Source organism: Leopardus geoffroyi, chromosome D1 (assembly GCF_018350155.1).
Source record: "Leopardus geoffroyi isolate Oge1 chromosome D1, O.geoffroyi_Oge1_pat1.0, whole genome shotgun sequence".
NCBI lineage: Eukaryota > Metazoa > Chordata > Mammalia > Carnivora > Felidae > Leopardus > Leopardus geoffroyi.
Genome location: NC_059329.1, coordinates 103,937,639 through 104,009,727, shown reverse-complemented (window position 1 = coordinate 104,009,727; position 72,089 = coordinate 103,937,639). Strand labels below are relative to the sequence as shown.

The following is a 72,089-nucleotide window of genomic DNA, read 5'->3' as shown; positions in this document are numbered from 1 at the left end:
CAGTTGATGGACATTTAAACTCTTTCCATAATTTGGCTATTGTTGAGAGTGCTGCTATAAACATTGGGGTACAAGTGCCCCTATGCATCAGTGCTCTTGTATCCCTTGGGTAAATTCCTAGCAGTGCTACTGCTGGGTCATAGGATAGGTCTATTTTTAATTTTTTGAGGAACTTCCACACTGTTTTCCAGAGCGGCTGCACCAGTTTGCATTCCCACCAACAGTGCAAGAGGGTTCCCGTTTCTCCACATCCCCTCCAGCATCTATAGTCTCCTGATTTGTTCATTTTGGCCACTCTGACTGTCATGAGGTGATATCTGAGTGTGGTTTTGATTTGTATTTCCCTGATAAGGAGCGACATTGAGCATCTTTTCATGTGCCTGTTGGCCATCCGGATGTCTTCTTTAGAGAAGTGTCTATTCATGTTTTCTGCCCATTTCTTCACTGGGTTATTTGTTTTTCGGGTGTGGAGTTTGGTGAGCTCTTTATAGATTTTGAATACTAGCCCTTTGTCTGATATGTCATTTGCAAATATCTTTTCCCATTCCATTGGTTGCCTTTTAGTTTTGTTGATTGTTTCCTTTGCTGTGCAGAAGCTTTTTATCTTCATGAGGTCCCAGTAGTTCATTTTTGCTTTTAATTCCCTTGCCTTTGGGGATGTGTCAAGTAAGAAATTGCTACGACTGAGGTCAGAGAGGTCTTTTCCTGCTTTCTCCTCTAGGGTTTTCATGGTTTCCTGTCTCACATTCAGGTCCTTTATCCATTTTGAGTTTGTTTTTGTGAATGGTGTGAGAAAGAGGTCTAGTTTCAACCTTCTGCATGTTGCCATCCAGCTCTCCCAGCACCATTTGTTAAAGAGACTGTCTTTTTTCCATTGGATGTTCTTTCCTGCTTTGTCAAAGATGAGTTGGCCATACGTTTGTGGGTCTAGTTCTGGGGTTTCTATTCTATTCCATTGGTCTATGTGTCTGTTTTTGTGCCAATACCATGCTGTCTTGATGATGACAGCTTTGTAGTAGAGGCTAAAGTCTGGGATTGTGATGCCTCCTGCTTTGGTCTTCTTCCTCAAAATTACTTTGGCTATTCAGGGCCTTTTGTGGTTCCATATGAATTTTAGGATTGCTTGTTCTAGTTTCGAGAAGAATGCTCGTGCAATTTTGATTGGGATTGCATTGAATGTGTAGATAGCTTTGGGTAGTATTGACATTTGACAATATTTATTCTTCCAATCCATGAGCAGGGAATGTCTTTCCATTTCTTTAAATCTTCTTCAATTACCTTCATAAGCTTTCTATAGTTTTCAGCATACAGATCTTTTACAAATCTTTGGTTAGATTTATTTCTAGGTATTTTATGCTTTTTGGTGCAATTGTGAATGGGATCAGTTTCTTTATTTGTCTTTCTGTTGCTTCATTGTTAGTGTATAAGAATGCAACTGATTTCTGTACATTGATTTTGTATCCTGTAACTTTGCTGAATTCATGTATCAGTTCTAGCAGACTTCTGGTGGAGTCTATTGGATTTTCCATGTATAATATCATGTCATCTGCAAAAAGTGAAAGCTTGACTTCATCTTTGCCAATTTTGATGCCTTTGATTTCCTTTTGTTGTCTGATTGCTGATGCTAGAACTTCCAACACTATGCTAAACAACAGCGGTGAGAGTGGGCATCCCTGTCGTGTTCCTGATCTCAGGGAAAAAGCTCTCAGTTTTTCCCCATTGAGGATGATGTTAGCTGTGGGCTTTTCATAAATGGCTTTTATGATGTTTAAGTATGTTCCTTCTATCCCGACTTTCTCAAGGGTTTTTATTAAGAAAGGGTGCTGGATTTTGTTAAAGGCCTTTTCTGCATCGATTGACAGGATCATATGGTTCTTCTCTTTTTTTTTTTTGTTAATGTGATGTATCACGTTGATTGATTTGCGAATGTTGAACCAGCCCTGCATCCCAGGAATGAATCCCACTTGATCATGGTGAATAATTCTTTTTACATGCCGTTGAATTCGATTTGCTAGTATCTTACTGAGAATTTTTGCATCCATATTCATCAGGGATATTGGCCTGTAGTTCTCTTTTTTTACTGGGTCTCTGTCTGGTTTAGGAATCAAAGTAATACTGGCTTCATAGAATGAGTCTGGAAGTTTTCCTTCCCTTTCTATTTCTTGGAATAGCTTGAGAAGGATAGGTATTATCTCTGCTTTAAACGTCTGGTAGAACTCCCCTGGGAAGCCATCTGGTCCTGGACTCTTATTTGTTGGGAGATTTTTGATAACCGATTCAATTTCTTCGCTGGTTATGGGTCTGTTCAAGCTTTCTATTTCCTCCTGATTGAGTTTTGGAAGCGTGTGGGTGTTTAGGAATTTTTCCATTTCTTCCAGGTTGTCCAGTTTGTTGGCATATAATTTTTCATAGTATTCCCTGATAATTGCTTGTATCTCTGAGGGATTGGTTGTAATAATTCCATTTTCACTCATGATTTTATCTATTTGGGTCATCTCCCTTTTCTTTTTGAGAAGCCTGGCTAGAGGTTTGTCAATTTTGTTTAGTTTTTCAAAAAACCAACTCTTGGTTTCGTTGATCTGCTCTACAGTTTTTTTAGATTCTATATTGTTTATTTCTGCTCTGATCTTTATTATTTCTCTTCTTCTGCTGGGTTTAGGCTGCCTTTGCTGTTCTGCTTCTATTTCCTTTAGGTGTGCTGTTAGATTTTGTATTTGGGATTTTTCTTGTTTCTTGAGATAGGCCTGGATTGCAATGTATTTTCCTCTCAGGTCTGCCTTCGCTGCATCCCAAAGCATTTGGATTGTTGTATTTTCATTTTCGTTTGTTTCCATATATTTTTTAATTTCTTCTCTAATTGCCTGGTTGACCCACTAAATTCTTTAGTAGGGTGTTCTTTAACCTCCACGCTTTTGGAGGTTTTCCAGACTTTTTCCTGTGGTTGATTTCAAGCTTCATAGCATTGTGGTCTGAAAGTATGCATGGTATAATTTCAATTCTTGTATACTTATGAAGGGCTGTTTTGTGACCCAGTATATGATCTATCTTGGAGAATGTTCCATGTGCAGTCGAGAAGAAAGTATATTCTGTTGCTTTGGGATGCAGAGTTCTAAATATATCTGTCAAGTCCATCTGATCCAATGTCTCATTCAGGGCCCTTGTTTCTTTATTGACCGTGTGTCTAGATGATCTATCCATTTCTGTAAGTGGGGTGTTAAAGTCCCCTGCAATTACCACATTCTTATCAATAAGGTTGCTTATGTTTATGAGTAATTGTTTTATATATTTGGGGGCTCCCGTATTCGGCACATAGACATTTATAATTGTTAGCTCTTCCTGATGGATAGACCCTGTAATTATTATATAATGCCCTTCTTCATCTCTTGTTACAGCCTTTAATTTAAAGTCTAGTTTTCTGATATAAGTATGGCTACTCCAGCTTTCTTTTGGCTTCCAGTAGCATGATAAATAGTTCTCCATCCCCTCACTCTCAATCTAAAGGTGTCCTCAGGTCTAAAATGAGTCTCTTGTAGGCAGCAAATAGATGGGTCTTGTTTTTTTTATCCATTCTGATACCCTATGTCTTTTAGTTGGCACATTTAATCCATTTACATTTAGTGTTATAATAGAAAGATACGGGTTTAGAGTCATTGCGATGTCCATAGGTTTCATGCTTGTAGCAATGTCTCTGGTACTTTGTCTCACAGGATCCCCCTTAGGATCTCTTGTAGGGCTGGTTTAGTGGTGATGAATTCCTTCCGTTTTTGTTTGTTTGGGAAGACCTTTATCTCTCCTTCTATTCTAAATGACGGACTTGCTGGATAAAGGATTCTCGCCTGCATATTTTTTTCTGTTCAACACATTGAAGATCTCCTGTCAATCCTTTCTGGCCTGCCAAGTTTCAGTAGAGAGATCCATCACGAGTCTTATAGGTCTCCCTTTATATGTTAGGGCACTTTCATCCCTTGCTGCTTTCAGATTTTTCTCTTTATCCTTGTATTTTGCCAGTTTCACTATGATATGTCGTGCAGAAGATCGATTCAAGTTACGTGTGAAGGGAGTTCTCTGTGCCTCTTGGATTTCAATGCCTTTTTCCTTCCCCAGTTCAGGGAAGTTCTCAGGTATTATTTCTTCAAGTACACCTTCAGCACCTTTCCCTCTCTCTTCCTCCTCTGGGATACCAATTATGCGTATATTATTTCTTTTTAGTGTATCACTTAGTTCTCTAATTTTCCCCTCATACTCCTGGATTTTTTTATCTCTCTTTTTCTCAGCTTCCTCTTTTTCCATAATTTTATCTTCTAGTTCACCTATTCTCTCCTCTATCTCTTCAATCTGAGCCATGGTCGTTTCCATTTTATTTTGCATCTCGTTTAAAGCATTTTTCAGCTCCTCTTGACTATTCCTTAGTCCCTTGATCTCTGTAGCAAGAGATTCTCTGCTGTCCTCTATACTGTTTTCAAGCCCAGCGATTAATTTTATTACTATTATTCTAAATTCACTTTCTGTTATATTATTTAAATCCTTTTTAATCAGTTCATTAGCTGTTGTTATTTCCTGGAGATTCTTTTGAGGGGAATTCTTCCGTTTGGTTATTTTGGATAGTCCCTGGAGTGGTGTGGACCTGCAGGGCACTTCCCCTGTGCTGTGGTGTATAACTGGAGTTGGTGGGCGGGGCCTAGTCAGACCTGATGTCTGCCCCCAGCCCACCACTGGGGCCACAGTCAGACTGGTGTGTGCCTTCTCTTCCCCTCTCTTAGGGGCGGGATTCACTGTGGGGTGGCGTGGCCTGTCTGGGCTACTTGCACACTGCCAGGCTTGTGGTGCTGGTGCTCTGGCGTATTAGCTGGGGTGGATCAGCAAAGTGCACGGGGGCGGGAGGGGCAGGCTCAGCTCGCTTTTCCTTCAGTGATCCGCTTCGGGAGGGGCCCTGTGGCACCAGGAGGGAGTCAGACCTGCCATTGGAGTCAGACCTGCCACTGGAGGGATGGATCCGCAGAAGCACAGCATTGGGTGCAAGCAAGTTCCCTGACAGGAACTGGTTCCCTTTGGGATTTTGGCTGGGGGATGGTTGAGGGAGATGGCGCTGGCGAGCGTCTTTGTTCCCCGCCAAGCTGAGCCCTGTCATCTGGGGCTCAACAACTCTCCCTCCCGTTGTCCTCCAGCCCTCCCGCTCTCTGAGCAGAGCTGTTAACTTATAACCTTCCAGATGTTAAATCCCTCTTACTGTCAGAACACACTCCGTCCACCCCCTCCGCTTTTGCAAGCCAGACTCAGGGGCTCTGCTTTGCCGGCGGGCTGCCCCTCCGCCCCGTCTCCCTCCCACCAGTCCATGTAGCTCACACTGCCTCTCTGCCCTTCCTACCGTCTTCCGTGGGTCTCTCGTCTATGCTTGGCTCTGGAGAATCCATTCTGCTAGTCTTCTGGTGGTTTTCTGGGTTATTTAGGCAGGTGTGGGTGGAATCTAAGTGATCCGCAGGATGCGGTGAGCCCAGTGTCCTCCTAAGCCACCATCTTCCCTTTCCTTCTTTATTTAAAAGGAAATGCATCAACCCTATTTTTTTCCTTTTTTTTTTTTTTTTTTTTTGAGAGAGAGAGCAAGAACGAGAGAGCAAGCAGGGGAGGGTCAGAGGGAGAGGGAGATAGAGAATACCAAGCTGGCTCCCAGCTCAGTGCAGAGCCTGATGCAGGGCTCTATCTCACTACTGTGAGATCATGACCTGAGCCAAAAATCAAGAGTTGAACGCTGAAACGCCTGAGCCACCCAGATCCGGGAGCCCCTACCCCTGCTTTCTTTTGGTTTCTACTTTTTCCATCTTCTCACTTTTAGCCTCTGTGTCCTTACAGTTGAAGTAAGTGTCTTATAGGCAGCCTATAGTTGGGTCTTATTTTGTTGTTGTTGTTGTTTTAATCCATCCTGCCACTCTGTGCCTTTGGTTGGTGAAATCAATGTATTTATATATAGGGTAATTATTAATATGTTATCTTACTAATAACTGCTAATAACAACTAATAACAGCTGTTTTGTTGTTCCATTACTTGTTTTTCTTATTTCTTCCTAACTTGTGAGTTGGTTAATTTCCCTGATGGTATGCTTTGATGCCTCTTTCTTTATCTTTTGTGAATCAGATACAGGTTTTTGCTTTGTGGTTACCACATGACTTATATAAAACATAGATTAAAAATCCATTTCAAACTGTTAACAGCTTAATTTGGTCTCATAGTAGTGTATCCTCTTTCTTCCTCTCCTATGTTTTTGATCTCACAAATTACTTCTTTTTATGGCATGTGTTTATTAACAAACCACAGTAGTTATGCTATAGTTACATGATTAAAACTCTATCCTATTGTAGAAATAGCCTTCTAAATCTGACTTTATATTTACTTCTACCAGTGTGTAGTCTATTTTCATATGTTTTCATGTTACATCTTTTCAATCAGCTTGAGGATCTCCTTTCATCATTTCTTGCTGGGAAGGTCTAATGGCGATTAATACCCTTAGCTTTTATTTGTATGGAAAAGTCTTTATTTCTGATTCCTATCTGAAGGATAACTTTGGCAGATAGAGGTTCTCAGCTGGCATTTTTTCCCCAACACTTTAAATACATCATTATACTCTCTCCTGGCTTCAAGTTATCTGCTGTAATACTCATTGGTAGCCTAATGGGGGTTCCTTTGTAGTTTACAATCCTTTTTTTCACTTGCTCCCTTTAGGACTCTCTTTGTCTTTAATTTTTGACACTTTCATTATAATATGCGTTGGAGAGGTCATTTTGCAATGAGATAATGTGGCAGGCTACTAGCTTCTTTAACTTGGATGTCCATGTATCTACTCAGGTTTGGGAAATTCTTAGCTGTTATATCTTTAAGTAGACTTTCTGTTTTCTTCTCCTCTCTTTTCTTTTTCTACTCCATTTATTCTAAAATAGTATGTTTCATGGCTCCCATAGGCTTTCTTTGCTCTTTTGTATTCTTTTTTTCTGTTCTTCTCTGATGGCTTATCTCAAAGCTCATGTCCTGTAGCTCACTGATTCTACTTACTGTTTCCATCTACTGTAGATGCTTCCTATTGCATATTTTTCATTATATTCAATGAATTATGCAGCTCCAGATTTTCTGTTTGGTTATTATTATTATTATTATTATTATTATTTTAAGTTTACATCCAAATTAGTTAGCATATAGTGCAACAATGATTTCAGGAGTAGATTCCTTAGTGCCCCTTACCCATTTAGCCCATCCCCTCTCCCACAACCCCTCCAGTAACTCTCAGTTTGTTCTCCATATTTATGAGTCTCTTCTGTTTTGTCCCCCTCCCTGTTTTTAAATTATTTTTGTTTCCCTTCCCTTATGTTCATCTGTTTTGTCTCTTAAAGTCCTCATATGAGTGAAGTCATATGGTTTTTGTCTTTCTCTGACTGACTAATTTCGCTTAGCATAATACCCTCCAGTTCCATCCATGTAGTTGCAAATGTCAAGATTTCATTCTTTTTGATTGCCGAGTAATACTCCATTGTATATATATATATATATACCACATCTTCATTATCCATTCATCCACTGATGGACATTTGGGGTCTTTCCATACTTTGGCTATTGTTGATAGTGTTTGGTTGTTTTTTTTTTTTTTTTCAACGTTTATTTATTTTTGGGACAGAGAGAGACAGAGCATGAACGGGGGAGGGGCAGAGAGAGAGGGAGACACAGAATCGGAAACAGGCTCCAGGCTCTGAGCCATCAGCCCAGAGCCTGACGCGGGGCTCGAACTCACGGACCGCGAGATCGTGACCTGGCTGAAGTCGGACGCTTAACCGACTGTGCCACCCAGGCGCCCCAGTGTTTGGTTGTTTTTAATGATTTCTTTGTCTGTTAAATTTCTCATTTTGTTCATGTATTGTTTTTTTATTTCATTGAATTGTTTGTGTTTTTTCTGTATCTCATTTAGTTTCCTCAGAACATTTAGTTTCCTCAGAATAGTTCTTTTGAATTCTTTATTAACTGGATTGCAAAATTCTGTAGCTTTGAACTGATTGATTGAGGATTATTTTCATCTTTTAGGGATGACATGATTCCTTGAATCTCATGTTCATTTGAGTCTTGTGTTTCTGTTTTTGTGTTTCCTTACCTAGGAAAAGAAACAGACATCCAGATTCTGGAAGTCCAGAGAATTCTAAGTAACATGAATCCAAGAGAACCACACTGAGACTTATTGAAAATAAAATGTCAAAAATTAAAGAGATAATCTTAAAAGCAGCAGGAAAAAAACAGCTTGTTCTGTATGAAAATCTCCGTAAAACATTAGTAGATTTCTCAGCAGAAATTTTGTAGGCCTAATGGTGTGGCACAACATATTCAAATTGCTGAAAGAAAAAAGTGTGCCAACTAAGAATAATCTACCTGGATAAGTTGTCTTTCAGAATTGAAAGAGAGATAAAGAGTTTCCAGTCAAGCACACTTGAAGAATTCTTCACCACTAGGTTGCCTTTAAATAAGTTGTGCTTTATGTATACAATGGAATACTACTTGGTGATGTAAAAAATTGAAATCTTGCTATTTGCAACAATGTGGTTGGAACTAGAGGGTATTAGGCTGAGTGAAATAAGTCAATCAGAGAAAGACATATCATATGGTTCACTCATATGTGAAATTTGAGAAAACAACAGATGAACATAGGTAAGGGAATGAAAAATAAGATAAAAACAGAGAGGGAAGCAAACCATAAGAAATTGTTAAGCACAGAGAACAAATTGAGAGTTGCTGGAGGAGAGATGGGTGAAGCGATGGCTTAAATGGGTGATGAGTGTTAAGGAGGGCACTTTTTGGGATGAGCACAGGATGTCATATGTAAGAGCTGAATCACCTAAAGCCAAGACTACCCTGTATGTTAACTAACTTAAATTAAAAAAGAAAGAAAGAAGAGAAAAGGAAAAAGAAAAAGAAAAGAAGAAGGAAAGAAAGGTAAGGGGACTTCTTTAAGCAGAAATAAATGGTCATTAATTAGTAACAGGAAAACATGAAAACACAATCTAATTGGAAAGGTAAATTCAGAACACTGTAATGTGGTGATCATGGTGGTGTATCACTTACAAATCTAGTATGAAGGTTAAAAAGCAAAAGTGAAAATAACTACAATAATTTGTTAGTGGTATATGAGGTAAAAAGTTGTAAATTGTTGCATCAAAAACGTAAAATGTAGTAATGTAATTTTAATAAAGACTTGAACTTAAGGTGTTTTATGTAAGCTTCATGGTAACCACAGAGCAAATACTTATAGTAAATCCACAAAAGATAAAGAGAAAGAATCTAAACATACTACTTGAGAAAATCATCAAATACGAAGGTAGAGAATAAGAGATGAAGAAACAAAGGAATTACAAAACATCCAAAACAATGAACAAAATGGCAACATTAAATCCACACTTAATAATACTTTAAATATGAAAGGGCTAAATTCTCCAACACTTTGAGTGGTTGAATGGATAAAAAACAAAATCCAACTATATGCTGCCTACCAGAGGCATAATTATTAAAGACACAAGCAGACTGAAAATTAAGGATGGAAAAAAAATTCTATGTAAATGGAAATCAGAACAAAGCATGATTAGTTGTATCAGAAAAAAATAGATGTTAAGACAAAGACTTTAGTAAGAGACAAAAAAGGTCATTATGTAACAATAAAGGGATCAACTCAACAAAAGGATATAATATTTGCAAATATTTATGCAGTCAACATTGGAACACCTAAATTTATAAGGGAAATATTAACAGACTCAAAGGGAGAAATAGCAATACAATAACAGTAGGGAACTTCCACTACCCCATTTTAAACAATGGACAAATCGTCCAGACAGAATCTTAATATTGAAACATTGGACTAAGACTACATGTTAGAATAGATGGGCTTAACAATGTTTACAGAGTATTCTATCCAAAGGGGCAGAATATACTGTTCTAGAGTGTGAATGAAACATGCTCCAAGAGAGCTCATATGTTAAGCCACAAAGTAAGCCTTATTTAAGGAGATTAAAATCATATTAAGAATCTTTTCCAGGGGGCGCCTGGGTGGCTCAGTCGGTTAAGTATCCGACTTTGGCTCAGGTCATGATCTCATGTTCTGTGAGTTTGAGCCCCGCGTCGGGCTCTGTGCTGACAGCTCAGGGCCTGGAGCCTGTTTCAGATTCTGTGTCTCCCTCTTTCTCTCTCCTCCCCTGCTCATGCTCTCTCTCTTCTCAAAAATAAATAAACGTTAAAAAAAAAAATCTTTTCCAGGAGGTGCCTGTGTGGCTCATTTAGTTAAGCATCAGACTCTTGATTTCAGTTCAGGTCATGATCTCAGTTTGTGAGTTTGAGCCCCACATTTGGCTTTGCAGACAGTGAAGAGTCTGCTTGGAATCCTCTTTCTCAACCCCTCCCCTGCTTGCTTGCTCTCCCTCTTTCAAAATAAATAAAATAAGTATTAAAAAAAGAAAAAAGAATCTTTTCCAATGGCATGAAACTAGAAATCAAGTACAAGAAGGATAGTGGAAAATTCACAAATACGTAGAGAATTAAGCAACATGCTACCAAATACCAATGGATTTATGATGAAATCAGGGCACCTGAGTGGCTCAATTGGTTAAGCATCCAGTTTCAGCTCAGGAAGGTGTAATCTTATGGTTTGTGAGATCAAGCCCTGTGTCAGGCTGTGCACTGACAGTGTGGAGAGTTCTTGTGATTCTCTCTCTCTCTGCCCCTCCCCTGTTCATGCTCCCTCTCTCTCAAAATATACAAGTAACTATTAAAAAAAGAAAACAAATTTAAAAAGTATTTTGAGACAAATGAAATGGAAATACATTAAGGATGGGGCAAAGGCAGTTCTAAGAAGGGAAGTACATAGCAATGAATACGTGCATTAAGAAAGAATAAATGTAATTAATTTTTTAAGTTAAAAATATTTTTAATGTTCATTTTTTTTTGAAAGCGCGAGAGAGAGAGCACGGGTTGGGGAGGGGCAGAATGAGGAAGACACAGAATCTGAAGCAGGTTCTAGGCTCTGAGCTGTCAGCATAGAACCTGACATTGGGCTCAAACTAACAAACTGTGAGACCATGACCTGAGCTGAAGTCAGGCACTTACCTGACTGAACCACCCAGGTGCCCTGAAATGTAATTTAAACAACATAACTTTACAATTCAAGGAACTAGAAAAAGAAGAATAAACTAAGCCCAAACTTAGTAGAAGGAAGGAAAAACAAAGACCAGCGTGGAAATAAATGAAAAAGAGACTGAAAAGACAATAGAAAAGATGAATGAAACAAAGGGCCATTTTCTAACTCTTAACAGACAAAACAAATGTTTCAGATAGACTTACCAAGGAAAAAGCTAATAATGAGATAAGTAAAATCGGAAATGAAAGAGGAGCTCTTACAACTGATATCACAGAAATACAGTAGATTTATAAGAGATTTCTATGAACAATTACAACTTGTACAACCTAGAAGAAATGGACAAATTCCGGCAAACATACAAACTACCAAGACTGAATGATGAAGAAATAGAAAATATGAATAGACCAATTACTAGCAAGGAGATTGAATCAGTAATCAAAAATCCCCCAACAGATGCAGTAAAGGCAGTCCTAAAAGGGAAGTATATAGTAACACAGGCCTACCTCAAGAAGCAAGAAAAAATCTCAAATATACAACCTAACCTTACACCTAAAGGAGCTAAAAAAGGAAGAGCAGGGGCACCTGGGTGGCTCAGTCAGTTGGGCGTCCAACTTCAGCTCAGGTCATGATCTCATGGTTTGTGGGTTTGAGCCCTGCATTGGGCTCTGTGCTGACACAACTCAGAGCCTGGAGCCTGCTTCAGATTCTGTGTCTCCCTCTTTCTCTGTCCCTCCCTCTTTCTCTGTCCCTCCCTCACTCGCTCTCTCTCTCTCTCTCTCTCTCTCAAAAATAACCATTAAAAAAATAAAAGCAAACTCAAATAAAGCCTAAAGCCAGCAGAAGGGACATAATAAAGAGTAGAGCAGAAATAAATGACATAAACACACACACACACACGCACAGAATAGGAGAGATCAATGAAACTAAGAGCTGGTTCTTGAAAGAATTAATGAAACTGATAACCCCCTAGCCAGATTTATCAAAAAGAAAAGAGAAAGGACCCCAAATAAAATCATGAATGAAAGAGGAGTGATTACAAGCAACACCACAGAAATAACAATTATAAGAGAATATTATGAAAAAGTATATGCTAAAAAAACTAGGCAATGTAGAAGTAATGGGTAAATTCCTAGAAACAAACTACCAAAACTGAAACATGAAGAAATAGAAAATTTAAACAGACCCATAACAAGCAAAGAAATTGAATCAGTAATCAAAAATCTCCCAACAAACGAAAATCCAGGGCCAGATGGCTTCCCAGGGGAATTCTATGAGACATTTAAAGAAGAGTTAATACGTATTCCTTTTAAAAATTCCAAAAAATAGAAATAGAATGAAAACTTCCAGACTCCTTCTCTGAGGCCAGCATTACCTTGATTCCAAAACCAAAGACCCCACTAAAAAAGAGAATTACAAGCCAACATCCCTGATGAACACTGATGCAAAAATTCTCAACAAGATACTAGCAAATCAAATCCAAAGTACATTAAAGAATTATCCAGTACAATCAAGTGGGATTTGTTCCTGGGCTGTGGGGGTTGTTCAATATTTGCAAATCAATCAATGTGATACACCATATTAATAAAAGACAGTGTAAGAACTATATGACCCCGTCAATAGATGCAGACAAAGCATTTGACAAAATATAGCACCCATTCTTGATAAAAATCCTTATTAAAGTAGGAGTGGAGAGAACAGACCTCAATATCATAAAGGTTATAAATGAAAGACACACAGTCAATATCATTCTCAATGGGGAAAAAAGTGACAGCTTTTCCTCTACAGTCAGGAACATGACAGGGATGTCCACTCCCATCACTGTTATTTAACATAGTACTGGAAGTCTAGTCTCTGCAATCAGACAACAGAAAGAATTAAAAGACATCCACATCAGCAAGGAAGAAGTCAGACTTTCATGATTTGCAAATGACATGGTACTCCGTATAGAAAATCTGAAAGACTCCACTAAAAACTTACTAGAACTGATATATGGATTCAGCAAAGTCACAGAATATAAAATCAATGTACAGAAATCGGTTGCATTTCTATACACCAGTAATGAAGCAGCAGAAAAAGAAATCAAGGAATTGATCCTATTTTACAATTGCACCAAAAACCATAAGATACCTAGGAATAAACCTAACCAAAGAGGTAAAAGATCTGAAAACTATAGAACCTTTATGAAAGAAATTGAAGAGGACACACATAAATTGAAAAACATTCCATGCTCATGGATTTGAAGAACAAATGTTAAAATGTCTACACTAACCAAAGCAACCTATATATTTAGTGAAATCTCTATCAAAATACCACCAGCATTTTTCATAGAGCTAGAACAAACAATTCTAAAATTTGTATGGAACCACAAAAGACCCCGAGTAGCCAAAACAATCTTGAAAAAAAAAGCAAAGCTGGAGGCATCACAATTCTTGACTTCAAGCTATATTACAAAGCTGTAATAATCAGGACAATATGGCATGGACACAAAAACAGACACAGAGATAAGGGGAACAGATTAGAGAACCCAGAAATGGACACACAACTATATGGCCAACTCATCTTCAACAAAGCAGGAAAGAATATTGAAGAGAAAAAGACAATCTGTTCAACAAATGGTGCTGGGAAACTGGACAGCAACATGCAGATGAATGGAATTGGACCACTTTCTTACACCATACAGAAAAATAAATTCAAAATGGATGAAAGACCTAAATGTGAGACAGGAAACTATCAAAATCCTAGAGTAGAACACAAGCAACAACCTCTTTGACCTTGGCCATAGCAATTTCCTACTAGACATGTTGCCAGAGGCAAGGGAAGCAAAAGCAAAAAGGAACTATTGAGACTTCATCAAGATAAAAAGCTTCTGCACAGTGAAGGAAACAATCAATGAAACTAAAAGACAACCTATGGAATTGGAGAAGATATTTGAAAATAACATCTGGTAAAGAGTTAGTATCCAGAACCTAGAATGAATTTATCAAACTCAACATCCCCCAAATAAATAATCCAGTTAAGAAATGGGCAGGTGATAGGGGCACCTGGGTGGCTCAGTCAGCTGAGCATCTGACTTCAGCTCAGGTCATGATCTTGTGGTCTGTGGGTTTGAGCCCTGTGTCAGGCTCTGTGCTGATGGCTCAGAGCCTGGAGCCTGCTTCAGATTGTGTGTCTCCCTCTCCCTCTCTGCACCTCTCTGTCCACACTCTGTCTCTCTCAGAAATAAATAAATACTAAAAAAAAAAGGGGGGGGGGTAGGTGACACGAATAGACACTTTTCCAAAGAAGACATACAGATGGCTAACAGACACATGAGCAAAGATGCTCAACATCACTCATCATCAGGGAAGTACAAATCAAAACCACAATGAGATACCAACCTCACACCTGTTGGAATGGCTAAAATTAACAACACAGGAAATAACAGATGTTGGGGAGGATTCAGTGAAAGGGAACCCTCTTACACTGTTGGTGGGAATACAAAATAGCCAAATTATGGAAAGAGCCCAAAAGTCCATCAACTGATGAATGGATAAAGAAGATGTGGTTTATACATACAATGGAATACTACTTAGCAATGAGAAAGGATGAAAGCTTGCCATTTGCAACAACGTGGATGGAACTGGAGGGTATTATGCTTAGTGAAATAAGTCAGTCAGAAAAGGACAGATACCATATGTTTTCACTGATACGTGGAATTTGAGAAACTTAATAGAAGACCATGGGGGAAGGGAAGGGGAAAAATAGTTTCAAACAGAGAGGGAGGCAAACCATAGAGACTCTTAAATACAGAGAACAGGATTGATGGGGAGGTGGATGGGAGGGGGAAATGGGTGATGGGCATTGAGGAGAGCTCTTGTTGGGGTGAGCATTGGGTGTTGTATATAAGTGATGAATCATGGGAATCTACTCCCAAAGCCAAGAGCACATTGTATACACTGTATGTTAGCTAACTTGACAATGATTTATATTTTAAAAATTAAGAAAACCCAGACAATCTGATTAAAATGGACAGAGGACCTGAATAGACTCTTTTCCAAAGAAGACATATAGATGGCCAATAGACACATGAAAATATGCTTAACATCACTAATCATCAGGGAAATGCACATCAAAAGCACAAGATACCACCTTACACAAGTGAGAATGTCTAGAATCAAAAAGACAAGAAATAACAACTGTTGGAGAGAATGTGGAGAAAAGGGAACCGTGTGCACTGTTGGTGGGAATGTAATTTGGTTGTCACTGTGGAAAACAATATGGATGTTCCTCAAAAAATTAAGAGTAGATCTACCATATGACCCAGCTATTCTACTTCTGTATATTTATTCAAAGTAGACCCAAAAAAACTAATTCAAAAAGATATATGCACATCTATGTTTATTGCAGCATTATATACAATAGCCAGCCAACCCAAGTGTCCATCAATACTTGAATGGATAAAAAGTATGTGATATATCTCTCTATCTCATGTCTATGTCTATCTCTATCTCTATATCTGCCTCTATCTCTGTTTCTCTCACATTATATATAGTGGATATGCATCATATATATCTGTGAATACAACTCAGCCATAAAGAATGAAAATTTGCCATCTGTAACAATATGGATAGACCTTGAAGGTATTACGATACATGAAATAAGTCAGATGAAGAGTTATAACGATTTCACTCATATTTGGAATCTAAAGACATAAGATAAACAACATAACAATAAAAAAAAAAACAAACTCATATACAGAACATAGCTGCGGTTACCAGAGAGGAAGGAGGTTGGGAACTGGGTAAGATTGTGAAGGGGGTCAACTGTATGGTGATGACTGATAACCAGACTTGGTGATGATCACTTTGTAGTGTATATACAGACGTTGATTACAATGTACATCTGAAACTGCTATGCTGTCATCAATTTCTTGGCATAGGCAGTCCTGGAGCATGCTGCTTGGTATCTTCCAGAAACTGTGCAAGACTTCAGAAATGATGGCTATTGTGGTTTGTTTAGGGTGCAGGAATTGAGTCTCTGATCTGAGCCCTCTAGGGACTCCAGGACCTTAAGTTGATCAGGAGCAGAAGAGTCACCAGACTTGGGAGTTCTATGAGTACTCAGAGTCCAAACAAGAGGACTTCAAAAAAGTTTAAAAAGAGATTTTTTTCCATACAAGAGTTCATGGACTAATTTCATACATACTGCGTTTGTATTTATACAATACTTTACATTTCACGTATGTACATCACACAAATTTGATTTGTATTTCCGTTACCATATGAAATTGAGAGGTGAGAAATTATATTACATATATTACAGATAGAACCTTTGGGCACACAGAGATTTGACACATTCTTCCTAGCACAGCGATAATTCATCTTGAATCTCACAAAGTGTGATTTGTGGAACATATATGGTTCTTACTGACCAGAATCATGGCTTCCATTGCTTGGCCCTGGAGACCACAGCCTATACTTTTGGTTTTCTATCTTTAAAACTATCTTAAGAACCTGTCTAGATTCAAGGGTAAAGTTATTACAGTTCTTATCAGGGGGAATATATAACTATTAACCTATCAGTGAGAGTTAAATAATTAACTCATTGCCCACCCACCCTTTTCTCCCTGGAGGTAAGAATAGCTGAAGTAGATCAAACGAAGGATGAGACTTTTCTAGAGCATCTCTGCATCCCTAGTAACTGGCAGGATAGAGGAGTTTCACTTGTAAAAACCTAGAAACAAACAAGCAAAAATGTTTGTGGGAATGATCTTAAGTAGGTATTTTTAGTGAAGGATTAGTAATGCAGCAGAACACGTTGGAAAGAACTCCAGATCAGAACACACAAATTACACCTACTGTTAATAGAAGTTATATTTGTACTACACCCCCTGGTAAGAACTTTACATGCATTATCTAACTTGATTCTCTCTATGTAGACGTACTCTATGAAGTAGCTACTACTATCAGCCCCATTTTATGATAATCCTGAGGCTTGGAGAGGTTAATTTGTTCAAGGTCACACAGTCATCAAGTCATCAGATTGGTTGATACCCATGTCCCAGGTTGTAACCATGATAAGTCATGACTCTGTCATGAATTAGTTTTGTTGTTTTCCTTATTGTCTCAGTTTCTTTATTATGCATAGGAAATAATGGCATGTGTGACTCACAGCGCTGCTGTGATGGTTGAGTCTGGTCAGGTATTTGAGAAAATTTATGTATGTCTATATCTAAAATGAAAGTGTTTTGTACAGAGGGAAATACTCATGTATTTAATTTATTTTAATTAAGGTATTTTACCAGCTAGCCATGTCATCTTGAGCAAATCTTTTAGCTCCCTGGCTTCAGGTTCCTCACCTGGTAATTGAAGGTATTGAACTAGATGATCTCTAGGTTCTTTCCAGCTCTAATCACTCTTAAGTTTCCAATAGAAAGACTACAATCATGAGAACATTATTGGACTGTGGGGATGTCAGGGATGGATCCAGAAGGGACATGGCAAAGTGGGGCATGAAATTAGCAGGGACAAAAACTCCATGACAACCGTGACTCCAGAGAGCGTACCTGAGGGTTTTCTCCCTCTAATTGTCTTTTCTCATGTTACTTCTGCTCTTAATAACATATTTAAGAGGATCGCCAGTTGTGGGCATCTCTCTTGCCCTGAGCGGACAGCCAGTTTCAAAGCCAAAGACTCCCATCTTGGAGAACAATAGGGCCCAACTGGAAAATTCCTTTGGAAAAGAAATAAGCAGTTTTAACCTTTGACAAGAGCTCTGTCTTCTTGGGAAATCTGGGTCAAGGTGAGAGGGCAAGATTTAGTGAGAACAGTGGATTTTGTGCTATCTTAATAGCCATGTGATTCTTCCAGTAGGACCTGTGTGGAGCAAGGTTTTATGGTCCTCAGTCTCCCATTCTTCACCTCTTCCCTCTCCCATCCTCACTCCCACACTCTCCCCAGTGGGCTCTTCTTTGGGTTCTTTTTCACCTATAGAATGTCTCTGACCTTCCTTGAAAAGATTAATCTCTACTCTAAAATATCAGGGATCATTCTGGGGTGAGGGATGAATGTTGAGTTCCAGTTCTGCAATTTCTTATGGATGTGATCTTAAGCTCTGTTACCTTCTGTTCTTTCACCTGTAAAGAGGGAGATAATGAGATCATTTAGAATCTAATGAGACAATGTTTATAAAGCCTAACAAATTTTAGAAGTCAATAATTGAGCACTGAATTCAAAATAGCAATTTACTGGCTTTCAGGGGAATTTCCTAAGATCACACATTCTTGTCTAGGTTTTCCAACTTTGACCATCCCAAGGACCCTTTTAATTTAATTTTTTTCCTTGAGGATTATGTTTTTGAAAAGATACTAATTTATTTGCCGTTTACATAAATAATTCGGTTTATAATTTCTGAGTAGCAAAAGGCAAGCTGTTCACTAAGTAATGACATGAGAAAGTACTCAAGTACAATTCGATTGGCTTTTTGAAATACATCAAATAGCTCTCCATGGCCTTCTTTGGAGACCCTGGGAGTCAGGAGGCACCAGTGTTGGTAACACAGATATCAGAGATGCCCCACTCCAGGCATAGGTAGTTGTTAGTCTAACTATCTCTTTTAACCTTTTTGTAAAACTTGTTCTTCATTCAGCAACATCTTGGCTTTCCTAACCTTATTTTGTACCCTGCACAATCTTATAAACTGGCCATGTCTTTAGTTATCAGAATTTGAAAGGTTTTGATTAGTTAGATGCACATAGTAAAATGCCTAATTAATATCTACATCAGTCACCTTTTCTTTTAATTGTCTTGGAGATGGTGAACACACGCAAAAACTTAACCAAAGAGAGTTAATATATTCAGAATTTTTCCCTTTTCCTATGACTTACCGAAGTTTCACCAGGTGTATTTTATCATGAGTTAGTAAACAGTCTATAATTCCTTATCTTTTTTGGGAGTTATGAGTTACATAAAATACTTTTAGTTCTGGTTACCTCTGTTAACAAAATGTATTAAGAAAGTGAAGAGTTTTACTGCAAATGATTGAACAGGAGATTGACTTATTTTCACAGAATCGATCAATCATGTTAGTGTATTGGGGGATGTTGTTCACAGAAGTTCATATTTGGAAAATATTTTCATTGACTCTAACTCATCTTGGATAAAATACTGGAGAACTAATATTGGCAACACTTATTTTAAGAGTAAACAGAAAGATTTCCAAGTTCCTAAAACCATAATTGAAATGAAATAAGATAATTTTAGTTTTATATCCAAAAGTGGGTGAAAGAACCATTTGTTCATCATGTATTTATTCAGTTATGCCAACATTAGCATACAAGATGCTTATCACTCAATAGTGAAACATCTCCACTGTACCATGTACTGTACCTAGTATCGTCACCTCAAGAGTACTTGGTGGTGGTAAAACACAAAAAGTGGCATCAGAAGTTCACAGTCAACTGGAGGATAACAAAACACTACGAGATAGAAATAACTATAGTCATTGATTGACAATATTCTTGAGTCTAGCACAGAGACCATCTAATTTAGAAAAGAATTGTGTGAAGTGCTCCTTGACTTTTCAGTATTCATTTTGCCTTATTTTTCTTTCACAGAGAGGAATGATAATGGGGATGATAATTGCTAACATTTATTGAGCCCTTACTGTTTGAAGCCCTTTATGTCATTCAGTCCTTGCAGCAGTCATATGAGGTAGTGTTATTAGCCCTGTTTATAGATGAGGCAACTGAGGCACAGAGAGGTTAATTAATAACTTGTGAAGGTTGACGTGGGCAGTAGGTAAAATTCAGGAAATTCTGAAAGTCTGTTTTATTTGCCATTCTCACTTTCTCCATCATTTGCCCTTCCATTCTCCCTTTCTTTCCCAATCTGTGCTTACTATTAAGGATTTATATATCTTAATAACTTATTTCTTATTTATAGAAGTTGTGGAAAATTGATCAAAGACAGAAACTTTTAAGGAAGGCAATCAAAATCATACCAGTCATTACTTTTGACGTTTGTAATTGGCTCACATGTTGTGTGGTTTGTGTGTGTGTGTGTGTGTGTGTGAGAGAGAGAGAGAGAGAGACAGAGAGAGACAGAGAGAGAGACAGAGTGAGAGACAGAGAGAAAGGGAAAGAGACAGAGATAGAGATATTATATAAAACAAATTTTTTTTCCTCCAGGAAGGTGGAAACATCTTCTACCCTCAGTAGTAAATGTGAATTCCCCATCCCTATTTATATTAAGGACATTACTATATTGTCTTTTTTATCTTTTGTAACTATTTTTCCCTCATCAATTGTATTTCAAAAGTATTTTACATAAGTGAATTTTTTCTGATGTGACCAAGTTTTTAAGTGTTAGTTCATATTTTTCTCTTGTAGTTTCTGTTTTGGTGTTGTATTTCAGGATTTTTTCTGCATACCGAAATTATATAAATGCATTACAAGAGTTTAACCTTTATCAATTTAAATACTTACCATTTGTTAACTCTTACAAAATTTAAATTTTTCTAAAATTTCTATATATTCTTTTGACCCATCTATTTTTATAAGAATAGTGAGTTATCAGTGTTTATAATACTTTTTATTATTTGAAAGTTCATGTCTTTTTAATTATTTACCTTTTTTCAAAAATTTCTTAACTGTTCTCATTGATTTATTCTTTCATCTCAAGGAAGGACAGATTGTTCATGGAGCATAGGCCATAGCTGCAATCTATTATGAATCTTCAGTAAGCCATAATATGATGACTATATCAATAAAAAATATGAACTATAGCTATATAGTACTTGGTAATTGAAATTATTTACTTTTTCTCTGTATCAAGGCCCATATAACTTGATACTAGTTGTCAATGGACCAAGTATACTCAAACTCAAGCATCCTAAATAGAAAATTAATTATGTGGTTTGTGTCTTCATGGCCCCAGGTGGTTTGATTTGCTTCCACATGAGGTCCAAATCTACATGTGTCTAGAGGTAATAATTCCTGATAGTCTACAAGGCCAGTGATATCTCAGGAAATATCTCAGATTAACCCATACAACTCTAGCACTGTTGACATTTCTATCCATGGAAATAGCTGTCATTCATGGTTATCTGTAAGCAATCCAGGATAATAGCCAACACATATAGAACAATTACTGTGTTCAGATGTGTGCTCAGCATCCTCATGAGTTTTCTCATAAACCTCCTAGTAACCTTATAGTCCAGGGGCTCTTAATGTTCTCACTTTATTTTGAGCAAGTCAATCTTAGTGTGTTTGAGCTACTTGGACAAGTTCATAAAGTGGGAGGGTATCAGACAAAACTCTTAAAGTCTGAACCTTTAACCACAGTACCATGCTATTTCTCATGTAGAAAAATACCTTAAAATTGAAAAAAAAATGTTGGGGTCAATAGTGAGCTATCCTAGCCTCCTTTTGGAATACTAAGTATGAAGACTTCCCTAAGAAGATGTGTTCCATAACTTTATTGGGCACATATGCTGTGCCTCAAGAAAATATTATCAGAGTAAAGTTATGATATAGTTTTCCAGGCCAGTTGGAAGATGATATGTCAAATACATTTGCATAAAAATTTGTGAAATTATTACAAATGGGTTGTTACTTTTCTTAAGGGTAAAAGAATACATTTTAAAAATTTATCTAGATCACTATCTGAAACTGAACGGCTATTTCAGTTTTAATCTGGAGGTGATGCCACTTATGCTCTTAGAAAGCAGAAGTTCTATAATAAATTACCAAAGGCTTTTTAAAAAACTTTCAATGAATGATCTCTGTAAGAATCACAGCGTTTGTTTTTTTAAGTTCTCAAAGTTGAAAATATCTCCGATTTTTATGAGATTTCATGGAATAATTGAGAAACTAAAACACTAAAGTCATTTCTTGATAATATGAGGTGAAAAGCTGGGGTCTTCTCATCAGGACAGTGAGGCATTGTTTGCTTCTTTCCCAGTACTCAGTGGAGGAAAGAATGGCACAAGTGAGCAGTGTAATGCTGTCATTTCACCTGAGTCAGCAGAACATTCTCTGTTCTCTGATTTTAGAAGCACCAAGCAAATGGTTGGGGGAGGAAATATTACAGAGGTCACTTATTTCATCCTTTTGGGATTCTCTGATTTCCCCAGAATCCTAGCAGTGCTCTTTGTTGTATTCCTGCTCATCTACATTATGACTCTGACTTGGAACTTGTGCCTCATCATCTTAATAAGGATGGACTCTCACCTCCACACACCCATGTACTTCTTCCTCAGTAATCTGTCCTTCATGGATATCTGCTATGTGACCTCCACAGCCCCCAAGATGCTCTCCAGCTTTTTCCAAGAGCAGCAAACTATCACCTTTGTGGGTTGCGCCGTTCAATACTTTGTTTTTTCAATCATGGGACTGAGTGAGTCTTGTCTCATGACAGCCATGGCTTATGACCGATATGCCGCCATTTGTAATCCTCTTCTCTATTCATCAGTCATGTCACCCACCCTCTGTATTCGGATGGTGCTGGGGTCCTATCTGGCTGGACTCTCTGCTTCTGTATCCCAATTGTGTGCCATACTTCAGCTTCACTTCTGTGGGCCTAATGTCATCAACCACTTCTTCTGTGACATGCCCCAGTTGTTAGTCCTGTCCTGCACTGACACTTTCTTTGTGCAACTCTTGACTGCTATATTAACAGTGATCTTTGGGATAACAAATGCCTTCATCATCATGATATCCTATGGCTATATTGTCATCTCCATCATGAAGATCACTTCAGCTAAAGGCAGGTCCAAGGCTTTCAACACCTGTGCTTCTCATCTGACAGCAGTGTCCCTCTTCTATACCTCAGGTATGTTTGTCTATTTGAGTTCCAGCTCTGGTGGCTCCTCCAGTTTTGACAGATTTGCATCGGTTTTTTACACTGTGGTTATCCCCATGTTGAATCCCTTGATTTACAGTCTGAGGAACAAGGAAATCAAAGATGCCTTGAAGAGGATACAAAAGAAGAGGTGTTACTGCTGAGGTTCTGTCCAGATTTGTCCTATCAGAAACCTTAACCGTCGATAATATGCACACGAATGGACTATAACAAAATTCATACTACCTTTGGATAAAGAAAGCTTGATTTGACACAGATAATATGCCAAATGGACTGACAAGTGACTTGATTCCACACAAACACAATACGTTTAAGTCCTGGAGATTCATACTTTCACCCTACATGAGGGGTGGCCTCATCATTTATCAGTAATTTTCAAGTATTTGTAAAATGTTAAGGTGTAGAAACTCATTACTTATTTTTGCTTTGGAGATTGGGTCCTGCTGTCTCAGCCCTCTGATCATAAAGGAGCAGTACGTGACAGAGACCCCCAGGAGTGTAGAGATTTTGTCTTCAAATATTTTGATGCAGCGTAATCCAGACATGATGGTGATTGATGTTTGTTCTGTATTGCTGCCATAGTGGGAATAAACGCACACCCAGAATGTGCCTTTGAAAACAGATAAAGCTATACAATTAGCTGGTTGAGTTTCCTGGGAAGAGCAGTCTGAGATAGCTAATGTTTGTCTAAGGCCTCTTTCAGGGCTAATCATCCAATAAGTTTGTTCACATCCAGTCTCTACCAGCTGTAATCTTATGAGGGAAAAGTGATTTGAATCATAAGAGGATTGGAATGAAGGATGTAGTCCCTTCAGTACCATTTACTTAGGAGTTTGATGGTTTACTTTCTTGCTTGTAGCGTTGAGTGGGTGTTTCTCATGGAAGATGATGTTCAAAATCCATGTCAGAGCCGATATCAGTTTTTTATATTGTGGGACTCAAGCCTCTTTCTCCCATTAAATGTGGAAAATTTACCCTTGTCTGACATAGCCAGTGTTTCACACTATTAAATCATTTCTGTTATTTCAAGCATCTGTTTATGTTTGGTATGAGGAGACTTGCATGAAAATTCATTGTAAGAATAGAGTTACTGGATATTAAATATTGCAGACTAAGAACAAATATGGGAAGTTGGTATATATTCTGTGTATTGTCTGTGTTGAATATTGTATGTCCTAGAGATTTATGGTGTTGTATGGGGTGATATAATGTGTGGAGTAAATGGTTAGAGTTACTCTAATGCTGATACTTTCTAGGAAGCCTCAAGAGCCAGAGGGGAAATAATACTGGGAGAGGCAGGGTTTTTAACTTTGGCCAGTTTTCTTTGTGTAAAGTAGAACATAAAGCTTTTGGTTCTTGTGATCTGTTTGAAAAGGGTATAAGATGTGTAACAATACTGGCTGCTGATTTGCCAGATTGCTCAGTCTTTAAACAATTGGTATATAACAGATGTCATTACAATGACATATTATCCTTGGAGATTCATTGGGTTCTCGATGCTGTTTGGAGGGGGGGCTCCTAATTCTGATGAATCATGTAATTGTTCTATTTAATTAAAGATTATAAATGAAGAGGCATTTGAAGCCTTTGCCAAGTTTTTCACGAGTTTACAAATGGATGGAATTGAGAGAAGGTGAATCACTGAATCTCTGGGAGAGAATGTGAGGTCTTACCCCATACCAAGGAAGTAGTGCAGTGTGAATAAAAGATGTGTGCTCCTCTTCCCCAGCGTGTAAGCTTAGGTATGGTCTTTGAAGTATTGTTCTTTAAAAATGTGTAAGAATGTATGTGAAGTCTTCCTAAGGAACCATGAGGACTTCAGTAGGAGGCGCACCTCATAATCATTATGCTGTGCATTAGATTTCCATATTTATTTATCTTTTAGATGCAAGGTTATACCCTTTCAAAAAATCTCTCTAATTTCCTTGCTCTCCAGGTCCTGGTAACCACCATTGGATTCTCTGTTTCAATGGGTTTGGCTTTTTGACTCTGTATGATATTAGTGCTATCATACAGTTTATGTCTTTGTCTGACTTATGTCACTTGGCATAATGCCATCAGGGTCCATTCATGTTGTCTCAAATGGCAAGATTTCCTTCACTGTTGTAGTTGAGTAATATTCCACTGTGCTGTGTGTCAACACCATGTCTTCTTTACAATTCTTTGTCATTCCATATATTGCCTATTATGAATAATGCTGCAATAAACACGGGCGTGGAGATTGTCTTTTTGGTATCCTGTTTTTATTTCTGTTGAGTGTGTACCCAGAAGTGGGGTTGCTGGATCCTATGGTAGTTCTTTAATCTTTTGAGGAACATCCATCCTGTTTTTAATAGTGGCTAAACCAAGTTACCTTTCCACCAGTAGTGTACAGGTGTTCCCTTTTCTCCAAATCCTCACCACCACTTATGACCTCTTGCTGTGATGGTAGTCATTGTAACAGGTGTCAGTTGATATTTCATTGTGCTTTTGATTTGCATTTCCCTGATGATGAGTGATGTTGGGTATCTTTTTGTGTACCTATTGGCCATTTGGGTGTCTTCTAGGAAAAGTATCCATTCAGTTCCTCTACCCAATTTTAAATCAGATTGTTTCTTTTTGCGTTTTATGAATTCTTTTTACATGTTGGATATCAACCCCTTATCTGAGGTGCATGGTTGGCAAATATTTTTCAGTATGTGGTTTGCAAAGATTTTCTCCTATTCTGTAGGTTGCCTTTTGATTATGTTAATTGTTCTTTGGCTGTGCAGAGGCTTCTTAATTTGATGTAGCTGCACTTGTTGACTTTTGCTTTTTTTGCTTGTGCTTTTAGTATGAGATCCAAAAAATCATTTTCAAGACCAGTGTCAAGGACCTTGTTCCCTATCCTTTCTTCTAGGAGTTTTATGGTTTCAGGTCTTATATTCCTATCTTTCATCTATTTAGGGTTAATTTTTGTGAGTGATGAAAGGTGTTGACCCAATTTCATTCTTATGCATTTGATGATCTAGTTTTTCCAAAACCATTTATTGAAGAGACTGTTCTTTCCTCACTGAGTATTCTTGGCTCCCTTGTTAAATAGTAGTTGACATATAGGTGGGAGTTTATTTCTGTATTCTATTTTATTCTACTGACTTATATGTCTCTTTTTATGCCAGACCCATACTGTTTTGTTTAGTATAGCTTTGTAGTATAGTTTGGAATCAGGAGAGTGATTCCTCCACTTTTGCTCTTTCTCAAGATTCCTTTGGCTTAGGCCTTTTGAAGTTTCACACAAATTTTAGTATTTTTTTATATTTTGGTGAAAAATATCATTGAAATTTGATGGAGATTTTCTTCAATCTATAGATGACTTTGGTTAGTATGGAAATTTGGAGAATATTAGTTTTGGTTCATGAACATGGGATATCTTTCCATTTTTTGTGTGTGTGTTCTTTATTTTTATCAATTTATTTTAGCTTTAATAGTACAGATCTTTTACTCCCTTGGTTAAATTTATTTTTAAGTATTTTGTTGTTTTTAATGTTAATGTGATGGTATAATATTTTTTTACTTCTTTTTCAGGTGTTTCATTGTTAGTGTATAGAAATGCAACTGGTTTCTGTATGCTGATTCTGTGTACTGCAACTTTACTGAACTTGTTGATTAGTTCCAACAGTTTTTTGGTTGAGTGTTAGGACTTTCTAGATATAAGTGAGTGTGATGTTAGTTGTGGATTCTTATTTCTGGCCTTTATTGTGTTGCAGTCATTTCCTTCTATACCCAACTGTGGACAGTTTTATTTAAGAAAGGATGTGGTATTTTTTCAAATGCTTTTTCTGCATCTTTTGAGATGATATGCTTTTTATCTTACATTAACGTGGTGCATCACAGTTATGTTTTTGTGTATGTTGAACCATCCTTGTAGGGACAATGTTCATTTAATCATGGTGTATGATCCTTTAATGTGTTGTTGCATTAGGCTTGCCTGTATTTTATTGTGAATTTTTGAATGTATATTCATCAGGGATATGTCTATAATTTTTATGCAGTGTTCTCTGTCCTATTACAGATATAGCCTTCTAAATCTGACTATATACTTACCTCTACCAGTGTGTGGTCTATTTTCATATATTTTCATATTAAATATTTAAAAAAATTTTTTTTAAATGTTTATTTATTTTTGAGAGAGAGAGAGAGAGCAGGAAGGGGCAGAGAGAGGGAGGCATAGAATTAGAAGCAGGTTCCAGGCTCTGAGCTGTCAGCATGGAGATCATGATCTGAGTTGAAGTCGGACACTTAACCCACTGAGCCACCCAGGTGCCCCTTTTCTTTTCTTTCTTTTACTTTTAAAAAAAGTTTATTTATTTCAGAGAGAACATGAGTGCGCATGAGCAGTGGAGGGGCAGAGAGAGAGTGAGAGAGAGAGAATCCCAAACAGGCTCAGTGCTGCTAGCACAGAGCCCGAAGTGGGTCTCAGACTCAAACTCATGAGATCATGACCTGAGCTGATATCCAGAGTTGGACACTTAATAAATTAGGTCACCCTGATGACTACACATTTTACATCTTATCTTACCTTATCTTTTCTTTTCTTTTTTCTTTTCTTTTCTTTTCTTTCTTTCTTTCTTTCTATCTAAATTATTGTCAAGTTGGCTAATATACAGTGTTTACATTGTGCTCTTGGTTTCGGGTGTAGATTCTCATGAGTCATTACTTGTGTACAACACCCAGTGTTCATCTCAACAAGTGCCCTCCTCAATACCCATCATCCATTTTCCCGTCTCCCCCAGCCTCCCCTGCATCAACCCTCAGTTTGTTCTCTGTATTTAAGAGTCTCTTATGGTTTGCCTCCCTCTCATCTCCTTTCATCATTTCTTGTTGGAAAGGTCTAATGGTGATTGGTACTCTCAACTTGTATTTGTCTGAAAAAGTCTTTATTTCTCCTTTCTATCTGGAGGATAACTTTGGCAGATAGAGGTTCTCTGCTGGCATTTTTCTCCAACACTTTGAATATGTCTTTCTACTGTCTCCTGCTTAAGGGTGTCTTTGATATCTATTGATAGCCTAATGGTGTTCCTTTGGAGTTTACAATCTTTTTTTTACTGGCTGCTTTTAGGATTTTCTCTTTGTCTTTAATTTTTGACACTTTCATTATACTATGCCTCAATGAATAATTTTGCAATGAGATAATGTAGCAGTCTATTAGCTTCATTAACTTGGATGTCCATGTGTGTCACCAGGTTTGAGAAGTTCTTGGCCATTATATATTTAACTAGACTTTCTGCTTCCTTCTCCAGTTTTCTCTTTTCCAATTCCAATTATTCTACAATTGTATGTTTCATGGTTCCCATAGGTTTTCTTTGCTCTTTTTTTATTCTTTTTTGTTCTTTCTTCTCTGACTAGGTTATCTCAAAGTTCCTGTCCTCCAAGCCACTGATTCTACTTTTTGTTTCCATCTACTATAGATACTTCTATTACATATTTTTAATTTTATTCATTGAGTTCTGCAGCTCTAGATTTTCTGTCTGGCAATTTTTTAAAGTTTATTTATTGAGAGAGAGAGACAGAGAGAGAGAGAAAGAGAAAGAGAGCGAGCGAGCAGGAATGAGTTGGGTGGTAGAGGGGGAACCAGAGAAAAGAGAATCCCCGGGAGGCTCCACACTGCCAGCATGCCCATGAGATCATGCTCTGGGCTGAAATCAGACGCTTAACCAACTGAGCCACCCAGATGCACCTGTTTGGTTATTTTTAATGATTTCTGTGTCTATTACATTTCTCATTTTGTTTATGTATTGTTTCTTTTGTTTCATTCAATTGTCTTTGTGTGTTTTTCTATATCTCATTTAGTTTCTTCAGAATAGCTATTTTGAATTCTTTATTAACTAGATTGTAAAATTCTGTGGCTTTAAATTGATGGATTGAAGATTATTTTCATTTTTTAGGGATGACGTGTCCTTAGGTCTCATGTTCATTTGAGTTTTGTGTTTCTACTTTTTTTAATTCAATTTTTTAAAATTTACATCCAAATTAGTTAGCATATAGTGCAACAATGATTTCAGGAGCAGAGTCCTTAATACCCCTTACCCATATAGCCCATCCCCCTCCCACACCTCCTCCAATAACCCTTTGTTTGTTCTACATATATATGAGTCTCTTTTGCTTTGTCCCCCTCCCTTTTTTGTATTATTTTTGCTCCCTTCCCTTATGTTCATCTGTTTTTTCTCTTAAAATCCTCATATGAGTGAATTCATATATTTGTCTTTCTCTGACTAATGTCACTTAGCATAATACCTTCCAGTTCCATCCACGTAGTTGCAAATGACAAGATTTCATTCTTTTTGATTGCCGAGTAATACTCCATTGTATATATATATACCACATCTTCTTTATCCATTCATCCATCAATGAACATTTGGGCTCTTTCCATACTTTGGCTATTGTTGATAGTGCTGCTATAAACATTGGGGTGCATATGTCCCTTCAAAACAGCACACATGTGTCCCTTGGATAAGTACCTAGTAATGCAATTGCTGGGTTGTAGGGTAGTTCTATTTTTAATATTTTGAGGAACCGCCATACTGTTTTCCGGAGTGGCTGCACCAGCTTGCATTCCCACCAACAATGCAAAAGAGATCCTCTTTCTCCTCATCCTCGCCAACATCTGTTGTTACCTGAGTTGTTAATGTTACCCATTCTGACAGGTGTGAGGTGATATCTCATGGTGGTTTTGATTTGTATTTCCCTGATGATGAGCAGTGTGGAGCATTTTTTCATGTGTCGGTTGGCTATCTGGATGTCTTCCTTGGAGAAGTGTCTATTCATGTCTTTTGCCCATTTCTTCACTGGATGATTTGTTTTTTGGGTGTTGAGTTTGATAAGTTCTTTGTAGATTTTGGATACTAACCCTTTATCTGATGTGTCGTTTGTAAATATATTCTCCCATTCTGTCGGTTGCCTTTTAGTTTTGCTGATTGTTTCCTTCTCTGTGCAGATGCTTTTTATTTTGATGAGGTCCCAGTAGTTCATGTTTGCTTTTGTTTCCCTTGCCTCCCAAGACATGTTGAGTAAGAAGTTGCCGCGGCAAAGATCGAAGAGGTTTTTGCCTGCTTTCTTGAGGATTTTGATGGCTTCCTGTCTTACATTGAGGTCTTTCATCCATTTTGAGTTTATTTTTGTGTGTGGTGTAAGAAAGTGGTCCAGGTTCATTCTTCTGCATGTCACTGTCCAATTTCCCCAGCACCACTTGCTGAAGAGACTGTCTTTATTCCATTGGGTATTCTTTCCTGCTTTGTCAAAGATTGGTTGGCCATACGTTTGTGGCTCCATTTCTGGGTTCTCTATTCTGTTCCATTGATCTGAATGTCTGTTCTTGTGCCAGTACCATACTGTTTTGATGATTACAGCTTTGTAGTATAGCTAGAAGTCTGGGATTGTGATGCCTCGCTTTGGTTTTCTTTTTCCAGATTGCTTTGGCTATTTGGGTCTTTTATGGTTCCATACAAATCTTAGGATTGTCTGTTCTAGCTCTGTGAAGAATGGTGGTGTTATTTTGGTAGGGATTGCATTGAATATGTAGATTGCTTTGGGTACAACATTTTAACAATATTTGTTCTTCCTATCCAGGAGGATGGAATCTTTTTCAATTTTTTGGGTCTTCTTCAATTTCTCTCATAAGCTTTCCATAGTTTTCAGTGTATAGACTTTTCAACTCTTTGGCTAGATTTATTCCTAGGTATCTCATGGCTTTTGGTGCAATTGTAAATGGGATCCATTCCTTGTTTTCTCTTTCTGTTGCTTCGTTGTTGGTGTTAGGAATGTAACTGATTTCTGTGCATTGATTTTTATATCCTGCAACTTCTCTGAATTCATGAATCAATTCTAGCAGTTTTTTGGTGGAATCTTTTGGGTTTTCCATATAGAGTATCGTATCATCTGTGAAAAGTGAAAGTGTGACTTCCTCCTGGCTGACTTAGATGCCTTTTATTTCTTTGTGTTGTGTGATTGCAGAAGCTAGGACTTCCAATACTATGTTGAATAACAGTGGCAAGAGTGGACATCCCTGTCTTGTTCCTGACCTTAGGGGGAAAGCTCTCAGTTTCTCCCCATTGAGGATGATATTAGCATTGGTCGTTCATATATGGCTTTTATGATCTCAAGGTATGCTCCTTCTATCCCTACTTTCTTGAGGGCTTTTATCAAGAAAGGATGCTGTATTTTGTCAAATGCTTTCTCTGCATCTATTGAGAGGATCATGTGGTTCTTTTCCTTTCTTTTATTGATGTGATGAATCACGTTAATTGTTTTGTGGGTATTGAACCAGCCCTGCATCCCAGGTATAAATTCCACTAGGTCATGGTGAATAATTTTTTAAATATTGTTGGATCCGGTTGGCTAATACCTTGTTGAGGATTTTTGCATCCATGTTAATCAGGGAAATTGGTCTATAGTTCTCTTTTCTCGTGGGGTCTCTGTCTGGTTTTGAAATCAAGGTAATGCTGGCTTCATAGAAAGAGTTTGGAAGTCTTCCTTCCATTTCTATTTTTTTGGAACAGCTTCAAGAGAATAAGTGCTAACTCTTCCTTAAATGTTTGGTAGGATTCCCCTGGAAAGCCATCTGGCCCTGGACTCTTGTTTTTTGGCAGATTTTTGATTCCTAATTCGATTTCCTTACTGGTTATGTGTCTGTTCAAATTTTCTATTTCTTCCTGTTTCAGTTTTGGTAGTGTATATGTTTCTAGGAATTTGTCCATTTCTTCCAGATTGCTCATTTTACTGGCATATAATTGCTCATAATATTCTCTTATTATTGTTTTTATTTCTGCTGTGTTGGTTGTGATCTCTCCACTTTCATTCTTGATTTTATTTATTTGGGTCCACTCCTTTTTCTTTTTGATCAAACTGGCTAGTGGTTTACCAATTTTGTTAATTCTTTCAAAGAACCAGCTTCTGGTTTCATTGATCTGTTCTACTGTTTTTCTGGTTCCGATAACATTAATTTCTGTTCTAATCTTTGTTTTTCCTGTGTTCTGCTGGTTTTGGGTTTTATTTGCTGTTCTTTTTCCAGCTCCTTAAGGGGTAAGTTTAGGTTGTGTATCTGGGATCTTTCTTCCTTCTTTAGGAAGGCCTGGATTGCTATATACTTTCCTCCTATGACCACCTTTGCTGCGTCCAAGAGGTTTTGGGTTGTGGTGTTATCATTTGCATTGGCTTCCATATACTTTTTAATTTCCTCTTTAACATCTTGTTTAGCCCATTCATTCTTTAGTAGGATGTTCTTCAGTCTCCAAGTATTTGTTACCTTTCCAATTTTTTCCTTGTGGTTGATTTCAAGTTTCATAGCATTGTGATCTGAAAATATGCACAGTATGATCTTGATCTTTTTGTACTTGCTGAAGGCTGATTTGTGTCCCTGTATGTGGTCTATTGTGGAGAACTTTCCATGTGCCCTGGATAAGAATATATATTCCACTGCTTTAGGATGAGATGTTCTGAATATATCTGTTAAGTCCCTCTGGTCCAGTGTGTCATTCAAAGCCATTGTTTCCTTGTTGATGTTTTGATTAGATGATCTGTGCATTGCTGTGAGTGGGGTGTTGAAGTCTCCTACTATTAAGGTATTACTATTGATGAGTTTCTTTAAGTTTGTGATTAATGGATTTATATATTTGGGTGCTCTCACATTTGGCGCAGAAATGTTTACAACTGTTAGGTCTTGGTGGATAGACCCCTTGATTATGATATAATGCCCTTCTGAACCTCTTGACACAGTCTTTATTTTGAGGTCTAGATTGTCAGATATAAGTATGGCTACTCCATCTTTCTATTGCTGATCATAGCATGATAGATTGTTCTCCCTCCGCCTACTTTCAATCTGAAGATGTCTTTAGGTTTAAAGTGGGTCTCTTGTAAACAGCATATAGATGGATGTTGTTTTCTTATCCATTCTGTTACCCTATGTCTTTTGATTGGAGCATTGAGTCCATTGGTGTTTAGAGTGAGTACTGAAAGATATGAATTTATTGCCTTATGTTTCTTGTAGAGTTGGAGTTTCTGGTGGTGTTCTCTGGTCCCTTCTAATCTTTGTTGCATTTGGTATATATATATATATTTTTTTTCTTTTTTTTTTTTTCCACCTTTCTCCCCTCAGAGAGTCCCCCTTAAAATTTCTTGCAGGGCTCGTTTAGTGGTCACAAACTCCTTTAATTTTTGTTTGTCTGGAAAACTTTTACTCTCTCCTTCTATTTTGAATGACAGCCTTGCTGGATGAAAAATTCTTGGCTGCATATTTTTCTGATTCAGCACACTGAATATATCCTGCCACTCCTTTCTGGCCTGTCAAGTTACTGTGGATAGGTCTGCTGCAAACCTGATCTGTCTTCCCTTGTAGGATAGGGATTTTTTTCCCTTGCTGTTTTTATGATTCTTTCCTTGCCTGAGTATTTTGTGAATTTGACCATCATATGCCTTGTTGATGGTTGGTTTTTGTTGAATCTAATGGGGGTCCTCTGTGCTTCCTGAATTTTGGTGTCTGTGTCCTTCCCCAGGTTAGGAAAGTTTTCTGGTATGATTTGCTCACATAACCCTCCTACCCCTATTTCTCTCTCTTCCTCTTTTGGGACCCCTATGATTCTGATGTTGTTCCTTTTTAATGAGTCACTGATTTCTCTAATTCTTAAATCGTGCTCTTTTGCCTTAATCTCCCTCTTTTTTTCTTCTTCATTATTCTCCATAAGTTTGTCCTCTATATCATTGATTCTCTCTTCTGCCTCATTCATCCCTGCCACTGTGGCATCCATTCGTGATTGCAGCTCAGTTGTAGCATTTTTCATTTCATCCTGACTAGTTTTTACTTCTTTTATCTCTGCAGAAAGGGTTTCTAATCTATTTTTGACTCCAGCTAGTATTCTTATTATGATGATTCTAAATTCTTGTTCAGACATCTTGCTTATATCTGTGTTGTTTAAGTCCCTGGCTGTAGTTTCTTCCTGCACTTTCTTTTGGGGTGAATTCCTTAGTTTGATAATTTTGAAGGGAGAAAAGGAATTAATGAGGTAGAAAAAATTAAAATTAAAAAAAATTAAAATTAAAAAATTAAAAACACTCACACACACAAAATCGAATAAATGATGCTAGATCCTAGGTGTGTTTTGGTGTGGGTGTTGAAAATGGTTTGATAGTTTAGAGGAAAAAGGGGAAAGAAGGAAAAAAAAGGAAATTGTTTGAAAATTTGAAAAAATGAATACACTGAAGTAGACTAAAATGAAATGATGGAAGTAAACTAGAATTTGAAAACAAATTTACACAAAAGTAAAAAATATAGTAAAAAAATTAAAAATATTTTTTAATAAAATTGAAAATAAAAATGAATTTTTTCCCTTTTGTATTCAAGAAAAAGAAAAGAAAAATGGAAAAGAGAAAAAAGAAAGAAAGAAAATTGAATAGCTGACCTGCTAACAGACTGAATTACAACTGAAATTACTTCGTTTTCCCTAGAAGTCAGACTATGAAGCACTTTATAGTCCATAGATTAAGCAGGTGGTGAGAGTTTTGTTCTTGAAGAGCGAGGTTGGCCCCGTTGGGCGGGACTTAGTCTAATGACTCAGTTCTCCACTAGATGGCGCTGCTAGCCTACTGGGGTGGAGTGCTGTGGTGTTTGTAGGTGTGAATGCGCATGTGCAGGAGCGGTGACAATGCAATCACTCAGCTACCGAGTCTATAGTATCAGAGCTCTGTTCTCCCCGAACAGCAATTGTGCACCTGTCCTTTGTCTTCAGCTTTTGTCCACTCCCTGCTTTTTCACTGTTCATGACCAAGCCCCAGGTAGTACCTGTCTCCCTTGTTTTGTCTCAGACACGGCTGTTTTCCCTGGCCCCTTGTTTCTGAGGGACTGTGGCTTTGACCCGTTCCACCCCTCTGCAGAGAGTCTCACTGAGCAATGGCCGAATGCTGGCTGCACCCAGGAAAGGTCATGGGACAGTGCTGCTGCCGAAGCCCAGAGACTGCGGCCAGGTGCCAGCCCGCCTCAGAAAAAGTTCGCGAGATAGTAGGTAGCAGCGTATCAGGGATTATGGAAAATCACAACACAAGTCTGGCACCAGGCTTCACTCTTAACAACCTTGTTCCAGCACCAGCAAATGTGGCTGTTTTCTGGGGTCTGCTGGGCACAGGTTGCCTCACAGCCTCTACCAAATGTCCTTTCAGCAATGGAACCACTTCTCCCCGTGTGGCCCAAGAACCTCCCAGACCCCACTCTGCTCCTGGGGATTCGCCCTTCCCACCAGAGCACTGCCAGGTATCGAGCTGTGGAGTTGCAAACTCTCTGTACTCCCCCTATTTACAGTCTTAATGGAACTTAAACCCTCTCCTTTCTCCTTTCTCCTTTCTCTCTTTTTAGTTCAGTCTCTGCAGCTGTTTCCAATTTTCCACTATCTCTCCAGCTGCTTTTGGGGAGGGGTGCTTTTCCTGTATTCTCCCCACCTTCTCCATCCTCTATCGACATGCAGAAACACCTCCCTGCCCTCCGTGGCTTCTCTCTCCCCATGTTCACCTCTCCGTGTCATGTACCTTCTGAATTCTGTGGTTCAGGTTGTGCAGATTGTTGTGTTAATCCTCAGATCAGTTTTCTAGGTGTGCAAGATGGTTTAATTTCATGGATGGGAGACACAGAGAAAACATCCATGCTGTTCTGCCATCTTGGCTCCCACCTCTCTGAGTTTTGTGTTTCTGCTTTTGCAGTTGAAATAGCAGATGCCTTGTTTCCGATTCTGGGTCTCCCTCTCTCTCTGCCCCTCCCCCGTTCATGCTCTGTCTCTCTCTGTCCCAAAAATAAATAAACGTTGAAAAAAAAATTTTTTTTAAAAAAGAAATAGCAGATGCTTCCTCAAATCTTTACTAGCTGTCTTCTGGTGGGGGATATTTTTCATAGGTTTCACTTACAGCTGGTATTTTATTCAACTTTGTCTGGATTCACTTCTAGACTTCTTGCTGTGGTTGAATTCTTCATGTTGTATGTATGCACTGCTTCTTAGAACTCACCAGGCTGGCTCCTGGAAAGCTCTGCTTTGTTTCTCAGAAGGTAGTGCTACAGCTCAAGTTTCTGGTCTCCCTTGAACAGAAATCATGGCCTGATTTTCTTAGCGTATTCACTGTTTACCGGAGTTCGCTCTTGCCCCTGACTTGAGACAGTGCAAAATGAGTGCACAATAAGGGAGAGTGCAGATTTAGCACTCACAGTGTTGAGGTGACTGCAGGCCAGGTGGAGGGAGGATCTACTGCATCCCTTTAATGCCCTTTGATATTCTTACCTGCCTCATTCACAAACTGTGCCCGTCCCCCCAAACAGCTTCCCAGTAATTAAGATCCCACCTAAGTACTCAGTACTGCTGGAGAGAAATGGGTTCTGGGTCTCTCCATTACGTAGCACACAGCTGTGGTACTCAGGCACTCACTAACCAATTTTTCTTTGCCCCATAGGATAGGTTGCCACTGGTTAGTTCATTCCTCTGCAGTGTATTGCCTTGGGAGAAGGGTGATACTGGTTATGTTCTTCCTTTACCTTTTCCAGTGCATACAAACTTGTATTTATTTTTTGCTCCGGGGGAGAGCTGAAGTCTTTCCTCAGGACAGTTGGACTTGGACAAAATATCATTTGTCCATGGCTAGCACTCCAGGTTTTCCCTGACTGTGACTGAGAGGTGTTGGGGATGGTTTGCTAGCTTAGTAGCCCCACAGCACACATGGAGATCTGTTGCCTGTTCCCTACTGCACAGGTGGGCAAAACTCCTTCTTGGCCCTGTCCATGTGGTGCTGGATCTCACAATTCCCACATATGTACTTTTGTTCATGGCTATGTGCTGATTTTCAGTTTTTAAAGGAAGGGCAAAAAAGGGGTTCTAGTTCAAGATGGCAACATAGGAGGCTCTTGAACTTACTTTCTCAGACGGACACAGCAAATCTACAGCTCCACACAGAGCAGTTGGCTGTGAGAGAAATTCATAAACTAAGCAAATCACTTCTACACATTGTGCAAACAAGAAAAATTCCACATCGAAACAAATGGGAGAGGTAGAGACACAAATCTTGCCAATAATCCCTCCCCTGGCACAGTCACATATATTGGAAGGGAACTCAACAACTTTCAGCTTTTCCCTGAATGGTGTGGGGCTTAGACCCAATATGTGGCACCTTAACTTTTAAGACTTCCTCTTGGGGAGTGGGCCCCCCAAGCCCCCATCTCTGAAAGCCAACTGGGTTTACATCCATGAGACCTACAAGATGATAGTAAACAAAAAAACAGTTCTGAGCTATCACCTGGGATTCAGTGCAGAAGCAGCAGTCAGAAACACTGAACTCCCAGTCTTTTCCTGAAACAGGTCCATATGTATATTATAAAAGCTATATCCTGAGGGTCAGCCTTCTAATTTCACACACACTATGGGTGGACTGCAGTCTCCCCTGCAGCAGGGGAGGCCTGCTGGCACTATCTTTGCACTCTCCCTCTACCCCACTGCAGGTCACCAGGGTCTCCTAGGAAGGAGATTGTGCACATGTCTGATACCCTGGATTGTGTGGTTTCTGTGTGTATGGGGACACATCCCTTGATAGCCTGACTCTGTTGGCTAATAGGACTTGCACTCATGGATCCCATTGGACTGTAGCAAACAAAGAAACAGTTCTTAATAGGTTGTCCCCCTCTTCTTGCCCCTGGGTAGGCTTAGTGCAGAGGTCATTGACAGAAACACCTATATCCCTGAAAGAGGCCTACATGCATACTTTAAAAATGCTTTCTGAATATCTGACTTCCAATCACCCTGCATTTAGGTGTTGACTGAGATCCTCTGTTTTGAGACACTGACAGGTTGTGGCACACCGTCAACTACAGGGAGGCACTAAATATAAGGAAGGCTGTTTGGACAATCACAAAGGTTTGAGAAACAATCATGAGCAGGGTGCATCTGAATAATAAGTTTCATCTCGTACATGAGACTACTCCTTCAAGACCGGGAGAAATGACTATTTATCTAATGCACGAAAAGCAACAGAGAGAATCAAGGAAAATGAAGAAGGAAATAAATAGGTTTCAAACAGAAGATTGAGGTAAGACCCCTGAAATAGATCTTAATGAAACAGAGGTGAGTAATTTATCTGATCAAGGGTTCAAATTATGGTCATAAAGATGCTCACCAAGGTCAGAACAATGCATGAACAAAGTGAGAATTTCAACAAAAAGATAGAAAATATAAGAAATTTCCAAGCAGAAATCTCAGAGCTGAAGAGTACATTAAGTGAACTGAAAAACTCAATAGAAGGTGTCAGCAGCACATTAGGTGAAATGGAAGAAAAAAGGATCAGTGAAATCAAAGATAGGACAGTGGAATTCTTCAAATCGGAAGAGCATTAGGATAAATACTGAGAAAGAGTGAAGATGGTTAAGAGAGAACACCATCAGGCAGACCAATATTTGCATTATAAAGGTCCGGTCCTAGAAAGTGAAGAGAGAAAGAGGCAAAAGCTTATTCAAGAAATAATGGCTGAAAATTCCCTTACCTAGGAAAAGAAATAGACATCTAGATCCAGGAAGTCCAGATTATTCTTAGTAACATGAATCCAAAAAGAACCACACTGAGACATACTATAAATAAAATGTCAAATTTAAAGACAAAAGAAGTAAAAAAAATACCACTAGTTATGTACTAGGAAACCTCCATAAAATTATTAGCAGATTTTTCAGCAGAAACTTTGCAGGCGTACGGGTGTGGCACAATATATTCAAAGTGCTGAAAGAGAGAAACCTGTCAACCAAGAACAGTCTACCTGGACAAATTATCTTTCAGAATTGAAGGAGAGATAAAGAGTTTCCAGACAGACAAATCTGAAGAGTTCATCACCACTAGATTGCCTTTACAGGAAATGTACAGGGTACTTCTTCAGGAGAAACAAAAGGTCACTAGTTAGTAACAGGAAAACATATGAAAATACAAAAGCAGTTCTAAGAGGGAAGTACATGGCAATGAATATTTCGTTTAGAAAGAAGAAATGCAATTTAAACAACCTAACTTCACAATTCAAGGAACTAGAAAAAGAAGAATAAACTAAGCCCCAAGTTAGTAGAAGGAAGGAAATAACAAAAATCAGAGTGGAAATAAGTGAAGAAGAGACTACAAAGACAATAGAAAAGATTAATGAAATTAAGGGCTGTTTTTAAAAAACTTAATAAACAAAACAGACAAATCTTTTAGCTAGACTCACTAAGAAAAAAGAGAATGACATAAATAAAATTAGAAATGAAAGAGGAGATGTTACAGTTGCTACCACAGAAATACAATAGGTTATAAGAGACTACCATGAATAATTGCAAGCCAAAAACTTGGGCAACCTAAAAGAAATGGACAAATTCCTATAAACATAAAAACTACCAAGACCAAACCATGAAGAAATAGAAAATATGAGTAGACCAATCACTAGTAAGGAGATTGAGTCAGTAATAAAAAATCCCAACTGATGCAGCAAAGGCAGTCATGTGAGGGAAATATATACCAATACAAGTCTACATCAAAAAGCAAGAAATGTCTCAGGGATGCCTGGGTGGCTCAGTCGGTTATGTCTGACTTTGGCTCAGGTCATAATCTCGTGGTGAGTTTGAGTCCCACCTGGGGCTCTGTGCTGACAGCTTGGAGCCTGGAGCCTGTTTCAGATTCTGTGTCTCCCTCTCTCTCTGCCCCTCCCCTGCTCATGCTCTCTCTCTCAAAAATAAATAAACATTAAAAAAAATTTTTTAAAGAAAAGTCTAAAGTACACAATCTAACTTATAAAAGGAACTAAAAAAGGAACAGCAAATGAAACCTAAAGCCAGCAGAAGAGAAATAATAAAGAATAGAGCAGAAATAAATGACATAAACACACACAAACAGAAGAGATCAATGAAACTAAGAGCTCGTTCTTTGAAAGAATTAATAAAATTGATACCCCCCAGCCATACTTATCAAAAAGAGAAAGGACCCAAATAAAGAAACTCATGAATGAAAGAGGAGAGATTTCAACCAAGAGCATAGAAATATAAACAATTGTAAGAGAATAGTGTGAAAAATTATGTGCCAACAAACTAGGCAATCTTGAAGAAATGGATAAATTTCTAGAAACATACACTACAAAAGCTGAAACAGGAAGAAATAGAAAATTTTAACAGACCCATAACCAGCAAAGAAATCGAATCAGTAAACAAAAATCTCCCAACAAACACAAGTCCAGGACCGGAGGCTTCCCAGGGGAATTCTACAAGACATTTAAAGGAGAGTTAATACCTATTCCCTTTAAACTGTTCCAAAAAAAAAAAACAAAAGAAAAAAAGAAAAGAAAAGGAAGTAAGAAAGAAAGAATGAAAGAAAGAAAAGAATAGAAAAGAAAAGAAAAGAAATGGAGGGAAAACTTCCAAGCTCTGTCTACCAGGCCACCATTACCTTGATTCCAAAATCAAAGACCACACTAAAAAGGAAAATTACACGTAAGTATCCCTGATAAACATGGATGCCAAAATTTTCAACAAGTTCATAGCAAATTGAATCCAACAATACATTAAAGAATTATTCAGCACGTTCAAGTGAGATTTATTCCTGGGCTGTGCAGGGCTTGTACAATACTCTCAAATCAATCAATGTGATACACTACATTAATGAAAGAAAGGATAAGAACCATATGATTCTGTCAATAGATATAGGAAAAGCATTTTACGAAATACAACATCCATTCTTGGTAAAAATCCTCAACAAAGTAGGGATAGAGAGAATATATCTCAACATAATAAAGGCTGTAGATGCAAGACCCACAACTAATATCATCTTCAAGGGGGAAAAACCGAGAGGTTTTCCTCTACAGTCTAGAACGTGACAGGGATGTCCACTCTCATCATTGTTATTTAACATAGTACTGGAAGTCCTAGCCTCAGCAATCAGACAATAAAAATAATTAAAAGACATCCACATCAGCAAGGAAGAAGTCAGACCTTCACTATTTGCAGAGGACGTGATAACTTTAGGTAGAAAACCTGAAAGAGTGCAATAAAAAAATTACTAGAACTGATACACAAAGTCAACAAATTCACAGGATATAAAATCAATGTACAGAAATCGGTTGCATTTCTATACACCAGTAATGAAGCAGCAGTAAAAGAAATCAAGGAATTGATCCTATTTTACAATTGCACCAAACCCATAAGATACCTAGGAATAAACCTGACCGAGGTAAAAGATCTGTACTCTGAACACTATAGAAACCTTATGAAAGAAATTGAAGAGGACGCAAATAAATTGAAATACATTCCATGCTCATGGATTTGAAGAACAGATATTGTTAAAATGTCTACACTAACCAAAGCAACCTATACATTCAGTGAAATCCCTATCCAAATACCACCAGCATTAAAAAAAATTTTTTTAAGTGTTTTATTTTCATTGACAGACCACAAGTGGGGGAGGGTCGGAGAGAAGGAGAGACAATCTCAAGCAGGCTCTGCACTGATGTGGGGATTGAGCTCATGAATCGTGAGATCATGTACTGAGCAGAGATCCAAGAGTTGCACACTGAACCAACTGTGCCACCCAGGTGCCCCAACCACTAGCATTTTCCATAGAGCTAGAACAAACAACTCTAAAATTTGTATGGAACCACAAAAGCCCCTGAAGCCAAAGCAATCTTGAAAAATAAAAGCAAAGCTGGAGGCATCACAATTCTGGACTTCAAGCTATATTACAAAGCTGTAGTTTTCAGGACAATATGGCACTGGCACAAAAACGGACACATAGATCAGTGTGACAGAATAGAGAACCCAGAAATAGACCCACACCTATATGGTCAAGTCATCTTCAATGAAACAGGAAAGACTATCGAAGGAAAAAAGACAGTCTCTTCAGCAAATGGTGTGGGGAAAACTGGACAACCACATGCAGAAGAATTAAACTGGACCACTTTCTTACACCATACAGAGAAATAAATTCAAAATGCATGGAAGACCTAAATGTGAGACAGAAACCATCAAAATCCTAGAGTAGAACACAGGAAGAAATCTCTTTGACCTTGGCCATAGCAATTTCTTTTCCTTTTTTTTTTTTTTCAACGTTTATTTATTTTTGGGACAGAGAGAGATAGAGCATGAATGGGGGAGGGGCAGAGAGAGAGGGAGACACAGAACCGGAAACAGGCTCCAGGCTCTGAGCCATCAGCCCAGAGCCCAACGCGGGGCTCGAACTCACGGACCGCGAGATCGTGACCTGGCTGAAGTCGGACGCTTAACCGACTGCGCCACCCAGGCGCCCCTGGCCATAGCAATTTCTTACTAGACACATTGCCAGAGGCAAGGGAAACAAAAGCAAAAATGAACTGTTGGGACTTCAGTAAGGTAAAAAGCTCCTGCATAGTGGAGAAAACAATCAACAAGACTAAAAGACCACCTATGCAATGGGAGAAGATATTTGCAAATGACGTATCAGATAAAGAGTTAGCATCCAAAATCTATAAAGCACTTATCAGACTCAACACCCCAAACCAATTACTCCAGTTGAGAAATGGACAGGAGACATAAATAGACATTTTTCCAAAGACGACATCCACATGCCTAACAGACACATGAAAAGATGCTCAACACCAGTCATCATCAGGGAAATACAAATCAAAACCATAATGAGATACCATCTCACAGCTGTCATAATGGCTAAAATTAACAACACAGGAGACAACAGATGTTGGCAAGGATGCAGAGAAGGGGGAACCCTCTTGCATAGTCAGTGGGAATTCAACCAGTGCAGTCATTCTGGAGAAGAGTATGGAGGTTCCTTAAAAAAACTAAAAATACAACTACCCTACGATCCAGCAATTGCACTACTAGGTATTTACCCAAAGTATACAAAAGCACCGATTTGAAGGGGTGCATGCATATCAATGTTTATAGTAGCATTATCAACAATAGCCAAACTATGGAGAGAGCCCAAATGTCCATTGACTGATGAATGGATAAAGAAGATGTGGTATGTATACAATAGAATGTTGTATACAGTAATAGTGCATATGTATAAAATATTGTATATAGTAATAGTATATAGAATATTGGATATATTAATAGAATATTACTCAGTGGTCAAAAACAATGAAATCTTGCCATTTGCAATGATGTGGATGGAGCTAGAGTGTATGATGCTAAGAGAATAAGTCAGTCAAAGACAAATACTATATGATTTCAGTCACATGTGGAATTTAAAAGCTAAAACAGATGAACATAGGGGAGAGTTTTGGAAGGGGCATTGGGTGGGGGGGATGGGCTATATGGGTGATGGGCGTTAAGAAGCGCAGTGCAGTTGTTGTGGTGAGCACTGGGTGTTATATGTAAGTGCTGAATCACTAAATTCTACACCCAAAACCAATTTTATCATATATGTTACCTAATTGGAATTTAAATAAAAACTTGAAGTCAAATGAAAGAAAAAAAACAACAACCTCCCAACAAATAAAAGTCCGAGACCAGATGGCTTTCACTGGTGAATTTTACCAAATATTTCAAGAAGAATTAAGTTCCAATCATTCTCAAACTCCTCCAAAATGTACAAATTGAAAGAACACTCCTAAACTCATTTTATAAGATCAGCATTACCCTAATACAAAAACCAGACAAGGACACCAAAAGAAAAGAAAATTATAGCCCAGTATGCCCGATGAACATAGATGAAAAATCTTCAAGAAAATATTGCACACTGAATTCAAGACTACATTAACGATCATATGCCGTAATCAAGTGGGATTTATTTATTTCAGTTATGCAAGGATAGTTCAACATCCACAAATCAATCAATGTCATATAGCATATTAATAAAATGAAGAGTAAAAATATGATCATGCCAATAGTTGAAGAAAAAGCATCTGAGAAAGTTCAACACCCAGACATGATTAAAAAAAAAAAAAAAACCTGTCAACAAACTGGGTATAGATGTAAGATAATCCCATAGCTAACATTATACTCAGTGGTAAAAATCTCAAAGCTTTTCCTCTAAATCAAGAACATGACAAGGATGCCCCCTCTCACCACATTTATTCTACATAGTACTAGAAATTCTAGCCAGAGTGATTAGGCAAGAAAAAGAAGTAAAATGCATTCAAGTATGAAAAGATGATGCAAAACTGTCTCTCTCTGTAGATAACATGATTATGTACATAGAAAACCCTGATGACTTCACAAAAACATTGTTAGAACTAATAACAAATTAGTAGTTATATGAAAAGATCAGTATACTGTGACATTTATTTTTTTAGTATTTATTAGTATTTTTAAATGTTTATCTTTTAAAAAAATTAAATTAAAAAGTTTTTTATTGAGAGACAGAGACAGAGCATGAACATGGGAGGGGCAGAGAGACGGGGAGACACAGAATCTGAATCAGGCTCCAGGCTCTGAGCTGTCAGCACAGAGCCCGATGTGGGGCTCAAATTGTGAGATCATGACCTGAGCTGAAGTCAGACACTTAACTGACTGAGCCACCCAGGCTCCCTGAATGTTTATTTATCTTGAGAGAGAGAGAGAGAGAGAGAGTACATGCATATGAGCAGGGGAAGGGGAGAGAGAGAGACAGACAGGAAGAGATAGAATCCCAAGCAGGTGCCACATTGTCAGTGCAGAACCTGAGGTGGGGTGCGATCCCACAAACCATGAGATCATGACCTGAGCCAAAATCAAGAGTCAGACACTTAACCAATTGAGTCACCCAGGTTCCCCCAAACCTGTGAGACTTCTTTTTACAAAAATTTTTTTGTGTTTATTTATTTTTGAGAGAGAGAGGGGGTGGGGGAGGGGCAGAGACACAGGTAGACACAGAATCTGAAGCAGGTTCCAGGCCCTGAGCTGTCAGCATACAGCCCAATGTGGGGCTTGAACTCATGAACCATGAGATCATGACCTGAGCTGAAGTCAGATGCTTAATTGACTGTGACCCAGGTGCCTCAAACCTGTGATATTTCTATATACAAATAACGAACTAGCAAGAGGAGAAATTAAGAAAGTAATCTCAGGGCGCCTGGGTGGTGCAGTCGGTTAAGTGTCCGACTTCAGCCAGGTCACGATCTCGCGGTCCGTGAGTTGGAGCCCCGCGTCGGGCTCTGGGCTGATGGCTCAGAGCCTGGAGCCTGTTTCCGGTTCTGTGTCTCCCTCTCTCTCTGCCCCTCCCCCGTTCATGCTCTGTCTCTCTCTGTCCCAAAAATAAATAAACGTTGAAAAAAAAAATTTTAAGAAAGTAATCTCATTTACAGTGTTTCAAAAACAATAAAATGCTAAGAATGAATTTACCAAGGAATTGAAAGACCTATAGAAGACAGTGATAAGAGAAATGAAGAAGACGCATATAAACGGAAAGTTATATAATTGATACATGTGCTTGTGTGTGTAAAATGGAACTCTACTCAGCCATAAAGAAGAGTGAAAAATTGCCATTTGTGGCAATATGGATAGACCTTGAAGGTATTATCAATCTTTTAAATTTAAATTCAAGTTAATTAACATACAGTGTAGTCTTGACTTCAGACATAGAACCCAGTGATTCATCTCTTACATATGACACCAGGTGTCATCCCCAAAAGTGCCCTTCTTAATGCCTATCACACATGTAGCCCACCCAACACCCCTCCAGCAACCCTCAGTTTGTTCTCTGTATTTATTTATTTATTAAAAATTTTAATGATTCTTTATTTTTGAGAGAGAGACAGAGACAGAGACAGAGAGACAGAGTGTGAGTAGGGGAAGGGCAGAGAGAGAGGGAGACACAGAATGTGAAGCAGGCTCCAGGCTCTGAGCTGTCAGCACAGAGCCTGATGTGGGGCTCGAACCATGAGATTATGACCTGAGCCGAAGTCAGAAAGTTAACCAACTGAGCCACCCAGGCACCCCTGTTCTCTGTATTTAAAAGTCTCTTATACATGCCTTACTCTCTGTTTTTATCTTATTTTCCCTCCCTTCCCCTAGATCCATCTGTTGAGTTTCTCAAAGTCCACATATGATTGAAATTATATGTTCTCTGTCTTTCTCTGGCCAATTTATTTCACTTAGCATAATGCACTCTCGTTTCATCCATGCTGTTGCAAATGGCAAGATTTCATTCTTTTTCATTGCCGAGTATATATACCACATCTTTATCCATTCATCAGTTGATGGACATTTGGGCTGTCTCCATAATTTGGTTATTGTTGATAGTACTGCTATAAGCATTGGGGCACATGTGCCCCTTCAAATTAGCATTTTTATATCCTTTGGATGAATTCCTAGTAGTGCAATTGCTGGGTCAGAGGGTTTATTTTTAATTTTTGAAGAAATTCCATACTGTTTTCCAGAGTGATTGCACCATTTTGCTATCCCACCAACAGTGTAAGACGGTTTCCCTACTCTGCATTTCCACCAGCATCTGTTGATGCCCAAGTTGTTCATTTTAGTCATAATGACAGGTGGGAAGTCATATCTCACTGTGGTTTTGATTTGTATTTCCCTGATGATAAGTGATGTTGAGCATCTTTTCATGTGTCTGGCTGTCTCCTTTGGAAAAGTATCTATTTGTGTCTTCTGCCCATTTATTCACTGTATTGTTTTTAGGGTGTTGAGTTTGGTAAGTTCTTTATCTGATATGTCATTTGCAAGTATCTTCTCACATTCTATTAGTTGCATTTTAGTTTCATTGGTTGTTTCCTTCACCACTCAGGAGCTTTTTATCTTGATGAGGCCTCCATAGTTCATTTTTGCTTTTATTTTAACCTTGAAGATACTAAGTTATGTGAAGGAAGTCACATGGAGAAGACAGTTATCATAGGATTTCACTCATTTGGAATCTAAAGACAAAAGAGAAACAAACTTAACAATACAAAAGCAAACTCATAGATGCAGAGAACAACTGATGGTTACCAGAGAGGAAGGTGGTTGGGAAGTGGGTAAAATGGTGAAGTGGGTCAACTGTATGGAGATGATTGGTAACCAGTCTTTTGGTGATGATTATTATCTACTGTATGGAGATGATTATAATATACACCTGAGAGTTCTATAATGTCATCGATTTCTCGGCATAGTCAGACCTGGAGCATGCAGCTTGGTATTTTCACAGAGACTGTGTAAGACCTCAGAAATGATGGCTATTGTGGTGTGTTTCGGGTGTGGGAACTGAATTCCTGATCTGAGCCCCTTGGGATTCCAGGACCTTAAGTTGATCAGGAGCAGAAGAGCCTCCAGACTTGAGAGTTCCATGAACACTCAAAGTCCAAATAAGAGGACTTCAAAAAAGTTTAAAAAGAGAATTTTTTTTCTATATAAGGGTTTATGGACTAATCTCATACATATTACATTCATATTTATACAGTACTTTATATATCGCATTGTTACATAGATTTGACTTGTTTTCTGTTAACCATATGAAGATGGCAGGTGGGAAGTCAGATGATAGATATTACAGATACAACTTTTGGGTACATAGAGGTCTGCCACATTCTTCCCAGTATAGCAACACTTCATTTGAATCTCACAAAGCGTGATTTGTGGAACATACTTGGTTCTTACTGACCAATAGCATGGTCTTCATTGTTTGGCCATGGAGCCCACATACTATACTTTTGGTATTATATCTTTAAAAATTATAGTAAAAATCCATTCAGTTTCAAGGTTAAAGTTATTACAGTTCCTATCAGGGGAAATATATAACTGCTAACCTATCAGCAGAGTTGAATAATTAACTCATTGCCCACCCACCCCTTTCTCCCTGGAGGTAAGAATGGCTGAAGTAGATCAAACCAAGGATGGGACCTTGTCTAGAACATCTCTGCATCCCTGGTAAGTGGCAGGGTAGATGAGTTTCATTTATGAAAACCTAGAAACAAACAAGCAAAAACGTTTGTGGGAATGGTCTTAAGTAGATACTTTTATTGAAGGATTAGTGATGCAGCATAACATGTTGGAAAGAACTTCAAATCAGAATATATAAATTATACCTACTATTGTTTTAATATAATTTATTGTCAAGTTAGCTAACATATAGTGTATACAGTGTGCTCTTGGTTTCAGGAATAGATTCCCATGATTCATCGCTCACATACAACACCTAGTGCTGATCCTGAAAGTGCCTTCCTCAGTGCCCATCACGAATCTTCCCCACCTCCACCCTCCCCATCAACCCTCAGTTTGTTCTCTGCATTTGAGAGTCTCCTATGGTTTGCCTCCCCCACTGTTTGAAACTGTTTCTTCCCCTTCCCTTCCCCCATGTCTTCTAAGTTTCTCAAATTCCACATATGAGTGAAAACATATGATATCTGTCTTTCTCTGACTGACTTATTTCACTTATCATAATACCCTCCAGTTCCATCCATGTTGCTGCAATGGCAAGATTTCACTCTTTCTCATTGTCGTGTAGTATTCCATTGTATATATAAACCACATCTTCTTTATCCATCCCAAATTACACCTACTATTAATAGAAGGCATGCTTGTGGTACACCCCTTGGGTAAGTGCTTTAGAAGCATTATCTAATTTTATTCTATGAAGACTTACTCTATGAAGTAGCTACTACTACCAGCCCCATTTTACGATAATCCTGAGGCTTGGAGAGGTTAATTTGCTCCAAGTTACACAGTCATCATGTGGAAGGGTTGAAAGTCAACCCAGATTCATTGATACCTATGTCCCAGTTTGTAACCACAATAAGCCGTGACTCTGTCATGAATTAGTTTTGTTGTTTTCCTTCTTGTCTCAGTTTTTTCATTACGCATAGGAAATAATGGCATGTCTGACAGCGCTGCTGTGATGGTTGAGTCTGGTCAGGTATTTGAGAAAATTTATGTATGTCTATATCTAAGATGAAAGTGTTTTGTACAGAGGGAAATGCTCATGTATTTAATTTATTTTAATTAAGGTATTTTACCAGCTAGCCGTGTCATCTTGAGCAAATCTTTTAGCTCCCTGGCTTCAGGTTCCTCACCTGGTAATTGACGGTGTTGGACTAGATGATCTCTAGGTTCTTTCCAGCTCTAATGACTCTTAAGTTTCCAACAGAAAGACTACAATCATGAGAACATTATTGGACTGTGGGGATGTCAGGGATGGATCCAGAAGGGACATGGCAAAGTGGGGCATGAAATTAGCAGGGACAAAAACTCCATGACAACCGTGACTCCAGAGAGCGTACCTGAGGGTTTTCTCCCTCTAATTGTCTTTTCTCGTGTTACCTCTGCTCTTAATAGCATATTTAAGAGGATCGCCAGTTGTGGGCATCTCTCTTGCCCTGAGTGGACAGCCAGTTTCAAAGCCAAAGACTCCCATCTTGGAGAACAATAGGGCCCAGCTGGAAAATTCCTTTGGGAAAGAAATAAGCAGTTTTAACCTTTGGCAAGCGCTCTGTCTTCTTGGGGGAATCTGGGTCAAGGTGAGAGGGCAAGATTTAGTGAGAACAGTGGATGTTGTGCTATCTTAATAGCCATGTGATTCTGGAGCAAGGTTTTATGGTCCTCAGTTTCTCCCATTCTTCACCTCCTCTCTCTGCCTCAGTCCCACACCTTCCACTGTGGGCTCTGTTTTGGGTTCTCTTTCTCCTAGCCAATGTCTCTGAACTTCATTAAAAAGATTAATCTCTACTCTTAAATATCAGGGATTATTCTGGGGTGAGGCATGAATGTTAAGTTCCTGTTCTGCAATTTCTTAAGGATGTGATCTCTTTTTTTAAGTTTTTTAAATGTTTATTTATTTTAGAGACAGAGAGAGAGAGCACACGTGGAGCAGTTGGGGGAGGACAGAAAGAATCTGAAGGATGCTCTGTGCTGACAGCAGAGAGCCAGATGTGGGGCTCAAATTCACAAACCGTGATTTCATGACCTGAGCCGAAGTTGGACCCTAATCTTGAGCTCTGTTACCTTCTGTTTTTTTCACCTGTAAAATAGGGGATAATGAGATCATTTAGAATCTAATGAGGTAATGTTCTTTTTTTTTTTTTAACTAACAACATTTAGAAGTCAATAATTGAGCACTGAATTAAAAATAACAATTTACTGGCTTTCAGGGGAATTTCCTCAGATCACACATTCTTGTGTAGGTTTTCCAATTTTACCTATCCCAATGACCCTCTTAATTTAATTATTTCCTTGAGGATTCTGTTTTTAAAAAGATACTAATTTAATTTCCATTTACATAAATAATTGATTCATAATTTCTAAGTAGCAAAAGGCTAGCACTTCACTAAATAATGATATGACAGTGTACTCAAATACAATCCCATTGGCTTGTTGAAACACTTTAAATAAGTCTCCATAGTCTTCTTTGGAGACCCTAGTGTGGGTAACACGGATATCAGAGATGCCCCATTCCAAGCATAGGTAGTTGTTAGTCTGTCTTTTAACCTTATTTTTTTTTAACTTGTTCTTCATTCAGCAACATCTTGGCTCTTTTAACCTGATTTTGTACCCTGCACAACCTTATAAACTGGCCATGTCCTTAGTTATCAGAATTTGAAGGTTTCGATTAGCTAGATGGTCATAGTAAAATGCCTAATTAATATCTACATCAGTCACCTTTTCTGTTAATTGTCTTGGAGGTGGTGAACACATGCAAAAACTTAACCAAACAGAGTGAATAATTTCAGAATTTTTCCTTTTTCCTATAGCTTACTGAAGTTTAACCAGATGTATTTTATCATGAATTAGTAAAGAATCCACAATTCCTTATATTTTGGGGGGAATGATGAATTACATAAAATACTTTTAGCTTTGACTTCTTTGTTAACAGAATGTAAGAAGAAATGGAGAGTTTTACTGTAAGTGATTGAACAGGAGGTTGACTTACTTTCATAGAATTGATCGATTATGTTGGCGTATTGGGGGACGTTGTGCACAGAGGTTCATATTTGCAATATATTTTCATTGAATCTAACGAATCCTGGATAAAATAATGGAGAACTTTTATTGGCAACACTTTATTTTGAGAGTAAACAGAAAGACTTCCAAGTTCCTAAAACCATAATTGAAATGAAATAAGACAATTTTAGTTTTACATCCAAAAGTGGGTGAAAGAACCATTTGTTCATCATGTATTTATTCAGTTATGCAAACATTAGTATACAAGTAGCTTATCCCTAAATAGTGGAACATCTCCACCGGACCATGCACTGTGCATAGTGTCGTCAGCTCAAGAGTATTTGGTGGTGGTAGAACATGAAAAGTGGCATCGGGAGTTTACAGCTGACTGGAAGATAACAGAACACCACAAGGTTGAAATAATTATATTTATTGGTTAACAATATTCTTGAGTCTAGGCTCAGAGACCATCTAATGTAGAAAATAATTATGTGAAGAGCTCCTTGACCTTTCAGTATTCGTTTTGCTTTATTTTTCTTTCACAGAGAGGAATGAGAATGGGGATGATAATTGCTAACATTTATTGAGCCTCTACTGTTTGAGGCCATTTATGTCATTCAGTCCTTGCAGCAATCCTATGAGATAGTAAGTGTTATTAGCCCTGTTTATACATGAGGCAACTGAGGCACAGAGAGGTTAATAACTTGCGAAGGGTGACATGGGCAGTAGGTAAAATTCAGGAAATTCTGAAAGTCTGCTTTCTCTGTCATTCTCTCTCCATCATTTTCCCTTCCCCTCTCCCTTTCTTTCTCAATCTGTGCATACAATTAAGGCTGTATATATTGTAATAAATTGTTTCTTATAAATACAGGAGTTGTCAAACATTGACCAAGCACAGAGACATTTATCTGTGACAATAATCATACCAGTTATTACTTTTGGCATGTGTAATTGGCTCGTGTATGTGTTGTGAGACAGAGAGAGAGATTATATAAAGCATTTTTTTCCCTCCCAAAAAGGTAGAACTATTTGTGCATACTCATCAGCAGCATATGTGAGTGTCCATCCCTAATTGATTAATATCTTTTATATTACAGACATATCCACATTGTCTTTTTTATATTTTCTGGCTGTTTTTCTAACTTCATCAATTGTATTTGAAAAGTACCTCATATAATGGGTTTTTCAGTTATAAGAAAGTTTTGAGTAATTATATTTTTTCTCAGAGTTTCTGTTTTAGTGTTATATTTTGGAAATTTCTTTCCTATCTCAAGATTATATAAATGCATATCTATTTATTCCTCTAATGCTCTAATGGTCTAACAGACCATTAATGGGAGAGTTTATCATTTCTGTATCAATTTAAAATACTAATTTTATCAGCTGTTAAATTCTCACCAATTTTTAAATTTATTCTTAAATATGTATTTATTCTCTGATACATGTCTATTTTTACAAGAAAAATGAGTTATCCATGTGTATAATACTTAATATCAGAAAGTTCAAGTCCAATTATTTTTTATCTAAATTTTTGGCTGTTATTAATATACTGTTTCATCTCAAGGAAGGACAGTTTGGGTATGTAGTACAGCCAATAGGTGGCACCTGTTACAAATCTGTCAGTGAGTCTATCATGTTGACTATATCAACCAAACATATTAAATATAACTTTGTAGTATTTGGTAACTGAAATATATACTTTGACATGTTTTTGACATCAAGGCCCATCATAGATTGATTCTGGTTGTCGATTGACCCAAGTCTATTTGAAATGGAAAAACATTCTATGTTCAGGGATTGCAGGAACAAATTTTGTTAAAATATTTATACTTACCAAAGCAATCTATACGTTCTTGCAATTCCTATCAAAATAACACCAGCATTTTTCATAAAAAATTTTTCTAAAATTTGTATGGAACCAGAAAAGACCCCAAATAGCCAAAATAATGTTGAAAAAGAAAAGCAAAGTGGGAAGCATCACAATTCTGGACTTCAAGCTGTATTACAAAGCTGTAATCATCAAAATATGATGATACTGGTACAAAAACAGACACATAGATCAATGGAACAGAATAGAGAACCCAGAAATGGACCCACAAATGTATGGTCAACTCATCTTTGACAAAGCAGGAAAAAATATTTAATGGAAAAAAGACAGTCTCTTCAACAAATGGTGTTGAGAAAACTGGACAGCAACATGCAGGAGAGTGAAACTGGACTACACTCTTAGACCATTCACAAAAATTCAAAATGGGTGAAAGAACTAAATGTGAGACAGGAAACCATCAAAATCCTAGAGGAGAAAGTAGACAGACACCTCTTTGACCTTGCCCACAGCAACTTCTTACTGAACTCAAGACAACTAAATAGACAATAATTTACATGGTTTAACTCCAGACATCTAAATCGTTTACCATGGCCCCAGGTGCTTTGACTGACTTCCACAGAAGGTCTGAATCTGTATTGCCTAGAGGCAAGGAAGCCTGCTGATCTACAGGGCTGATAATGCCTCCGGAACTTCCCCAAATTAACCCATAAAAGGCTAGTATGCCTGGCATGCTTATCCACAAGCACAGCTGTCCTGCATGGTTATCTTGAGCAATCAGTGATAGTAATAGCCAACACCTATTGGACAATTAATGTGTACTGGATTGTGTGCTGAGCATGTGCATGAATTTCCTCAGGTAACTCTCCCATTAACCTTACAGTTCAGGGGTTCTTATCCTCACTTTGTTGGGAGTGAGTCATATCTAGTGTGTTTAAACCACTGGACAAGGGCATAGAGTGAGATGGTATCAGAACGAGAACTCTTTTTTTTTTCATTTTATTGAGATATAATTGACATACAACACTGTATAAATTTGAGGGGTACATCACAATGATTTGATTTATGTATACATTACAAAATGATTACCACAGAAGACTAGTTAGCATTCATCACTTTTCATAGTTACAGTTACATCTTCCTTGTGATGTGAATATTTGAGATCTAATCTCTTAGCAACTTTCAAATACGCAGTGTAGTATTGTTAACTATAGTCATGATGTTGCACTTTACATTCCCCAAATTTATTTACCTTATAACTGGAAGTGTGTACCTTTTGACCGCCTTCCCCAATTCCCCCATCTCCTACCCACTGCGTCTGGCAACCGCAAATCAGATATCTCTTTCAGTGAGTTCAGTTTTTTTAGATTTCGCATATAGTGAGATCATATTATATTTGTCTTTTTTGGTCTAACTTATCTCACTTAGCATAGTGTTCTCAAGGACCATGCAGCTTGTCACAAATGCCAGGATTTCCTTCTTTTTCATGCCTGAATAATATTTATATGTAATATTGAATGTTAGCATATATTATGTATTTTATAGTGTAACATTATATAAATCAATTATGATTTCTTTATCCATTCATTTTTTTAAAGATTTTTTTTGTTTTTTTGTTTGTTTGTTATATAGAGAGAGAAAAAGAATTCATGCATACAGCAGGAAAGAGGCAGAGAGAGGAAGAGAGAGAATCTTAAGCAGGCTCCACACTGGGCACAGAGCCTGTCATGGGGCTTGATCTCGCAACCTTTAAATCATGACCTGAGGCCGAAATCAAGAGTTGGACACTTGACTGAGCCACCCAGGCTTCCCTATCCATTTATCTTTTAATGGACATTTAGGTTATTTCAGTGTCTTGGTTATGGTAAATAATGCTGCAATGAACATGGGGGGGGGGCAAATATTTCTTCAGAACACTAATTTTATTTCCTGTGAATATATACCCAGAAGTGGAATTGCTGGATCGTATGTAGTTGTATTTTTAATTTTTTTAGGCTCTCCATACTGTTTTCCATAGTGTCTATACCAATTTACATTTCCACAGCAGCGCACACCCCTATTCTCCACACCTTCACCAGCATTTGTTCTCTCTAACCTATTCTGACAGATGTGAGTTGATATCTCATTGCATTCCCCTGGTGATTAGTGATGTAGAAAACACCTTTCCATGTACCTTTTGGTCATTGGGTGTCATCATGGAAGAATATCTATTCAGGTCCTGGGCCCAATTTTTAATTGGACCATTTATTTTCTTGCTATTAAGTTATATGAGTTTGTTTTATATTTTGTATATTAACATCTTATCAGATATGTGGTTTGAAAATATTTTCTCCTGTTCCATAGGTTACCTTTTCATTTTGCTTATCATTTCTTTTGTTGTGCAGAAGCTTTTTAGTTTGATATAATCCCACTTGTTTAATTTTTAAGTTTTTTTTTTTGCTTGTACTTTAGGTGTGATATCCAAAAAATCACTGCCAAGTGATGTCAAGAAGTTTTTCCCCTATGTTTTCTTCTAGGAGTTTTATGATTACAGGTCTTACATTTTGGTCCTTAGTTCATTTTGAGTTAATTTTTTGAGTGGTGTAAGATTTGGGTCTAGTTTTCTTCTTTTGCATATGAGACAAGTTTTATTTGTTTTTTTGAGAGAGAGAGAGACAGTGTGTGAGCAGGGGAAGTGGGGGGGGGGAGAGAGAGAGAGAGAGAGAGAGAGAGAGAGAGAGAGAGAGAGAATCTTAAGCAGGCTCTACACACTCAGCATGGAGCCCAATGTGGGGTTGTATCCCATGACCCTGAGATCATGACCTGAGCTGAACTCAAGAGTTGGAAGCTCAGCTGACTGAGCCACCCAGGGGCCCCTCTTTTGCATATGAATATCCATTTTTGCCAACAGCAGTTATTGAAGAGACTATCTTTTCTCTATGGAGTATTTTACGCTCTCTTATCAAATATTAGTTGACCACATTTGCATGGTTCTGTTTCTGGGCCACACCTAAATGTATAAAGCCACTCCCTGGACTCTCTGCTAGAGTGCTTCTGGGTTTGGCAGCTTCCCAGGAGCCCTGGTCAGCTTCCTGGTTGGATGGTACTAGGAGATATAGTCAGCAGTAGGTGGGGCTATGAATTGGCTTTTCTGCCTGGACATGGTGGAGACAGGCTCTAAGGCCAACAAGGCTCATTGTTTGAGGTTCTGAATCAGGCAGAACTGTGTGCTGATTTCCCTGGACAAATGAGGCCACTGTCCTAGCTCTGCAGGTGGGCAGCACTGCTGACTGCTGCACTATGCTCCTCTTTAGGTGGTCTGGGCAGGTTTCCTGGTTGGGCTGGGCCTGATGGGCCAGTGGATGAGTTTATGAATTGGTTTCCAGCCTGTACAGAGTGGCAGAACAGGCTCCAATGCCAGAAAGCTTGCCATTTCAGATCCTAGATCAGACAGAACTGCCCGCCAAATTACCCGGTGGTCAGATGGGACCACCATCTGGTCTCGGCAATGGGTAAAACCTCTGGTGGGGATTTCTACCTGAGTGTCAATGCAAATAGGAACTCAGTCTTCCAGGATCTGAGCACTGATTGCTGAAAGTCCTGCCTCCTTCTCCCTCACAATCGGATTTCCAGTAATCGTACCCCACAGATTCCCCTGCCATCCTCTAGAGGTGAGACCAGATTGGACATCCGACGAAATGACCCACAATTCTGGGGGAGCTGGATAACCACTCACCTTGGGATCTCTCCCTCCCCCTCCTGCCCCAACTGGGGAAACCATAGGTAAAAGGAATCCTGTTGGTGTGGCACTGTGCCAGCATGGGAGAGTGGCAGTACAGTCAAAGTGTGGCTGACCTCTACCCACCTATGTGGTCTCTGTAGTCCAAGGTAGGTGTTTCTGCCTCAGTTCATTGTTCTAGGATTTTCAAAATGTTGTTTTGCCTACGAATAGTTATTCTATTGCTAGTTGTCCTGGGGAGGGGGCTGATGTCAGGAATGACCTATAGTGCAATCTTGATGATGTTTTTCAGAACTAAAACACCAAAGTCTAAACTCTTAACCACAGTACTATGTTGTTTCCTAAGAAACAAAATATTCTAAAATTGAGACGATAGTTGAGGGCAATAGTGAGTTGTGCTAGCCTCTGTATGGAATAGTTTGTGTGAAGGCTTCCCTAAGAAGACGTATTCCATAACCTAATTGAGCACATCTGCTGTGCCCCAAGTGAATGTTTTCAGAATTACATATTATGATGTAACTTACCAGGCCATTTTGGAGATGTTTTATTAGATAAATTTGTTTAAAAGTTTGAGAAGTTATTATAAAAAGGGTAATTTTTCTTATGATTGAGATAAGAAATTTAAGAAACCTATCTAGATGATCATTTGAGGGAGAAGAGCTATTTCAAATGTATTCTTCAATGATGCCACTTATGCAGCAGTTATATATTTATCAGAGGTCTTTTAAAAACCTATTATTTTAATCAATGATTCTTAGTATTATATATAAGAACCATAGAGTTTCTATTGCTTTTTTTAAAGCGGTCAATTTTTAAATATCTCTTTTAATTTTCATGAGATGTCATGGAATAACTGAGAACCTGAAGCACTTTTTAAAAGGTACTTCTTGGCAATTTATGATGAAAAGGTGGGGTCTTTTCTTCAGGAAAGTGAGGCATTGTTTCTTTCTCAGTACTCAGTGGAGGAGAGAATGATACATATGAGCAATGTAATGCTGTCATTTCACCTGAGTCAGCGGTGCATTCTCTTCTCTCTTTTCTGATTCTAGAAGCACCAAGCAAATGGTTGGGGGAGGAAATATTACAGAGGTCACTTATTTCATCCTTTTGGGATTCTCTGATTTCCCCAGAATCCTAGCAGTGCTCTTTGTTGCATTCCTGCTCATCTACATTATGACTCTGACTTGGAACTTGGGCCTCATCATCTTAATAAGGATGGACTCTCACCTCCACACACCCATGTACTTCTTCCTCAGTAATCTGTCCTTCATGGATATCTGCTATGTGACCTCCACAGCCCCCAAGATGCTCTCCAGCTTTTTCCAAGAGCAGCAAACTATCACCTTTGTGGGTTGCGCCGTTCAATACTTTGTTTTTTCAATCATGGGACTGAGTGAGTCTTGTCTCATGACAGCCATGGCTTATGACCGATATGCCGCCATTTGTAATCCTCTTCTCTATTCATCAGTCATGTCACCCACCCTCTGTATTCGGATGGTGCTGGGGTCCTATCTGGCTGGACTCTCTGGTTCTGTATCCCAATTGTGTGCCATACTTCAGCTTTGCTTCTGTGGGCCTAATGTCATCAACCACTTCTTCTGTGACATGCCCCAGTTGTTAGTCCTGTCCTGCACTGACACTTTCTTTGTACAGCTATTGCTTGCTATATTAACAGTGATCTTTGGGATAACAAATGCCTTCATCATCATGATATCCTATGGCTATATTGTCATCTCCATCATGAAGATCACTTCAGCTAAAGGCAGGTCCAAGGCTTTCAACACCTGTGCTTCTCATCTAACTGCAGTTTGCCTCTTTTATACCTCGAGTATCTTTGTCTATTTGAGTTCCAGCTCTGGCGGCTCCTCCAGCCTTGACAGATTTGCATCAGTATTCTACACTGTGGTTATCCCCATGTTGAATCCCTTGATTTACAGTCTGAGGAACAAGGAAATCAAAGATGCCTTGACGAGGTTACAAAAGAAGAGATGTTACTGCTGAGGTCCTGTCCAGATTTGTCCTATCAGAAACCTTAACCGTCGATAATATGCACATGAATGGACTATAACAAAATTCATACTGTCTTTGTATAAAGAAAGTTTAATTTGACACAGATAATATGCCAAATGGACTTACAGTGACTTGATTCCACACAAACACAATACATTTAAGTCCTGGAAGTTCATACTTTTGCCCTACAAGAATAGTGGCCTCATTTATAAGTAATCTGCAAGTATTTGTAAAATTTTAAGGTTTAGAAACCTGTCACTTTTTGCTTCGGAGATTGAGCCCTGTTCAGTCTCAAACCTCTGATTGTAAAAGAGTGATACCTGACAGATGCCCCCAGGAATGTAGAAACCTGTCTCCCAAATATTTTGATGCAGTGTAATCAAGACATGATGGTGATTGATGTTTATTCTGTGTTTCTGACTATAATGGGAGAGAATAGAGATAGGGGATGTGCCTTTGAAAAGAAACGAAACTATACAATTAGCCAGTTGTGTCTTCTGGGAAGAGCAGTCTGAGATAGCTAATGTTTGTCTAAGGCCTTTTTCAGGGCTAATCATCTATTAAGATTTGATCACATTACCAGGTGTAATCTAAAGAAGCGGGGGGTGATTTAAATCATAAAGAGTAATGGAATGAAGGATGTGGTCCCTTCAGTAGCATTTATTTATGAGTTTGATGTTTTAATTCTTGAATCTTATGTCCAATGTGGATTTCTGGGGGGAGATGCTGTGCAAATTCATGTCAACTAATAGCAATTTCTGATACTGTAGGACCCAAACCTCTTTCCCCCATTAAATCTGGAAAATTTGCCCTGTTGACATAGGCAATGGGATCACACTACCAAATTGTTCTGGTATTTTAAGCCTCTGTTCAAATTTGGTGTGAGGAGATTTGTGTGAGAATTCATTGTAATAATATAGTTACTGAATGTTCAATGTTTGCAGAAACTAAGAACAAATATAGAAGGTTGTATACACTCTTTGCTATTGTGTGTGTTCAATATTTTATGTCCTAGATTTTTGGTTGTATGGGTGATACAGTGGATGGAGTAGGTGGTCAGAGTTACTCTAATACTTATATTTTCCAGGAGTACTCAAGGGTCAGGAGAGGAAATAGATAGCAATAGGCAGGGTTCTCAACCCTGGCTAGTTTGTGTTGTCTGAAGGAGGAAATAAAACATTTGGTCCTAGAAGCCTGGTTAAAAAGAGGAATAAGATGGGTCCCAACACTGACTGTTGATTTGCCAGATTGCTTAGACATTAACCAAATGATAAAAACTAAATGCCATTACATTTATATATTATTCTTAGAGATTTAATGGGTTCTTTATGAATGCTTTTTGTTCTCAATTTTAATTAGTCACATAAATTATTCTTTTTAACTAAAAACTTTAAGTGAAGAGGTATTTAAAGCTTTTGCCAAATCTTCCATGAGTTTACATTTGGGGAGGATTGAGAGAAGGGGAATCTCTAGGAGAGAGTGTGGGGGCTTATCCCATGCTAAGGAAACTGTAATATGAACAAAGGATGTTTGGCCCCCCAATCCAGGTAGAGGTATATTCTTGAAGCACTGCTCTTTACATATGTGTAAGAATGTATGGGAGGTCTGTTGCTAAGGTTCTGTGAAGCCTTCCTTAAGAGACAAAACTCTGCTAGATGTTAAAGGAGGATATTTCCATAATACTGCACAGATCTCCCTCTTGACCGGTTCAGATGAGCTCAGGGAGGTGATGAATAAGAGCTGCTGATGGTAACTGGAAGTTAACCTTCTGGGAGCTGCTGTGGATGGGTGAGGTTCCCAGGAGCTTCTATCTTCCAAGAAATGCCTTAATCAGCTATTGTTGAGAAACATTAGCTATGGGTACTGATGGGAAATTCCTTTAAGTATTATTTTAAAGAAAAAACCTGGGGAAAATAAAACATAGTTATCCAGACTTGTCCCTGAAGAACAGTTAGACCAATGGTATATACCCAGATTCTACTCTTAGTAATTAGTAATTGCATAGACATTTAGCCATGTAATATCTCATGGGAACAGTCAATCTGCAAGCCCTCACTAAGCATTTGCTAGATACATACATCAAGGTGGGTGGTAAGGATGAAAAGAGAATTAGAAAAGCTTCCTGTCCTCATATCTAGTTAGGAAACAGACCCATACATAAAATAATAAATTCTACATATTTAGGCATAGTTCAATGCAAGGTGATTAAAATAGACCCACAGACTAAGGGATATGAAAAGAATAAGAATTCATATGGGCTATTAGGGAGTCAGTGGAAAGTTGGGTCAAATGGAAGAGCTTGACCTCATTTTGCAGGATTTATTTCACAAAAGAGAAGAGAATTCCCTTTAGTCAGAGTAAGTTGCAAAGTAGAGTGTTGAATGTGCAGAAGGATATCATTGGGAGCCATGGACCATAAAGATGAAAAGCTGAGCATGAATTTTAGCATAAAGACTCAGAATTTCACTTTGTATTTAGTCAAGAGTCAAAGAGCCTAAATAATTGAGATTCTAGGGGTTGATAGTTTCTACTAATTATTATAATTGACCTCTTGGCCCAAATAATCTTCCTTAAATGATCCTAATAATCTTTCTAAGGTACTGAATGTGTTTTTTTCCAAATAATTTCAGTGATGTTCTATTATTAATACTGTATAAAGATCAAACCCATTATTCATTAGAGTTGTTTTAGAAAGACTATTTAGACCAAGAGATCAGTTAATGAGTAGAAGTTTGAGCCCCAAGAAATTATGGTAAGCTGATTTTGAATCTCACATGCTCACACACACTGATAAGGTTTAAAGAATAGAGGAGAATCAGAGCCTTGGCAGTGAACAGGACTCATTTGAGACATGCATATGGTTCACTTAATAGATCTCCAGTGTCCAGACTTTTAGATTACTCTGAGGTACATAGCTGAGTCTGTGCACATCAAGATGAAAATTTAGTTTTTAACCCTCTGGGGGATGAATGATTAAAATTGTGCTTCCGGATGTACAATCTAGGAGAACACATTTGGTATTTGAATGACACTAGGTAGGATTAGAGTTAAGAAAATAAAAGTTACATAATATCATTTTATAATTTATTAATCATTGCCAAGACCAATGTCAAAGGGTTTCCTCCTCATGTTTTATTCTAAGTGTTTTATGACTTCTTCTAAGTCATATGTTTAAGATTCTAATCCCTCTAATTAAAATTCTAATTAATTTTTGTGGGTGGTGTAAGTTAGGAGTCCACTTTTTTTCTGTATGTGGTTATCCAGTTTTCCAGCACCATTTGTCAAACAGACTATCCTTTCTACATTAAGTATTCTTTCCTCCTATGTCAAATATTAGTACTTGGGGGCTCATTTCTTGATATTCTGTTCTGTTCCATTCGTCTATGTATCTATTTTTATGTCCATACTGATTATTATAGCTTTGTAGTATAGTTTGAAATTAGGAAGTGGGATGCCTCAAAGAACAAACTGGCTTTGTTCTTTGTCAGGATTGCTTTGGCTAGTGTGTGTGTGTGTGTGTGTGTGTGTGTGTGTGTGTGTGTGTGTGGTTCCATGAAAATGTTAGGATTTTTTTCTGTTTCTTTGAAAAATGCCATTGGAATTATGATAGGGATTGCACTGAATCTATTGATGGCTTTGGTTAGTGTGGTTATTTTAACAATTTTAATTCTTCTGCTTCATGAACATGGGATATTATTCCATTCATTTGTGTTCTTTTCAGTTTCTTTCATCAATGTCTTGTAGTTTTCATTGTATAGATCTTTCACTTCTTGGCTAAATTTATTCCTAAATATTTTATTGATTTTTGATGCAACTGTGAATGGTATAGTTTCCTTTACCTCTTTTCCAGACGTTTTGTTGTCGGTGTATGGAAAAACAAATGATTTCTGTATGTTGATTTTCTATCTGCAACTTTACTGAATTCTTTGGTTACTTCTAATAGCGTTTTGGTTGACTCTATGATTTTCTATATATAAGTTCAAATCATTTGCAAATAGAAACAGTTCTACTTCTTCCTTTCCTATTTGTATGCTTTAGACTTCTTTATCTTGCCTGATTGCTCTAGCTAGGGCTCCAGTGCTATGTTGAATAAGAGTGGTGAGAGTAGGCAGTCTTTTCTTGTTCCTGGTCTTAGTGAAAAAGCTCCCAGTCTTTCACCATTGAGTATGATGTCAGTTGTAGGTTTGTCATATATGGCCATTATTATGTTGAGGTATGTTCCTTCTATACCCAATTTTTTGAGAGTTTTTATCACAAAAGGATGTTGTGTTTTGTCAAACGCACTTTCTTCATCTATTGAGAGGAGCATATGATTTTGTCTTTTGTTTTATTAATGATGTGTCACATTTATTTGTGTTTGTTGAACCATCCTTGCACCCCAGGGATAAATTCCAGTTGGTCACAGCACATGATTTTTAAAAATATATTGTTGAATTTGGTTTGCTACTATTTTATTGAGAATTTTTGCATCTACATTCATGAGGGTTATTGACCTACATTTTTTTCTTTTCTTGTAGTGTCTTTATCTGGCATTGGTATCAGGGTAACGCTGGTTTAACAAAAATAGTTTGTAAGTGTTCCCTTCTCTTCGATTTTAGGGAAGATTTTGAGAAAAATTTTTATTCACTTTCTTGAAATATTTGGCAAAATTTACCAGAGAATCCAATTTTCTGTATTGGGAGGTTTTTGATTACTTTCCTTACCCAAGCATAGAGGTCCTGCCTCACTATTCTGGTACTGCAGGAGAGAAATAGGTTAACACAACTAAGCTAGACAGGCACTCACTCACCATTCTTCCTTTGACCCTTTGGAGAAATTATTGCTGGTTAGTTCAATCCCATGTTATGTTGCCTTTTTGGAGGGATTAACACTGGCCTAGTTCCTCTTACTGTCTCCAGTGGATTCAAATTCAGCTTTTTCCTTCCAATGAGTGCTGAAATATTTCTTTGTGAATGTTGGACTTCCATAAATCCTCTCATCTGTGGGTGTCTGCCCAAGCCAACCACTCATGGTTTTCCCCAACCATGGCCCAGAGGGGTTGGGGCTGGCTTTTTTTTTTTTTTTTTTTTTTTTTTGGTGCTGCAGCCCACACTAAGGTTTGTCTGCCTATTACCTGATGAACAGGTGGGAAAGATTCCTCCCAGGATCCTTGGCAGATGGTGCTGGATCCCACAACTCCCCAAAAAAGTACTTTTGTTCATAGATAGATGCTGATTTTAATTGTTAAAAAAGAGAGAAAAAAGAAACTGTCTTATGTCACAATGAAACTGACATTACTCCCTTAAGTAATTTTGTAATTTTTTAAAATGGAAAATGTATTGTATTTTTAAAAATGCAACTATTGGAGGGTTCTAGATAAGAGGGTAGGTTTTACACTGATATCTTGGTCATTCCCAATACATTCCCAACAAAATGACTTGCAAAAGTTGCAAATAATGAATCGCCTTTATTACTACTGGAAATTAGGATAATAAGAGTCCACATGCCAGGAGATTTGAGAAATTTCTAATGTCACTGTACTGATTAGACTAAAGGTGTTGTTTGGAAGTAAGTGAGGGAGAAGCTTTGATAATTCACTGACCTCTTCTACTTGGAATAGTACTAAATGAATTTGAGCTGAGTAATCAGGAGAACTTCAACAACAAAAACAAGCAAAAAGCAAAACAATTGACTAATGACACCCAAACAGAAAAAGACATTTACAAAGATGGGGTATGTGTGTGTGTGTGTGTGTGTGTGTGTAAGTTAAACTCACTTCTTAAAGAGGAAAAGACCCCAAAACACTACCTATTAGACAAATAAAAGTTCATTTGTCTCACTGGGTTAAAAGAATATCCAGCCACCATGATATTCTGTTTATTTAAAGATGCTCCTAAAGGCAAATGACTCAGAATAATTAAATACAAGATGGTGGGGGAACATATAGATAGCATACAGAAACAACAACTAAATGAGTAGCAATATTAGTTTAAGCAAAGTAGAATTTAAGAGAAAGAGTGAACTAATTCAAGTATTGACCAGAAACCCCAATTCATAATGACATAATAAAACAACTGCATTGACTAACAGACACAAAACATGCAAAGTTAAATGTGAAAAATGCAAAAATAAAGTTATGGTACCACAATTAAAATTCCATGAATTTATGGGGCGCCTGGGTGGCGCAGTTGGTTAAGCGTCCGACTTCAGCCAGGTCACGATCTCGCGGTCCGTGAGTTCGAGCCCCGCGTCGGGCTCTGGGCTGATGGCTCAGAGCCTGGAGCCTGTTTCCGGTTCTGTGTCTCCCTCTCTCTCTGCCCCTCCCCCGTTCATGCTCTGTCTCTCTCTGTCCCAAAAATAAATAAACGTTGAAAAAAAAAATTAAAAAAAAAAAAATTCCATGAATTTTATGTCCAATCAATTTTCAGATCTAAAGTTGACAAAAATTGAATTTAAACATATGGTATTTAAAAGCATTAGTGATAGATTTCAAATGACTATTGTAAATACATGTCTTCTTTTCCAGGTTTGTAAAACTTTAAAAAAGGAATCTAGAACTAGGTAACAGAATAAAATCTCAATAAATTTCTGACAGTAGAAATCAGGTAGGTAACCTTATCTGATCACAAGGGTATTAAGAAAAAGTAAAGCAAAATCCATTCACTTTGTGTGATAGATTGAATTGTTAACCCCAAATTTCAAGGCTCCCTGCATCTACATTCTTGCTACGGTCTTGTCATGGGTAGAGTGCATTTTCTTGTCTTCACCTTGGGCTTGCCATGTGGTTTGCTTTAGCTGACAGAAGTGACAGAGTGCTTGTTCTCATCATTGGCCTTAGGGCCTTGTGTGTTTTCACTTGCTTCTTTGTGCTTCTGTCATTGCTATGAGAAAAACGTGTTCTGGGTGTCTGTTGGTCCTAGGGAGAGGAACACATGGGTCAGAGCTATCTCAGCCAACCTCATCCTAGACCAGCCAACTTCAGAGGAGTCACCCATTTAATAAGCCTCCCCTAGATTGGCTAAATCTCAGCCAACCTGCAGCTGACCTGAAGTGGCAATAAATGAATGTTGCCATAAACACTGAGTTTTAGGGTGATTTGTTATGCAGCAAGAGTGAAACAGTATATTTTGTAATTAGAAATTAAATTTCTCCTGAGCCAAACACTTGGATTCAAACCCAGGCTCTGTCACTCACCAGCCGTGTAATGTGGGGCAAGTAACATAATCTTTCTGTGCCTCAGTTTTCTCATCTGTAAAACAGGGATATTCTATATATCTTGTTAGATTGTTTGGAAGGAGTAAGTGAGTTGATATTTGTCAAGAACTCAGAAGAGTACCCTGGCACATGATAAACACTATATATGTGTCAGGTATTGTTATTTATGAGTGCTATGTTCAAGAAATTTAAGTTTAAATTAGCCAAATTCTGTTAGACCAACTTTACAGATGAGGAAACTGAGGCCAGAGGAATTAAGAACCAAAGCTAGTAAGTGAAGGGGTAAGAACTCAAACTCAGGATTGCAGATATCAAAGCCTTTTCTCTATACAAGGTGTCAAATAATACACAAGGAAAATATGAGTAAAATATAATAGTACTTAATTGATGCAGCCAATGAAAAAATCAGAGGTAATCTTTTGAAAAGAAATAAAAGTAACAAAGGTTGTAATTGAAAGAATTGGAAAAAGAATATCAATACAAACAGTAAGGAAAACAGGAGGAAAAATAAAAACAGAAATATGTTGGGAAAAGAAAACAATAAATGTATAACTAAGTTTGGCAGATAGGTCTTCAAGTAGATAGATAAAATATACAGGTTTATAGGAGAGGAGAATGGTGGTAGAGTAGGGGGACCCTAGACTCACCAAACACAACTAGATAACTATCAAATCATCCTAAATACCTCAGAAATAGATCTGAAGACTGACAGATCAAGCTCCACAACTAAAGGGAGAGAACAGGCTACATTGAAAAAGGTTTAATTAAGTTAAACCATATTCTGTCAGCTCTTCCAGTTTTCAGAAGAATCTTGTATTTCTGTTCATCATAACAAAAAATCATTCTTAAATCCAAAAACAAACAAAACAAAACAAATGAACAAAGGGAAAACGAGAGAGAGAGAGGCAAACCAAGAAACAGACTCTTAATTATAGAGAACAAACTGATGGTTACCAGAGGGGAGGTCGGTGGTGGGATGGGTGAAATAGGTGGGGGGCGGGGGTGGGGGTTTAAGGAGAGCACTTGTTGTGATTAGCACCAGGTGATGTATGGAAGCGTTGAATCATTATATTGTACTGAAACTAATATTATGTTGTATGTTAACTAACTGGACTTTAGTAAAAATTTTAAAAAATATATACAGGCTTACAGCATATTTTGCAAGAAAACAGGCATCCAAATTTAGAGAAAGAACTAAGTAAGAAAGAAAATTTAAAAACAACTTACACTAATCACCTCTATTTTGTGAACATTGGACTTGGTTGGGTGGCCTGCCTGATTCTCTGTAGCAGAGAAACCCACTGGAGGTGAAACACCGGTTCCTTCAAGCTCTCAGTTAGTCATGATCATCACAGTAGCTGAAGTGTATACGTTTATCTGGTTTTGACCTTCTCACCATACAAAGAGTACAAACCATTGATTCCACTTAATACAGGATGAAAATGAAGCTCAACTGACAAATTTAGCAAAAAACACACCCTGGACAGGTAATGGTTTAATCTCTCTCTCAATGAATTTCTTCATTTTTATTAAAGACAATCAAGTCTTCCTCTTAGTGTGAAATAAAGAAATCACAGTAAATTGTGACTATTCTCCTGCAAAGCAAAGGAATTTGGTAGTTTAAAAATCTCTGTGTGGTAAACATAAGAGACTCATAAATATGGAGAACAAACAGAGGGTTGCTGGAGGGGTTGTGGGAGGGGGGATGGGCTAAAGGGGTAAGGGGCATTAAGGAATCTACTCCTGAAATCACTGCTGCACTATATACTAACTAACTTGGATGTAAATTTTAAAAAATTTTTAAATAAATAAATAAATAATGAAATAAAATAAAAATAAATAAGTAAAATCTCCGTGTGGTATAATGGAAATGTACACATTTTCAATAGCTTTTGAAATATTGATAATGGCTTTCTATTGCCATTTTTGTAGGCACTGGAAATTGATAAACTTGTATGACTTTATGACTCTTCTAGCTAATTCACTTTATCTGAACCAGTTAAAACATGAGTTATATGGATTGTATCTTTTTAAAGAAAAATATCTTAAATTTCCTCCTAATAGTCAACACAAAATATTCCCACTAAAAATTTATAAATATGTCAGATAAGGCATTATGAAGAAAATGATATCACCTATGCTACTGTCATCCAGAGATAACCACTGCTATTATCTTCATGTAAATACTTTGGAAATTTTTCTTACATGTGCCTGTATATAGAGTTGTGTAAGTTTTATTTTTCAATATGCATTGTTCTGTAACCTGATTTTTCCACTTATTTTATCTTGGATATTTTTATCAATAAATACATGTTTACATTGTCATTTCAAATGACTTAAATATGATGCATTTGTGTATCCTGTAACCATAATTGCCATGGTTGTTTTAACTGAATGAAATGCTATCACTAGTATGTTATTTTTTAAAAAATCTTTGCTGTTTCATATTCATATTCTGGTAGATTTTTTTTCTTCAGTAAGGGCTAATGGATACTGTGTTCTCTGAGATTTTTTATGGTGGAAAATATTTTCGTGTGGCCTTAATATTGGAATGACAGTTTGGTTATAAAAGGAGATGAGTTTTGTAAATACTGCTCCACAGCCTTTTAATGTTCAGTGTTATTGTGGAGAAGTCCAGGGCCAATCTGATGTTTTCCCCTACAGGTAATTTGCTATTTTTCTTTTCCCTCAATGTTCAAAGGATTCCTTTTTTATCACTGAATTCCTGTAACTTCACCAGGAGATGACTTGGTGTTGATCATTATGTATTAACTTTTCCCCAGATAAGATATGTACATTCAATCTCTAAGTCTAACCTCGTTAAATTTTAGGCTAATATTACCGAATTATTTTTGAGTGCTTTTCCTATTTCATTATTTTTCTACTGTTAATGACATATAAGTGACGCATAACATTGTGTAAGTTTAAGGTGTACAGTGTGAAGATTTGATACATGCATATATTGTGAAATGACCACTGTGTTAAACACGTCTATCCGCTCATGTAATGACCTTTGTTTTTATGGTGAAAACATTTAAGATCTACCCTCTTAGCAACTTTCAAGTATATAATACAGTATTATTAACTATAATCACCATACTGTATAGTCTTCTATACCCAATTTGTTGAGGATTTTTATCCATAACAGTAATGAATTTTGTCAAATGCTTTTCCTGCATCTATTGAGATGATCATGTGATTGTTCTCTCTTTAATTAGTGTGATGTGTCACATTTATTGATTGATATATATGTTGAATCATCCTTGCACCAGGATGAATCCCACTTGGTCATGGTGTATGATCCTTTTAATATGCTTTTGGGTTTGGTTTGCCGATATTTTGTTGAGAATTTTTGCATCTGTATTCATCAGAGATATTGCTATGGTTTTCTTTTCTTGTCATGTCCCCATCTGGCTTTGGTTTTGGGGTTATGCTGGTCTCATATAATGAGTTTGGGAGTGTTTCTTCCTCTTGGGCTTTGTGAGTTTGAGAAGAATTGGTATTAATTCCTCTTGAAATGTTTGGTAAAATTCACCCATAAAGTAATTTGGTCCTGGTCTTTTATTTGTGGAGGTGCTTTTGATCACTGCTTTAATCTCCTTAGTCATTATTCATCTTTAAGGTTCTCTGTTTCTTCACGATTCACTCTTGGTAGTGAGTGTGTTTATGGTAATTTATCCATTTATTCTAGATTTCCTAATTTTCTGGCATATAATTGTTTATAGTAGTCTCTTATGGTCCTTTGTATTTCTGTATTATCAATTGTAATGCCTCCTTTTTCATTTGATTTTATTTGAGTCTTCTTTCTTTTTTCTTAGTTAATCCAACTAAAGATTTGTCAATTTTGTTTATCTTTTTATAAAACCAGCTCTTAATTTTGTTGATCTTTTTTGTTGTTTTTCTAGTGTCCATTTTATTTATTTTTGCTCTGATCTTTGTTATTTCCTTCCTTTGGCTAACTTTAGGCTTAGTATGCACCTTTTTTTTTTTCCTGGTTCCTTGAGGTGTAAATTTAGGTTGTTTATTTCAGAAACTTTTTCTTAATGTAGGCATTGATTTCTATAAACTTCCTCTTAGAACTACTTTTGCTTGGGGCGCCTGGGTGGCTCAGTTGGTTAAGCGGCCGACTTCTGCTCAGGTCACGATCTCGGTCTGTGAGTTCTAGCCCTGCGTCGGGCTCTGTGCTGACAGCTCAGGGCCTGGAGCCTGCTTCGGATTCTGTGTCTCCCTCCCTCTGACCCTCCCCAGTTCATACTCTGTCTCTCCCTGTCTCAAAAATAAATAAATGTTAAAAAAAAAATTAAAAAAAAAAAAGAACTACTTTTGCTTTATCCCATAGTTTGGTATGCTGTGTTTCCATTTCCATTTAATGTATTTTTCATTTCTCTTGATTTCTTCTCTGACCATTGATTGTTTAGGAGTGTGCTGTTTAATTTCCACATATTTTTTATTTTTCCAGCTTTCTTCCTATTTTTTATTTTTAGTTTCATATCGTGTTGGAAAATATATTGATATGATTTCAGTCGTCTTATATTTGTTATGACTTGTTTTGTGGCCTAAGGACACCCTAGAGAATGTTTCATGTGTGCTTGAGAAGAATGCGTGTTCTTTTGCTGTTGGATATTCTGTATATGGCAGTTCGGTCCATTTGGTCTAAAGTGTATTTCAAGTCCATTGTTTCCTTATTGAGTTTTAGTATGGAATGACCTGTCTTTTGTTTAAAGTGGAGTACTGTTTTTTGTCTGTTATTCCTTTCAGTTCTGATAGTATTGGCTTAATACATACTTAGGTGATCTGATGGTGGGTGCATATGTATTTATTATTGTTATATCCTCTTGATAAATTAAACCATTATCATTATATAATGACCTTCATTGTTTCTTGTAACAGTTTTTGCCCTAAAGTCTATTTTGTTTGATATAAGTATAGCTACCCCTGGTCTATTTTCATTTTCATTGAACAAAATAACCTTCCAATGGAATGAAAGATATTCTATTGCATGAAATATCTTTTTCCAGCCCTTTTCTTTGAGGCTTTGTGTGTCCTTAAACCTGAAGTGAGTCTCATTAGGCAGTATATGGTTGGGTCTTTTTATTTATTTATTTTTTAAATCCATTCAGCCACTCTGTGCCTTTTGATTGGAGCATTAGTCCATTTACATTTAAAGTAATTATTGGTAGGTAAGAACTTACTAATGACATTTTATTGATTGTTTTATGGCTGTTTCAAAGTTCCCTTGCTCCTTTCTTCTTCTTCTCTTTGTCTTTCTTTGTGAACTGATAATTTTCCATAGTGGCATGCTTTTGCTTCTCTTTATCTTTTATGCATATACTGTAGGATTTTGCTTTATGGCTATAATGTGGCTTTACATAAAACATCTTATGGTTATAATAGTCTATTTTATGCAGATAACAACTTTGATTATACAAAATCTACCCTTATATTCCTCCCCTTTCACCTGTTATGGTTTTGATGTCCCAAGTTACCTCTTTTTATACTATGTATCCATTACCAAATTACTGCAGCAATAGTTATTTTTTTTTAATACTTTTGTCCTTTGACCTTTATACTGGCATTAAGTTAAGGTGAAGATCTACACTTACATGGATTTTTTTCAATGGTTTATAATGGTTTAACGCACCATTATATTACAATATTAGAGTGCTGTGAATTTGGCTATATACTTACCATTGTCAGTGTGTTGTCTATTTTCATGTAACTTGTTAGTACCCTTTCCTTTCAGCTTGAAGAATTTTCCATATTTCTTGTAAGGCAGGTCTAGTGGTGATGTACCACTTCAGCTTTTGTTTGCTTTGGAAAGTTTTTATTTCTTCTTCATTTATGAAGGACGACTCTGCTGGGTAAAGTATTCTTGGTTGACATATTTTTTTCTTTCATCACCTTGAATATAATATACCAGTCTTCCCTGGCCTGCAAAGTTCTGTTCAGAAATCTGCTGATAGTTCACTTGTATGTGAGGATATTGTCTCAATTATTGCTTTTAAATTTCTTTTTGTGTGTGTTTGATTTGAGACAATTTAAATATAATGTATTAGAGAAGATAACTTTAGGTTAAAATTTGGGGGGCTCCATGAGCTTCTTGAAGTTGATTGTCCAAATCTCTTCCTAGATTTGGGAAATTCTTAGCCATTATTTATGTAAGTGAGCTCTCATCCCCTTTCTCCCTCTCTTCTCTTAGAGTCCGATAATTCATAGAATGTTTCTCTTAATGGTATCCCATAATCCATATAGGTATTTTTTCACTTCTTTTCGTACTTTTCTCTTCATTTTCCTCTGACTGGATGATTTCAAAGGACTGTCTTCTACTTAACAGATTCTTTCTTCTGCTTGAGCCAATCTTATAATGATACTCTCCATGGCATTTTTCATTTCATTCATTGTATTCTTCAACTCCAGAATTTCTGTTAGGTTCTTTTTTTTAATGATTTTTCTCTTTCCGTTAAATTTCTCATTTTGTTTGTGTATTGTTTGCCTGATCTCTTTTTGTGTTTTCTCACATAGCTCACTGAGCTTCCTTAAAGCAACTATTTTGAATT

At 37.7% G+C, this 72,089-nt stretch overlaps 2 protein-coding genes across 2 annotated transcripts; both read left to right on the top strand.

Moving 5' to 3' along the window:
• The first annotated feature begins 22,190 nt into the window (after positions 1–22,190).
• LOC123602729 (olfactory receptor 5AN1) lies at positions 22,191–23,129 on the top strand. Its single transcript, XM_045487196.1, has one exon. The coding sequence runs from the start codon at positions 22,191–22,193 to the stop codon at positions 23,127–23,129; it is 939 nt and encodes a 312-aa protein (XP_045343152.1).
• A 34,261-nt stretch (positions 23,130–57,390) lies between these two features.
• On the top strand, positions 57,391–58,329 carry LOC123602728 (olfactory receptor 5AN1-like). The gene has a single exon (XM_045487195.1). It carries the CDS (start codon positions 57,391–57,393, stop codon positions 58,327–58,329), a length of 939 nt encoding a protein of 312 aa, XP_045343151.1.
• The last annotated feature ends 13,760 nt before the right edge of the window (positions 58,330–72,089 follow it).

Bases quoted from the DNA above. Each gene is read 5' to 3' on its own strand.
- LOC123602729 (XM_045487196.1), top strand. From the start codon at position 22,191: ATGGTTGGGGGAGGAAATATTACAGAGGTCACTTATTTCATCCTTTTG.
- LOC123602728 (XM_045487195.1), top strand. From the start codon at position 57,391: ATGGTTGGGGGAGGAAATATTACAGAGGTCACTTATTTCATCCTTTTG.